The following is a 70,525-nucleotide window of genomic DNA, read 5'->3' as shown; positions in this document are numbered from 1 at the left end:
TTCTCCGCAAGTACCTAGGAGCTCTTTCAGGAGAGTGACCTCAAGTGTAATATGTGAATACATAATACATTCTCCTAAAAAATTTTTTTAAATGAAAAGTAATAATAGGGCCTTACTAGGTGTGGCAGTGGTTAAGAACCCGCCTACCAATACAGGGAACACAGGTTCGATCCCTGCTCCAGGAAGATCCCACATGCCACGGAGAAACTAAGCCTGTGTACCACAACTATTGAGCCTGCTCTCTAGAGCCCATGAGCCACAACTATTGAGCCCGTGTGCCGCAGCTGCTGAAGCCCAGGCGCCTAGGGCCCATGCTCCTCCAGAAGAGAAGCTCTGGTGATGAAGAGCCTGCGCACCACAATGAAGAGCAGCGCCGGCTCACGGCAACTAGAGAAAGCCCGTGTGCAGCAATGAAGACCCAATGCAGCCAATAAATAAATAAATAAATAAATAAATAAATAAATAAATAAATAAATAAATAAATAAATTTTAAAAATAAAAAATAATAATAATAACAACTTGAAGTCAGGGGCTCCCAGAACTACACACATACCCCCAACACTCACTTCTTTCCTCCACTGTCCCTCCAGCGCTCCCTTCATACGCTTTCAAGATTCGCAGAAGTGTGGGCTGTGGTTGGTGTTTATCTTTACACAGGCGGTGTGACACTCCGCAACTGTCCTGCAGCAGAGGCCGAAGAAATCTGCCGCGGGAAGGGAGAGAGCTCGCAAGAAATTTCTTAGCACAGTTCCGCACATTTCGTTGAGCTATTTGTTTGCCAGAAGGAAAAAAAAAGTTTATTAAAAATGAAGGGAAAGAAATGGGGTTAAAATCTGAAGAAAAGAAAACATCTAAAAGAAAAGTAGGTAACCCTGTTCCGCAGGTACATGTGCGCGCATCGGGAGCTTAGATACATTTGCTCTTTATTCATAGAAATTGTCTCGGCGGGTCTCCGGGCTCACCTCTCCGCCCGCTCATTCCCCAGGACCGAGCGGGGTGCTAGCCCCGCGGCCGCTCGAGGACTAGGCCTGCCCTGGAGAGCCCGCCCAGCCCCTCCGCGCGTTCGGACCTTGGGCTTCCCGGGTCCAGCCTCCCCGCGATCGCAGTGCCCCCGCTGCCGTTCCCGCGCCCGGCCCGGAGCCCGTCTCTACAGAGGACCTTGACCTCGCACGGACCTCGATGCCTGGTTTAGCTCTCCCTGACCTGCTTTTGAACCCGCTAATCCTGTCCCGAACTCTCGCCCCGCGGCGATCCCTCGCCCGGCCCCGGCGCGCTAATTCCCGCTGACCCCGCCGCCCAGCCGCCACTCACCGCTCGCCCGGCGTTGAAGCGCGTCCAGGGCTGCGGGCCTCCGAACGCCGGGCGCTGTGATGCGCAGGCTGCGATTGCCGGCCATCGCCCCGACCTACGCGTAATTACGCGTCCTCCGAACGCAACAGCCAGGTGTTACGAGCGTTCTTTCCTTCTCTCGCTTTCCCTGTTTCACCTTAGTTTCATGTGTTTCTTTTAGAAATCTATCAGACCCACAAAGATCAAAATCTTAGGCAACACCCTAAACTGGCGACGCGGGGGGGAAGCCGGCACTTTCACACGAGGCTGGCAAGCAGTGAGGGCGCAGAAAGGGTAAGGCGGAGGCGGGCTGCCAGGAGTAAGCGCCAGGGTTCGCGAGAAAGCGGAAAGGCCAGGACAGAGGACGGAGGACAGTGCGGCTTCGTTCCTATTTTAAGGGGTGGAGGGAGGTAGACATTTGAGGGGGCAACAACTTGGGACTTCCGGGGATGGGGCTGAAAATCTGGAAGACACCTACTTGTCACTTAATAATCCTTTGTGTGTTTAGAATTTTCTCCCTCAGGTGCATGTTTTCCTCTGAAAAACACAAAACGGATTGTTTAAAGAGTGAATGAAATTAGTGCACTAATAGGCGCTTACAAACATAAGCCCACACTCAAGGCGTGGGTCTGCATGTTTATTTGGGTGGTGGTGGTGTTGTTTGTTTTGTTTTGTCAGCCAACTGAACCGAACTTGAACCAATGTGTTCCCTTTCTTGGCCCTTCGTTTATTATAGAGCAACTGAGGCTGCGCAAAAGCGTCTCTTTAAGGAGAGTTATTTTCAGAGTCGCTAGGCTAGCCAGGAAAACAAATCTGCGCTTAGTCACCAGCTGGTATGCACGTTTCTGCGAACCACCGGGTAGAGTGGCCCGGAAAGATCAAACTCCAAGGTCCCCTGCCTTGACCTCACATCGGATTTGACTGCGACCGCGGGGATTTGGGTCTGTTTGCCTCACAACTGTCCCCTTATGCCTTGCACTGGGCCTAGCATATAGTAGTAGCTCAATAAACATCTGTTGAATAAAAGATATTCCGAAGAGTGGCAGCGGCTCCTGGAGAATTGCTGCCAGTACATGTAAATTCCTGGCGACATCTCGGAGCAAGGGGAGAGGCTCCCTAAGGGACTATCACGGGATCACAAGGGGGTCTTGGCTAGTGGTCAAGGCGTTCCCAGCATTCCCACAGAGGCCCGACAGTCAGCACCCAACACTCACTGCCAGGCGGCTCCTTGAACCTCCCTTCGGAAGTCCTTTCCCTGAGTCAGGTGATGGAGAATTCTTCCAGCCTCGCCCTACCCCCGTGCCTAGGTAATCGCGTCTTTCTCGGCGCTCCTAACTGGACCCAGAGAACAAGGAAGCCTCGGACCCGCGAGGTAGGGGAGACTCCAGAACCAGGGTGGCCACGGAAGTGTTACCAGCGACGCCGTGCTTCCTCGATTCCTCGCCAAGCTCTGTCTGGAACCCCGCCTGCGGGTGACGCTGACCTCAGACGATCACTTTTGGGGACAACAGGGACCAAGGCCCGCGAGTTCCCCGGCGCTGGTGACTGGGGACCCAGGTGGTTGGTGACCTTGAATGTGCAGCGTCGCGGAGGGCGCGGCCAAGACAAAAAAAGGAGCCGTGTCTACACGGTAAGTCGCTGTCGGCCAGCTCCCCAAGGCATGAAGTCGGGGAGGGAAGACGAGAAGCTGCCCTTGATGGAAGCATGGAAACAACACGCTTCTTCAGACCTATTCTAAAAACAATATTTAAGAAGTTCTTTTTCAAAATGGTACTGATGAATCCAGTGACAGGGCAAGAATAAGGATGCAGATGCAGAGAATGGATGGAGGACACGGGATTGGGGGGGCGGGGGGCGAAGGGGAAGCTGGGACAATGCGAAAGAGTAGCATCGACATATTTACACTACCAACTGTAAAATAGATAGCTAGTGGGAAGTTGCTTTATGACAAAGGGGGATCAACTTGATGATGGGTGATGCTTTGGAGGGCCGGGATGGGGAGCGGGGAGGTCGCGGGAGGGAGGGGATATGGGGATGTCTGTGTGGGTACAGCTGATTCGCTTTGGTGTACCTCAACGGCTGGTACAGGAATGTAAAGCAATTGTATTCCAATGAAGAGCTTAAAAAAAAAAGTTGTTTTTCTAGGTTCTTTTGAATTTCAGCGTCCCACACATTCAAAGATATTAAAGGGTATAAAATGAAGCCCCCGGGTCGCTGGCGCTCTCTCCTGGGCGGGACTCGTGGGAAAATGCTCGGGAAAGGGCGAGGGGCCCACCGCCAAGCCCCCAGCCTCTAGGCAGGACTCAGAAACTTCTGGCACGCGCTGCTATTCCTCACCGCCCCATCCCTGAGTCGTTTTTTCCTGGGCGATGGAAAGGCCGCTGGGAGGCTGGCGATCAGGAGAATCTGGTTGGGAGCCGAGGCTCGAGTGGCACCAGTGTTGCTATAAACACGCAAAGCTCGGCAGTGTGGGTGCCAGGTTCCCGAGCTGGGTGACTGAAGGCAGGCTGAGAGCACACCTCCACGCTTCCCGTCTTCTCTCAATGGCAGCTTTTGAAGGAAGGTTGGGCTAGAGCGGCAAGAGATTTGCTGCCCTGCGGCCTTGGCAGCGAGTTGGGTTTCTCGGCACCCCGACCCTGATTCCAACCCTGGAAGCTGGGGTTGAGGGCCCAGAATATGGGCTCACAACCCGCAGACCAGACAACTTACCCCTGTCCCCCTGGGCAGCGTGGGGAGAAGGGCAACTACCAGCTAGTGCTGAGAGTGGGCTCTCAGTCTTAAGCCTTAAATGATACAAGCATCAATATTCTTTCCTCCGGCCCCCACAGAGTGCCAGATACTGGATAAAGTGCTCTACACAAACTAACTTACTCCTCATAGCAGCTGCAGGAGGTTGGTACTATTACCCCCATTTAAGGGATGAGGACGCTGAGCCACTGAAGAACCAGTTCTCAGTAGAGCCAGGATTCCAGCTCTGCCTAGCAGAGATACAAGGCTCTGAATCTTCACTCTAGAGCCTGTAATGCCTACAAACCTCCCAGTCCAACCTGGCCCTCCTCGTCAGACAGAGGTGGAGAGGATGCTTCTGGAAGGTGACCGATCAGCTGGAGACACACTGCCAATGGATGGCTCTTCCCTGAGCCTCACCAGTCTCCTCCAGCCACTCCCAGAAAACGTCCTCCCTCTTCTGGTCAAGCTGGCAGCAGGACCCCCTGAGCCAAGGGAGCACCCACATTCTCACACAGGTGAAATGGAAACAATCCGGATGTCTATCAATAACAAATGGATAAACAGATGTGGTGCAACCACACAATGGAATGTTATTTGACCATTTAGAAAAAAATGAAGTACTGATACAGGCTACAACATGAATGAACCTCAAAACATTAAGTGAAACGAGCCAGACACAAAGGTCACATATTATATGATTCTATTTATAAATTTCCATTATAGCTAAATCCATAAAAACAAAAAGCAGGTTTGTGGTTGCTTAGGGCTGAGGCGGGGATGGGAAGTTGTGGGTGATAGCTAAAGCATACGGGTTTCTTCTTTTCCCATTTTTAAACTGCGATACAATTGACATATAACATTATACTTGTTTCAGGTATACAAGATGTGATTCCATATTTGTATATATTGCAAGACAATCACCACGAGTGTAGTGAACATTCATCGTCACACATGGTTACAATTTTTTTTCTTGTGATGAGAACTTTCCCCCTCTCTTAACAACTTTCAAATATATGATACAGTATTATTAACTACAGTCACCAACAAATTCCTTTTCGAAGTGGTGAAAATGTTCTAAAATTTAGTATGGTGATGGCTGCATTGTATATCTGTGCCTATATTATGTATTTTAGTATAGCTGTGAGTATACAAAAACCGTTGAATTGTACACCATAAATGTGTGACTAGTATGATTCGTGTATTATATCTCAATAAAGTTATTATGGGAACAGGAAAAACAAAATAACACACAGTTCTAGGAGGTAAGTTCACTGTCCACATCAACCCAGGTTCTGCTTGGCCAGAATCTGCATCCTCCGAGTCCAGATTTCCTTCAGTCTCTGCAGAGGGTGCTTTGCTCCTCAGTCCAAAAGCCCCTCCCTGGCTGCTGTGCTGGGAGACACCTTGAATCTTCAGCCCAGGGAGTACTTTCCTGTATTTGGGAGTGAGCGAGGTTCTCAGAGTGAAGTAAGAGTAAGGGGGAGAGATTTCTGCTTTGGCAAAGCCCCAAGATCCAGCGCCCAGATTTGAATCCACCATTTGACCTTGGTCTTGGTTTCCTTCTCTGCAAAATGGAGCAACCGGGTCACCACCCTAAGTGTTGTGACCATTTCATGAAATTATGAGCCTAGCATAGCTTCAGACAGCCACGTATCCCTTGTTAGAAAACAAATGACGGTGCAGTCGTTTTAGGGGATGATCCAAATAAAATTAGAATGTGGTAGGAGTGAAGGGATTTTGTTAAGAAAGGAATTTTTTTTTTGGAAGATTCTCTCAAGTCTCTGGTGTCTTTTCATTGATTTTAACTCCAAGTGCATGTCAGGATCATAATTTCCAAAGACAGACAAGTAGAAGAGGGCACTCCCACTTCATCAGGGAGAGGGCTGAAGAGAAGAGGGAAAATAAGGGCTTGTGAGGGGGAGAGGGTTGGAGAGAGGTTGGGGAGGAGGATGGAGGGAGACGGCTGAGGTCCAGAGGCTGGCCGGATGGGGAGGACAATGGTGCATGGAAGTGATGGCCCGAAGAAGGGAGGAAAGCTGGAGAACCTGAAGGAGAAAAGAAGCAAATGGAGAAGGAAGAGGCAGCAAAATCATCAGAGGAGGGGGAGCAAGAAAGATTCACAGAGAACTAAGTGGGGAAGAGGAGCAGGAAGCCAAGCAACATTTCTCATGGAATCCATCTGGAGGAAAGCTGATGGGAAGAGAGAATAGCCAAATCCTGAGTCCCCAGTCTCCTGTCCTGGAACCTGGGCACACCCATCCAGTCCTACCCGGCCAGCTGCCTCCTCCCTCACCCATGGGTGGTCTCTACCCAAGAGAACCCTGAGTCCTACCAGTGGGGGAGTTTTCAGATCAAGTTGGACACTTTGAGTTGGGTCCAGTTGTGTCCTGGCCAGGCCTGTTCATGCTCTCTGATCTCCCTCCACAAAACTACCCCCACCATCCAGCCCCCAGCACTGCTGGCTACCCATCCCCCAGTCTACCCAAGGTTTTGGCTGAAACAACCATTCCTCATTCCCTGACCTGCCACATAATGATGACCTCCAGACCTTTACTCCTGCCTTTCTCTCAGGCGGCAATGCCTGCTTCCCCCATTCTTGGCCCAGTTCAGTACTTTCCAACCAGGCTTCACCAAAGCCTTTTAAACATAGGGAGCCCTCTGGGAACTGGATTTGAAGCCACTTGGTCTGTGGCCAGCACAAAATTTTTCTCTGTGTTCTCCAGATAATTTAATACATGGGATGTGTTGAGAAGTCCTTTGCCTCCTCCCTTAAGCCTTCTTGGCCCTGGGCCAAGCTCTTGCCAGCATCAAGGCAAGAACTGCCCTCTGGTACCTGCCCAGTGGTAGGTACCTGGAGAATCTCATCAGACTTGATGAGGGTCACTCCAGGGGGCCCTCCTTACATTCTGGCCAAACCCACAACTTCCCCTGAGCAGCCTTCCCAGACAGAAGCCAGGACTCACGGGCACAGGAAAGGCACTAGAGGGATGTACCAGGACTGGGGCGAATGGCAGATCTTGATGGCTCTAGAGCTCAAGAGAGCCCAGCTGGGATCCCTGCCCAAACAGAGGAGGGGACAAAGCCAAGCAGGAGAGTGCTGCCTTAGGGAGTCCAGGCTGTGCCAGGGAGGTGGCTTTGGGAATCCAGGCCACACCCCTGGACTCTGAACTGGATGAGGTGGGGGTGGGGAAAAGGATTGAGCAGCCACCCAAACTACCTAGAACTGGGAGCAACCAGGTGCCAGAGAGGGAAATGCCAGGTAGCAGGACAGGAAGCCCCAGGAGGTGGTGCAGCACCTGGGGCCTCTCCCATCTCACCTGTGCCAGGAATCCATTGGGTTCCCTGCTCTCTCAACAGAAGTGACCTCCACCCTCACGGTGGGTACCCCTAGTACCCTGAGGGCCCTGCTCCCTGCAGAACACAAGCCTCAGTCATCTTGTGTTGTCTGAAATGAGTCCGTGACAGCAGGGACTGAGCCTGCAGGTGGCTGGTGATCTAGGAGGGGCCTAAACACTGAAGTTTGAAGAGGCTCACTCTGCCCCCAGCACTTCTTCCATCATCCCTTCATTACAATTGCCCTCCTTGTGTTTCCGCACTGCTGATCTCGGAAACAGATACATTTGATTGTGTTTTACGAAAGTAATAACGCTTATTGTAAAAAATCCCACAACATCCCATCTCCTTTTAAAATGCCAACCCCTCCCCTACCAGGGGGTGGTACAGTTGCTCTCTCCCTAATGTGCCAGTGCAGAGGTCTGGCTCCCAGGTGTGTAGGGTGGGGGCACAGCAGGTTCTGGGAAGCAGGTGATGAACAGATTTTTTTTCTACAAGCTGGGTCATATGCTGCCCAGCTGAGTGTGTGAGGAGTGTCCTTCACTGTTCACCCCAAATCTCCAGTGCCCTTCAGCTACGGGGGAACCCCCATGCCAGGAATAATGGCTGAGCAGATTCAATCACCTGGGGGACTGGACTCTCTGAGGGCAGAGCAAGTGCTGCCCAGGATCTCCCAGGGACTTGGAGGGGGGGGACAAAACCAGGAAGAAGAAAGGTGGATAGGAGATTCAGACAGTGGGTGAATCAGGGCAGAGGAAGCCAGACACCCTGCATCTGGAGGCACCGGGGAATGGGCTGGAGAGATGCACAGGCTGAGACAGGGAGAGGCATGGTACAGACAGAGAGGCCAAAGGGGAGGACAGGAAAGAAAAGGAAGCCAGCCAGGGAAGGTACCTGAACTGGCTGCAAGCTCAACCCAGGCTCGCCAGAAGTCCTGGCCCCAGACTCAGCAAGGGCGAGAGGCATAAGGAGTGGGTTGAGCTGGAACCAGAGGTCCTGGCCTGGAGACCTGGCCTGGTACGCTTGCCAGAGCACCCAAGGGATATGAAAGATGGAAGAACAGCCAGACACGGGACCAGAACTGTGAGGTTCCAGGTTCTGAGCACCAGAAGAGGATGCTGAAGGCTTCTGCCAGAGACGGGAGCTGCAGGCCAACTGACAGTGGAGGACCGGAGGGCTGGGCAGTTAGGTAAAGGTAGCTCCTGGGGAAACCCAGGCTCTGACTCCCATCCACCCACATACACACTTTGGGTCCCCTAGTACCCCACTTCTGATCCTAGAAAGCCCTGATGCTGGGTGTGCCGGCTGGGACTCAGCTTTCAGTGGCACAGGGTCTCGAGAAATCAGTGTCACCCACTGAGGCACCAAAGGTGAGAAGGTGAGTAGGGAGGGACTGAAAGGTCCCTGGAGAAAGAGTGGAATAGGCTCACTCCCTGGAAAAGCAGCAGGAGTTGGCAGGAATTGGAGACTTATGGTACTGAGCCAGGCAAGGGGGTTCTTTCCCCAACTCCTGGGGTTCCTTGAAGAAACTCTCAGGAAACCTAGTCCTAAGGGGCATCTGAGGGGAGCCCAGGTTAGTGACCCCTTCCTGATGACCCTCTCCCCACTCCTTCTGCTGTGAGTGGAAAACCTGGACCACCACGTGTCCGGGGAACTCCTAGTGGCAAAGTATCACCTGACTCCAGACCAGGACTCAGCAGCTCTCTGTGCCCAGACTGGCTCATCCCAAGCCCACTAATTCCCTGAATCCCAGGGACCTGCCGAGGCCGGAAGGGAGACGGATAGCGAGGATCGAGCTGGGCCTCGGGCTGCCGGGGCCCTTTGGAACCTGGGAAGGGCAGGATCAGTACCTGCAGTTTGTCTACACAGAGCCGCTGCGGGACCACAACCATTGAAAAAGCGGTTTAGTCCATTGCCCTGCCCTCTATCGGCTGAGATCGCCCCACATCCCTGAGCCAAGGCTCCTCAATTGCTTTACAGAAACGGTGGGGGTGGGGGTGGGGCGGGGGTAGAGAGATCCGAGGAAATTCTCGGGGTTCCCAGCGTCTCCGCCGGGTTGAGATATGTGAGATGGGCTGAAGATTGGCGGTGAGGTTGAGGACAGCAGGCATAGTACACTGGCCCTCTGGTCCCCGCTGCAGAGTGAGGAATCCTGGATCCTTGAAAATTCGTGCCAGGCGGACTCAGGACATCTGGAGCTCTGTATCCCACTTACCCTAGGCGGGAGGGTTCAGGCAGAGCCAGACAGCGTTCCAACCTGACCGCAGGCGCGCACGCGCGCGCACCCCCCCCCCCCCCCCCCCCACTCAACAAGGCAGATCCCACACATCCCTGCCACGTGGCCGTACCTGGCACAGGCGCTCCCAGCCTTCCTCAGCCGGCACTCGGGGGGAAGGTAGTACGGCACGGCGCGGTGAGCGCCCCGCGGCACCGCAGGACTAGCTTTCTGGGCGGGAAACTGGGTAGCCTAGGCGGTGTGCCAGAGGACGGACTGGATGGCGCAAGGCGGCCCCGAGTTCCAGAGCCTGGATTTAGGGGCCTCTCCGCTCTGACCTCAGTAGAGACCTTGGCCAAGCCCATGCAGGAGCCTGGGCACCCCACCCCCACAACCCCACAAACTCTCCGAATCAGTGCGCAGAAGCCCTGCGTTCCTCGCTGGATCCCCGCGCTGGATCGCCGGGGCCCTACTTCCCAGGCCTGCAGAGTAGAGATAGCCAGAACTTCTGAGGGATGCCAAATCCCAAACTACCAAGACAGAAGGAGAGGAAAGAAGAAAGGACGCGAGAAGAAGACTGGGAACTCCCAAGAATCAACCTGGGGCTGGCCTGTAGCCCCCGCTCCCATGCTCCCTGCCGGGCTCTCCTGGAAGACAGGAAAGGGGAGGTGGCCCCAACTTCCCCGGTCACGTCCACGGGACCCTGCGGGAGGCCACCGGCCTCTGTCGGAGAACCACCAGGCTCCCCTGGAAGTGTGCGGAAGTGTGCGCACGCCCGGAAGCCCATTTACTGACTTCGGAAGAGGACGCCGGGACGGAGATCTGAGTTACTGGCATATCTTTCGTTAAATGAAAATTTAAAAGGGTGAAAACAAACAAAATCCGGTAGGGTTCATCTGGTGCTCTTCCATTTTTCTTTGAACTGAAATCCGGGCCTCCAGTGTGGCCGGCGGAACAGCGAGGACTTGGAGACCGGGAAAGTGCCAACCGAATGTTTGCTTTCTGCTTAGAATTTTTCTATACCAGGCACATCTTATTTGATTACTAAAAATAAACTTCAGAGAGCCAGAGAGGAGAAAAACTAAAGCGCAGAGCGAAGTTGACGGGCTGGATCAAGCGACCAGCGTCCTACTGGGCTGGGGTGGAGGGCGCTCTGGCGCATGGTGGGGTGGGGTGGGGGTGAGAGGGTCACGGAGGAGTTCGGCAGCCCCTCCAGGCACCAGGCTCCGAGGGACCAAGTGCAAGTTCAGGGCTCACGGTGCCACGCGGCGTGGGTGCTTCCAGCCGAGCTCAGTGCCGCTGGGTTGCACTTCCCGGAGCCTTTCTGTAACTATAAACCTCCTTTCTCCCTCTGAGAGTTCAAGCGCCACAAACTCTCAGGTCCCGCAGCTAGTCTGCGCTGCTCTCGCTCTGCCCACCCTGCCCTACACCCTGGGCAAGATCCCGCCGCTCCCTTCGCCCACCAAATTACCTTGTGGCCGAGTTTCCTTTCTTCCTTCCTTCTCTCCTTTCCGTTAGTATGGACCAGCAGGCCTCCTCCCTGCCCCCTTTACCCTCCCATTTTCCCAAGTCCCAAACCCTCCGCGAAGGCGCCATTAGTCACCCAATTAAATAATTGGTGCGCCCCGCCCACTCCGCCTTCCGTTGGGGCCATTTGAGATTGGACACATACACACACTCAACCGCTCACGTGCACACTGGACATACACTAGACACTGACTCAAACGCTCACTCATCCACCCGCCGCTCCGGCTCAGGGAGTCATGGAGGTTACACCAGCAACACACTCTGTCATCCCACAGCCACTGGCACCCGGCACATCCAGGGGCCCTGCCGCACAGACACTCTCAGTCGGACCCTCCGACACAGCGAAGCACCCTCGCTCACAATAGCATGCGGTAGAAGAGGGAAGCCAGGTCTGCAGTTACAGCATTTTAGGGGAGCGGGTCACGCGCCCTCCCGCGCGAGCACACACGTTTGCACACACATCTTCGCTGGAGTCCCTCAGTCTTTCTTCCAAGCCCCATTCTGAGTTAAAGAAAGGGAAATCTGAACCTGGCCTCTCCTGGCGCTGTCAAAGGAGAAGCTCGACTCTGGCGAACACTGGGATCCTCACAAAGTGCTTGGGGCTCAGAGGGCCCAGGGACCCCCACTGCTCAGTTCCAAAGCCCTGCCCGGCTTCCAGCCGCGCTCACCTCCGCCGTTCCCCTCTCCCCAGCGGGTCGCCGAGGACCCGGGACTGAGGCGCAGAGACCTCCGCGGCTCCGGGAGTGGGAGTGGGGCACAGGAAGAGTTTCACCTTTTATCCTAGTCTGGGAGTGCGATCCCCAGTTTGAAGCACTCAGAGCCGCAAGGGACCTGGGCGTTTGCAGCCTACCACAGTCTCGGCCTCACTCGACCCTCTCCTCTCCAGGACCCGCCTATTTGTCTGCAAATGTCTTCTCTCCATGGCGAGTGCGGGTCATTCGCTCATTCCCCTTGCCTCACTGTCTCGGGCTTTTTACCGCATTCTCAGCCTTGCTCTGCAAGGAGCACCGGTAGGGGCCTGCGGTCTGTGTTCCTGAGTGTGGATAGAGGTATGAATCTGGGCGCGAGGGGGCCACTGAACCCCAGGCCTGAGCCCCCATCTCCAGCCCCCCGCCCCTCCAAGCGCCCGAGCAAGGCCAACCTCCTGTTTTCTGCTCGGTCTCGCCCGGGTCGCCTTCCTGGAACACTTTGGTTATTGATCCCGCTGAAAGAGCTTGAGTGCGGAGACAGCGCTTCCCTGGGGACGCAGGGAGTGGGGAGGGGAGTAGGTTGGTGGTTGGCGGAGGGAGTTGATAAACTTTAGGAGAGGGTGGAGGGCGTTCCTCTGTACCCCAGGGCCGCCCCAGCCTCCCTCTGCCGGGCTCGGTGTGGGGCTAGACTAGGGGCGAAGGGCTGGGGCCAATGACCCCCCACCCGCCGGCGCTGCTCCCTCGCGGCCCGCTGGAAATCGGAGAACCCAGGCTCGGGCCCAATCAGCAGGGAGGGGTGGAGCGGCCGGGCGGGGGCGGGGCCGGAGGAGGAGGAGTTGGGCGGGGGGCGCGAGGGGCGGGGAGGCCAGGGCTTGGCCAGCCCAGGCCGGCCAGGCGGTGGCGAAGGCGGCGGTGGCGGCCGGCATGGGCGATGGGGGCGCCGAGCGTGACCGCGGCCCGGCACGCCGGGAGTCGCGGGGCGGGCGCGGCGGGGAACGCGGCGGAGCAGAGACCTCGAGCGCGGATGCCGGCGGCCGCAGCCCAAGGGAGATTGCCGGGACCTCCGCCTCCAGCCCTGCGGGCTCCAGGGAGAGCGGCGCCGACAGCGACGGGCAGCCGGGGCTCGGCGAGGCAGACCACTGCCGACGCATCCTGGTGCGAGGTAAGAGCACAGCTCGAAGCCCTGGCCCGCTGGACTCCCCTCCCTTCCCCTACTGTGGCCTCCGACCTTCCTGCAGCCTCCCCCTCCCAATTCATATATTCACTCAGTCAGTCATCATTCAGTCATTCATTCAGCAAACATCACTTTGAGCGTCTATTGTGTGCTGGACATTGAGCTGAGTGCAGGGGACAAAGCGGCGACCGGTACCGAAGAGATCCGCATTTCGCTGCCTTACGATTCTCAGCCTCTCGGGCGGGAGCCTCACCCCAGGCCCTTCCGGGCGGGTAACTGTAGCGGGAGCCCAGATGCGAGCGCGGGATGCGGAGAACCGAGTCCCCGCCCCGCGGCCTCGCGGCGGGTGCGGAGAAAAGCGTCACGAGCGCTCCGCGGGGTCCGGGCGAGGAGGGACCAGCGTCCGGAACCGTGGGAGGAAAAGGCCTGGGCTCCGCTCAGCGACCGGGGCGCTTCCCCGCCCGCTGCCCAGCCCTGTTTCGCGTTCCCAGCCGTGCAGGCGCACGGGCTGCTCCCGGGAGAGGGCACCGGGACGCGGAGGGCTGCGTGCGACGCGCTCGCCCGCCAGGCTTCTTTTTCTCGGTTCCCACTTCCTCGCGGCGCCTGGGCCCAGCCGCCTCTCGGTGCGGCCTTCTCCCGGCCTGGCCTTCGGCGTCTCTCCGTTCTCCCTCGCCCTTCGTCCTCCTCTCTTCTTGCCTGGCCATTTCTCTCCGCCGAGCTCACCTTCTCAGCATTCTCTTCCTGCAAGGGTCGGGTGCCCAGCTCTGCCTGGCTTCCTCGCCGCGAGGCTGAGGCTCCCCCGGCCCCCAAAGCCAGCCTCCACGCGAAGCTCTAGGCTCGGCTTTCGCCGGATCCGGGCATCGCCCAGCGAGATGAGAGAAGAAAGGGAATTCCGGGGTCTTGCCTTCGGCCCGTTCCTAGGCCGCGGCCGGAGCCTGAGGTCTGTTTCCCCCATCATCCTGGAGTCCCTGGACCGGGAGACCCGGCGCCTAAAAGAGGCCGCTCGAGGGTAACAGCTGCCCCGGCCTCCTGCTCCAACTTGCTCGCCCGGCTTGCTCCCGCTTCTTTTTTTCTTGCCCCTTCTTTTTGAGCGCCTCTCCTCCAAGCCTAAGGGCCTGGAGAGAAATGAGCCGGAGCTGATTTCCTCCGCCACCGCCTGGAGAAGGGGAACCAGCCTGACTGACGCTGGCTCGGGGTCGCTCCAGCGCCAGAACCCCGAGTTTGTCTGACCTGAGCTGGGCTGTGTGTGAGCTACCCCTATAGAGACTGGGACACCTCGGCCCGGTCCTGCACAGTCTCCCCACAGCCGCTGGGTTAGGGTGGCTCTGGGAATGGCGGCTAAGGTAGAGAACAGAGACAGCCCAATGTGAACTTGACTGACTGTCCATCTTGGACACAGACTCAAGGACCCTGGTCTTCAGGAAACACTCCTGGTGCCAGGTATGGTCACCTAGAGGTGAGTGCCCAGCGCTGTTCTGGGTCAGGCTTGGATCAAAGCAGTTACAGGACAGGGCATGGGGAGGTGGTCCCACCCAACAGGGATTCTAACAGGTGTGTGGACCTGTTGGGCACCTGGGATTAAATTAGATTCCATTCTATAGACTGTGGGTTGTCTTGGGTACAGGGCATTAGCAGCCAGCTTGGAGTTCCATTAAGGAAATCTGCAGGGCTTCCAGAAACAGAGAAATCAGCCCCCTAAGCCCACATTCCCGGATTAAGGACCTCAAGTCTCTGCAGGACACTCACCACCTCACACTCCATCTTTCGGTAGACATTTCCTTCTGCATGGACAATTGTGAGTTCTGTGCCCACCTACCAGCCCTTCTGCTCTACTAACTCTGCATGTAGATCAAATAGACTTTGTGCATAGATGGCAGTCAAATAACTCCCAGGTAGGAGTCAAAAATGACCCTCCACGAGACCACGCATGCTAGGAGCAATCCACAGCCAGGAAGAGATGGACCCCTGTTGTAGTGGGGCTGCCTGTGTGCATTGTCAGGTGTACTTTTACAAATGCATGTAGGCAATAAAGCAATGCCATTACACTGATACAGTATAATGGAAATAGAGCACAGAGGAGCTATTTATGCACTTAAAAGGCAAACAGGGCCCTCATAAATCCCTCTGTCCTTTTCCATTTAATGACAAGGAGGTTATTACAGTGCTGAGATACCAGGAACGTCATTTACTGCTAATCTCTCCTAGCCAGGGTCACCTGCGTCACTCCAGCCCCATTGGGCCCAGGGCGGAGGCTCTGACAGATGAAAGGCCCTGCACTAATGAAGGGAAGTCTGCAGCGCCTTGGCCCCTGGCTGAATGTCCCTCCAGCATGCGCTAAGCAGAGAGTACATTTTGCCCTTGACCTCCGAAGACATATCCTCTCAAAGTACCCTTGGAGGAAACCATAAAAAGGAGAAAGATAGGCAGTTGCCATTGCAGCCATCAGACTGCTAGTGGGGTTAAGACAGCAGATCTGTAGGGGAGTCTGAAGATGCAAGGGAGAAAGAGGAAAACCTGGTGCTAGAATTAAGGGACGTTGGTTTGGAATACAGGCCTTACAGGCCTTTGAACTTGAACCAGTTTCTTTGCCTCTCTGTGCCTCAGTTTCCTCATCTGTACAAAGAAACCATAGCTCTTCCCATGAAGGCTATGCTAAGGGTCAGAGATGTTGTCTGTAAAACTGCAAATAGCCAGCAGGATCTCCATACATATTCCGTTAAAGGAAAGGGGAGGGAGCTCTGAGGAGACTAACAGACTGCTTCAGGCCGTGGGCCTCCTTCCTCAGAGGCCTCCCCCACCACACCCCCTGCGTGCACAGGCTGTGCATGTGCTGGGAGGTGAGCAGCCAAGGGGTCAAGGGCAGGCTGGTGAAAGGAGGCCCAGTGCCACCTTGCAGATCACACAGCGTGGCCTTCCCCCATCCCCTTGGAGGAACCCCCGCTCAACCAATCATTCAAGTTTCCCTGCCTCTGCCAAATATGGGTCAGGGAGCCAGGGAGGCCAACCCTTGCTGCATCCCCTGCCTCAAAATGGAGGCTGCTTCCTGCCACACGTGGGCACAAACAAGGCCACCGAGATGACAGGTGAACACGCAACAGGCAGCCCGCACACCCCACCCAGGACACAAGCAGGCTTCCACAGGGACCCTACAGCCACCCAGGCTGCCCCACACTTCTGCATGTGCAGCCCATTGACCGGTGAGGGAAAAGAGTGGGAGATCTTTTGTTTTATATTTGGAAAGGACAAGCCACGTGCAGGAAGCAGATGGAAAGGGAGCCCCGGCCCTAAGTTCGCTGCAGCTTCAGTGCTACGGCTTTTTCGGTGAAACCGGGATTGCTAGAGTCAGAAGAGGTGGGACAACTCTCACCCCAAAACTCCCAAACCTCACAATCTACACTGGCACCTGCACACTCAGAGGCACCTATGTAATTCCCAAGTTAATCCAGAATCGAATTCAGGAACCCCTCTGGATAGAGCCAGGAATGGCCGTCTGCCATGGTCACCCAACCCAGCAAATGTTATGCCCAATGCCTAGCGCTGGTTACAGATCACCCAAAGCAGCCCTCTGACCTGCCAGTCTCAAACCTCAGTCAGACCTCACCAACTCTGCGCTGCCACCTTGGCCTGAGTGGGGCAGAATTCAGAGGCTCTCCTCAGGGTACTCCTGCACCTTGAGACCTGCACCAGGCCTGGCTCAGCACCCTTCCGTCAGGGAGCAGGGGGACAGAAAACTGTGGAATCCTTTGACTGAGTGAATGGCTACCCCAACCCCCACCCCTGCAGCACCACCACCCACTAGTGGAAATGCTTTCACCAGGGAGCCCAATGGATGGATGTGCCTAATGGCTGGGGATGTGGGAAGATGCAGGAAGGCCGGGGCCTCTGGCTGTGGCTGAACAATTCCCTCTGTGGATGTGGGTTGGGGGCACAGGGGTCATTGAATTTAGTGGGGTCCAGTCCCCCTTGAGAATCTGGGGGCAGAGCCAGACTCATGCTGCAGAAATGCATTGGTCAAAACACAGCACAAGAGTGTAAAGCAATTATATTCTAATAAAGAGCTTTAAAAATAATAATAATAATGGATTTTTAAAAACTAAAAAAAAAAAAAAAAAAAAACCCAGCACAATGGCGTACACCAGGCAGGGCCCTGGATGCTGCAGACATGTCAGAGGACACCGGGCAAGTGGCCAAGCCTTCGGGGGCTGAGCTAGGAGCAGCCCGAGGGAACAGACAACCCCCTCCTGCAGCCAGGTCTGGGCTCAGCGTTGACATGTCCAGCTTGGATTTACAGCAGCCACTGGATCTAGGAAGACTTCTTGGGGATTTAGCAGTCCTCACCCCACACATCGTGGCAGCTCCACAAGGGCACCCCTGCCACCTACCTGAGAGGGGATCTTGACAGTGGAGATGCAGGGCAGAGTGTTATGTTTGAAGGAGCACTGGATTGCAAGGCTCAGCACCTGGGCCCTCCTTGGATGGGACCCTGGGACTGTAGCCTCAATGAAGGTCTGTTAAGAGTTGAGATAACTCAGGACCAGCCCCCCAGGCAGTGGTTGAAAGGTATAAATGCTTCATGCAGGGGATTGCACTTTGGGGATTTTGGTTTTAGTTTTAGTTTTAGTTTTGGGGCTTGTGGGGATATGTTTCTTTTTTATTTTCCTGGGGTTGGTTTTGTTTTATGTTTGTTATGTTTTCCCTTTTGCTTTGTTTTTGGCAGAAGGACCTACATTCTCATGGCAGGTCTATGCTGGGCCCTATCCTTTTTGGTCTTTATTTCTCTCTTTGTATCCATGCCCCTCCCCCAACACACACACACACACACACACACACACACACACACACACACACACACACACACGCAGACCTATGTGTGCAGCCAAATGTATCGTGTTGTTGGTGTGTCCTGCAGGCACCGTTCTCATTTTCAGGGAACCGTGCAGGGCCTTTGGGGGCTCTCAGCTCTGCTGCCCGTGGACCCGCTGCCGCAGCACGCACGCACGTGCGCACCCCCCTGAAGGGTCGGAGCTCCCAGGTGGCCCCCAGGTGACCCAGCCGGGCAGGGAGGCTGGGACAGCGTGCGGGTACTCGGGACTGGAGGGGAGGGAGCGGACCGCGGCAGCCTGTGTCCTTGGGCCTTCGTACGCTGGCACCAGACTGATTAGACTTCACCCACTGCCCACCCCTCGTAGCGAGAGATGGCTTCTAAGGGTCTTGTTGGCTCTATGTCATTTCCTCGATTACCCCCGACTCAAGTCTGAGGCCGTAGTAAATAACCCAAGCTTCCTCTCACTTCGCTGTTTCTTTGATTTGTATTTTAAATGGTGGTGGTGGGGATATACGAAGCACAAGAATGTTGCCTTTATTTCCTGCTTGCTTCATATAAACTAAAGATCGGCCTGACTCTTCGGAAAGAGGGCAGCTGGTTCCCCGCCGTGCATGCCGCGGAGTTGCGTTCCCCGGTTTGAAAAGCTCTGATAGAGGACACAGGCGGAGTGGGCCTGCCCAGGGACCCCCGGGACTGGGATGGTCTACGCGCGTGGTTTACCACCGACCCCGCACCCATCCAGGCGGAAGGTTGATGCGTCTCGGCTAGGGGTGCCAGGGTGGCGATGGATACTGAGGAAAGAGGTGACAGCGCCAGAACCGAATCTGGCCTACAAAGCCAAGCCGAGGAGTGGGAGGACCGGGAAAAGCCAGGCTGTGAGCGCGACTGGGGTGGGGGTGAAGGGTGGCGGCGACTATGAGACGCTACTTGCCACCACCACCCCTCCAGTAAAATTCTCCGAACCAGCTCTCCCACGTCCTACCATGATCTTGCCCTTCTCTTGCTAGCTGATTCATTCCACAAATATTGAGTACCTACTATGTGCCAGACCGACCTGGTGGGGCTGCCGGCGCTGTTTACCAACCGAGAGGTCACCTCGCAGTTGGTGACGTTCGGGGTTCCTGACCCGGGCCTGTGTCAGGCCCTGGGTGCCGAGGGAGTGAAGTCGCCTCTAAATTCAAAGGAGGCGGTGCCGGAGCCGGGTTCCCTTGACTCGGCTCAGAGACCACTTAGGAGGGAGTCACCGCACCCGCCTGATCTGCTCTGGCACGTTCGGTGCGCATACAGTAGGCACTCAGTAAATATTTGCCGAATGAATGAAAGGAGGCAAAACCATCTATAGCGCGTATTTCACTAGGTTGGAGGCCGAAAGGCCCGCCGTCCCCGGGAAGCACATCTGTTCTGAAGCGACCTCATTGTTTGACGTTACAAAGTCTTTCCTTACGTGAAATGGTGATGATGCCAGAGCACAGAATAATTGTTAAAATATAAAACAGACGACGCCACATTTTTGGAATTTGGGGCAATCCTCAACTTTGGGAACCACTGAAATATAAAACCTGAAAAAGCTCAAACATGGTTTCTTTTACTGGTTCCTTGGATCCCCAGGGCCGGGGAGGCCACCTGGAGGCCCGCAGCGGCCGGAGCGGGAGGCGGAGAAAAGCAGAGGACCGCGAGGGCGGTAGTGAGTCTTTCGGCTTTGCAGCTACTTAGGGTGAGGATCCATCCGCAGAGCCAACCAGGGAAATAGCTAGATAAATCCGAGCCCCGCCCATTCACATACCTCCAATCCTAGGTTGGAGCTGAAAATAACCGGGTAATTAAAGTCACGGTTGGTTGGGTGTTTTGCTCTTCCCGCTGCCCACCGCCGAGCTGCGGCGAGCCGGGGCGCGGCCGGCGGAGGACACCCCTCGAGGAGTGTAAGGCCACGTCCAAGATGTAGACGGGAAGGCAGAGAATTTAAATTCAAAAAGCAATACGTGCTCCAAGTAAAAACAAAACAAAACAAAAACCCCAAAACAGAAACGGTGGAAGGCTCCCAGAAATAGCCACCATTCCAAGTTTCAGGTGTGCTTCGGCATATTTCCCCACTCTCCTGTACAGACATTAGCGAAAGAGGAATCGTAATACGTAACCTGCCTTGCGACTTACCATTAAAAAAATAATTCCACACCTAGGGGTCATCCTTTCGGCCCAACCATTTCACGCTGTTCCATGACTGTACAGTATTCCTTTGGCGGGGGAAAGCAGGATTCTCTTATCCTCTGGAAGGATGTCCCTGTTTTTCCCTGGTACACTGAAGCATTGTTTGTAATTGTGAAAAAGTAGAACCAACCTAAATATCCATCAACAAAGGGACTGGTTAAATAAAATTTTATTATATCTGCATAAGGTAGTACTATGCAGTTGTTAAAAGTAATGAGGCACTTCTGGATAGAAACATATTTATTGAATGAATTTTATCAAATAAAGAAAGCGGTTTGCAAAAAATGTTACTTTTGTAGTATATAACTTACATATTTATGTTTTTCAATTACTGGAGAAAGCTTGGGAGATTATAAAATGAGCTCCCAGTTCTCGGGTCCTCAGGCCCTTGAGTGTTTCCCAAGGATAAATTCCTAGCAGTGGAATTGCTGCTTCGAAAGATTTACACACACTAAAAAAAATTTTTAAACGTTTCCTTTAATTTTATAATAGTAATTAATTCATTTGATTCAAACATCAAAAAATTGTTTCAAGTGCACAGTGAAAAATCTCTCTCCCATCCCTGTCCCCCATCCTCCAATTCCCACTCGCCTCAAAGGCAGACATTATTTACTGCTTTCCAAGATGTTCTTCCAAATAATTTCTATGCTTATGCAAGTTAGTGCAGCTATATTATTTTTTCTTCCTTTTGTTTTTTACTCGTATCGTGACATTTCTATATATTTTTCTGCACCTTGCTATTTTCACTTACCGGTGTATCTTGGGATGTAAAGAACTTGTTAGTTTTTTACAGATGTGTAGTATTCTGTTTATAGAGACTGGATGGACCATAATGTACGTTATATAACCTGTGCCCTAATGGTAGATATTTAGCTTTTTTCTTATCTTCTGTTATTATGCACAATGCTGCAATAAATAAACTTGTTCTTTGGTCATTTCCACATGTGCAGGTATGTCTGTTAGAAAAGTTCCTGAAAGTAGGTTACTGGGTCAAAGAGTATCTGTGTTTGTAATTTGGAATATAATGCCCAAGGGCCCTCCATAAGATGGTACCCACCCACCTCCAGCAATTCCTGAAAGTGCTTGTATCCCCAAACCTTGCTATCACAGTTCACACTTTATATCGTCATACATGTTAAATTGTTCTTCCAGGGGAAAAAAGTTTAGCGATTTATACCCTCACCTTTGCTGTCTCCCCATATTGGACATTATTTATCTTACATATCTTTGCTAAGAAGTACCTTGCTGACGTTTTATTTTTATTTCTTTGATTATTAGTGAAGTTGAGCATCTTTTCATGTTTATTGACCAGTTGTATTTCTTCTGCTATTAATTCATTTCACTTGACCTTTTTAATTTTCAAATATTCCTTTCCTTACTGATTTGTAGAAATTCTGTATTACGAACAGTAGCTCATTGCTTTCAATATATGTGGCTTTTTTTTTTAGTTTATAAATTGTCCTTTAATTTTGTTTCTGATGTCTTTTGTTTTCTGAAGTATAAAATATCTTTCTAATGACAAAACCAATCCATGCTGCTTTGCTAATATGATGTAAAAGTTGAAAGTTCTTCATTTCCTCCATATAATACACTTCTACTCCCAAGATGCAATCTCCTAAACTTTCCCTAGTAATTGAAAAATCTAAATGTCAGTTATATATTGCAAAAGTGATATTTTTTTGCAAACTGCTTTTCTTCATTTAATAAACATTTATTTAATAAATATCTTTCTATCTAGAACTGCCTGGTTATTTTTAACAACTGCATAATACAACATTATGAAGATTTAATAAAATTTATTTAACCAGTCCCTTGTTTTTTTAAATTAATTAATTAACATTTATTTATTTATTTATTGGCTGCATTGGGTCTTCATTGCTGCACACGGGTTTTCTCTAGGCGAGCAGGGCTACCCTTCCTTGTGGTGGCTTCTCTTGCTGCGAAGCACTGGCTGTAGGCATGCAGGCTTCAGTAGTTGCGACACACGGGCTCCATAGTTGTGGCTTGCAGGCTCTAGAGTGCAGACTCAGTAGTTGTGGTGCACAGGGCTTAGTTGCTCCGTGACATGTGGGATTTTCCGGGAGCAGGGATCAAACCCATGTTACCTGCATTGGCAGGCGGATTCTTAACCACTGCACCACCTAGGGAGTCCCTAATGAGTCCCTTGTTGATGGATATTTAGGTTGGTTCTATTTTTTCACAATTATGAACAATACCTCAATGCTTCCTATCCTATTGAACAGATTTTTTTTAGAGTCTCATTTATGAGACAATATAAAAATATGTAAACAGGTGAGACATTTTATTATATTAAGAAATGGTTGGGCTTTCTAGGTGGCGCAGTGGTTGAGAATCTGCCTGTCAGTGCAGGGGACATGGGTTCGATCCCTGCTCCAGGAAGATCCCATATGCCACGGAGCAACTAAGCCCGTGTGCCACAAAAAAGAAAAAGAAAAAGAAATGGTTGTTAATGTTTCTAATTGTGACAATAGTATTGTGATTGCTTTTTAAAGGAGTCTTTAGAGATACTTATAAAAATATTTCTGGAAGAAATATTATGATGTCTGTGATTTGTTTAAAATTACAGGAATATAGAAGAAGTAGGATTATTCCTGAGTTTATAATTGTTAAACCTGGGGATGGGTATATCAGAATTTGTTACACTATTCTCTATTTTGTATATTTGAAATTTCTCATGATAAAAATTTTAAAATAATAAAAATCATTTCACATATATCTGGTATGCATATAATTGCAGGATAAATTCCTAGAAGTGAAAATTTAAAATCCAAATATATATGCTTAAAATTGTGATTGATATTTCTAAATGCCAAAAATGTACTAATTTATACTCCCAAAAATTGTGTATAAATGTGCCATTTCTCCACATCCTCCCAACCCAGGATATACTCAATCTTTTAGAGTAAAATCTTTTCAAGTGAAAAAAATCTTATTTTTTTGGTGTTTTTAATTACTAGTGAGGTTAAGCATTTTTCATATATTTATTTTTCATTTTTATTTCCTCTTCTGTGAATTTTTCATTCATACACTTAGCCAGTTCTCTATTGGTTTGCTCATTGTTTTCTTAAAGTTGTAAACATTATGTATATGTGTTTATATATTATAGAAATACATTTCTATAAACATGTAACATATGTAACATATGTAAACAAACATAGACATATTTTAAAATATTTATATAGAAGGGAAATGATCCCTTTTTCAGTTACATGTGTTGCAAACATCCCGATCTTTTTCTTTCTTTCTCTTTCTTTCTTTCTTTCTTTCTTTCTTTCTTTCTTTCTTTCTTTCTTTCTTTCTTCTTTTTTTTCAGTTTGCTGTGAGTTAGGTTTTTTCTGAACTCAAGTTTAAACTGTAATCACAGCTAATGGTCATTTCCATTTGGGCTTCTACATTTTACTTTTCAACAAGAAAGTTCTCCAACTAAAGGTAACAATATTATATATATATATTATATATAATATATATGCTATATGTATTTATAATACAATACTCAAATTTTTGTTACATAAAATTCAGTATGTGTTACAGTTTTTTGAGTTTATAGTTCGTATTTTATTTTTCTTTCTAATGACTCTTCATTTCTGAAGTATAAAATATCCTTTTAATTACAAAACCAATCCATGATAAAATCATGTGAAAGTTGAAAGTTCTTCATTTCCCTCACACAATACACTTCCACTCCCAAGATGTAACCTCCCAAAATTTCCCTGGTAATTGAAAAATGTAAATATGTAAGTTATTATTACAAAAGTGGGATATTTTTGCACCCTGCTAAAATAGTCTGTTCACAGACTGTGACAGTCTTTGCAACAAACCAAATAATAAAAATGTGCATAAAGTATGATGGGAGAAATCTTCCCTCCCTGACCAGCTTCCACTCCACAGAGCAAACAGAAAAGAGAAGTGTTCATCCTGCCAGACTTAGTTCCATATAGGTACCAGCATGCACACACACACAGTTTAATTTTACCTTTTGTTCTTTATAAAACTGGGTTTGTACACATGCACTTGTTTTCATGTAGTCATATATAATGGACATCCACTCAGGTCAATATATGAAGATGTACCTCATTCTTGTTAATGTCTATACAACGGCCAAAGGCATGACTATACTGTGAAATCATCAACAGTATTTCTGTTGATAAAGATTCAGCTTTCCTTTTTTTTTTTTTTTCTCTCTCTTATAAACTGCTATAAACAGTGGCTCTGTCTTTATGAAATATACCAATATTTCTCTGGGGGTAGAAACCTCTATAAAATTTCTGAAATAAAGGAACTATGCATTTTTTAATTTACCTACACATTGTGAAATTGCCCTCCAAGAAAAACTTATTTTGTGTGAATGTGTGTTCTCACCAACAGAGCTTGAGAAAACCCATTTTCCCTCACTTTTGCCAGCACGATTTTCCCAGTCTGATAGATAAAATATGATATCTGAAAAACAAAGATCTCATTGCTGTTCTATATTTAATTTTCTCTAAGTCCCTCTGAGCTTGAGTATTTTTTCATATTTATTAGTCACTAGTATTTACTCTTCTCTGAATAACGCTTTCATATAATTTGTTCCCTTTCCCTCTGGACTGCTTGACTTTATTCATTAGACTATAGAGGCTGTGTGTGTACTAGACGTTAAGACTGTTATGCCTGTATTATTAACATTTCCTCCCAGTCTGTCACTTATCTTTTAACTGTCTCTCATCCTGCAGAAGCTTTCATTTCTAGGTACTCAGATCTGTCATTTATTTTTTTAAAATTCTTCAATGTTTTTATTCCATTTTTAGAGCTTTATTACATCTGAAGTTTTAATCCATATTGTGTGTAGTGTTGCATGCAGTGTGAGATAAATTACTTCATTCCAGATAACAAGCTAATTGTCCAACAGCCAGGTCTTTAATAATCTTTTCTTTCCTGTAACTAATTTGAAATGCCATCTTTATAATATACCAATTCCTAAATAGAGTTACCATATGACCCAGCAATCCCACAACTGGCCATATACCCAGAGAACACCATAATTCAAAAAGATACATGCACTCCAATGTTCATTGCAGCACTATTTACCATAGCCAGGACATGGAAGCAACCTAAATGCCACAGATGACTGGATAAAAAAGATGTAGTACATATATACAATGGAATATTACTCAGCTGTAAAAAACAATGAAACTGGGACATTTGTAGAGACATGGATGGACCTAGAGACTGTCATACAGAGTGAAGTGAGTCAGAAAGAGAAAAACAAATATCGTATATTAACACATATATGCGGAATATAGGAAAATGGTACAAATCAATCAGTTTGCAAGGCAGAAATAGAGACACAGATGTAGAGAACAAACATATGGACACCAAGTGGGGAAAGCGGGGAGGGTTGAGGGGGAATGAATTGGGAGGTTGGGATTGCCATATATACATTACTGGTAAGAAAAAAAACAAATTGTACACTCTAAATATATGCAGTTTATTGTCTGTTAACTGTATCTCAATAAAAGTTCTAAAAAAATAAAAATAAAAAATTTTTAAAAATTAAAAAAACCCCAATTCCTCATATAGGCATGGATTTGCTTCATAACTCTTGTGCCAGCATCACACCATTTGAGTTGCTATAGATTTGTAATATATATAATATATAAAAATTTATATAATTATTATATATAATATATAATTTATATAATAATATATAATAATTATACATATAATAATTTTATTTACATATTTATTTGGCTGCATTGGGTCTTTGTTGCTGCCTGTGGGCTTTCTCTAGTTTCAGCAAGCTGGGGCTATTTTTCATTGCAGTGGCTTCTCTTGTTGTGGAGCACAGGCTCTAGGCACATGGGCTCAGTAGTTGTGGCTCGTGGGCTCTAGGGCTCAGGCTCAGTAGTTGTGGTATACGGGCTTGGTTGCTCCGTGGCATGTGGGATCTTCCCGGACCAGGGCTCGAACCCATGTCTCCTGCATTGGCAGGTGGACTCTTAATCACTGGGTCACCAGCGAAGTCCCTGTGATATATTTTGCTGTAATGATAATGCAAGTATTTTCTCCTCATTCTTCAACATTTTTTTCAAGTATTCTTCCATTTTCAATTTTCCCAATAAACTTGAGAATGAATTTTTATAAGGAATTTTTACTGTGATAACATTATATTTGTAGATTAAGGCGGGAAGGACCTTGTGACACTTTAAAAATCAGCACGTTAACTGCTTATCATGTAAAGGAACTACCAGAGTGCTACCTAGATGAAGTCAGGTAGGACTCTCAGGGGGTCTATCGGGAGAGGTAGCAGGAGAGGGTAATTTTTGGTCCTGGAGGTTAAGAGCATTAGCTATCTATTATCAGGCAGGGGTCACCACCTCTCCCACGACAAAGGCTCTTTGGATGGAATTCACTCTCCCCCATGCCCCTGATTTCACCCCTCTTTGAAGAGATCTGAAGGACAGCAAAACTCAACCTTCATTCCACTTAGACGCATGCATTTCACCCTAACAAGACCCTACCCACAAAGAGGCTCTGGAATTGAGCTGTCCTTCCTTCCTGGTGCTAACCACCACCCCCCCCCCCGCCGCCCCCAACTCCATCTAGGAAAGAAACAGTTCAGGGAAGGGGGCTCTGTCCGCAGGTTGGGCTAGATGTTGCTGCAGAGACAACCCCAAATCTCAGAAGTTTAACAAAACACAGTCTATTTCTCACGCACTTGGTACGTCCACCACACGTGTGCAGGAGCTCGTCTTGGTACTCAGAAGCCCAGGCTGAGCGAGCTCAGGCCTGGCTCCTGCCTCCACCACCATCACAGTAGGGGGTAGGGGTGTGGCAAATCATAAACCAGCGTCTGAGCGCTTCCGCGGAAAGTGACCACATCCTTTCCTCTTGACTAAAGCCAACCATATGGCCATATGTGATTTCCAAGGGAAGAAAATTGCTGCAACACTATTATGTGCCTGGAAGGAGCTGGAAACACTGGTGAACAGCATTCATAGTTTATACATTAACTTGACTTTGATAAGTGGCCTTCTCTGCCAGTCCGAGCTAAAATAGCAAATACAAACACACGCTATGACTATTGGATGCTGGTTATTTGGAGAAGGTCAGTGATATCCCCTTGTTTTATTTTCTTCACAGCATTTATCATTACCTTATATATTAGTTTTTAAATTTATTATCTGTCTCTCTCCCCAATACAAGGTCTATGGGAACAGGGACCTTGTCATTTTTGCTCATTTCTATATCCTCAGACCCAAGAATATTATTTGGCACATCATAGGGGCTTATTAAATGTATGTTGAATGGTTGAATATACACAGTTGTTTTATTTACATAAATGGGGTGTACTTTCTTTCACCTAATGTCAGTTCATATAGATATTGCCTCATTCTTTAAATTGCTACATGATATTTTATAAAATATGAATGGTGTGAATGTACCATAATTTCTTCCGTCATTTCCCTTACGGGGAACACTCATGATGCTTTCAGATTTTCAAAATTTTGAACAATGCTGCAGCAAACATCCTTATGTATACCTTGGAGCACTTGAATCTGTGCTTTCCGGATGAATACCTACTAAAATAAAATTTCTGGGGCACTAATTTGGGCAGCTTTAAACTTGATAAATGCAGCCTTAAAACGTTGTGACAATTTGTGGCCCTACCAGCAATGAATGGGGGTATGAATTCCCCAACAAGTGCATCATTGCTTTATTAATCATCTACTAATATCTTTCCAATCTTAAGGGAGATAAATGATTATCCATTATTGCTTGAACTTGCTTTATCCTGATAACTGTGAAGCTGTGCTCATCTTTTCATATATTTATTGGCCATTTGAATATCTTTTCTGTGAATGACACATAAATTAGTTGACCATTTTTTCTACTAGACTATTGCCCTTTTTTAAAAAAATCGTTTATTCATAATTGCATTTTATATATTCTGGATATTATTTCTTTACCTTTTAAAAAAAGATTTTCTTCAGTTCTGTCTCTCATATTTTATCTCGGTTTCTTTTGTCATACAAAAGTTTTGGGCTTTAATATAGTTGAATACATGCTTTGTTTCTCCTTTATAGTCCAGGTTTGTATCTTGCTCAGAAAGCTCTTCCCAAGCCTAAGATTATAAAAACAGCCTCCTGTATTTTCTTTTAATGTCTTTATCATCTTATAGTCTACGATTTGCTCTCTGATCCATTTGAAACATTGTTCTTTATGGTGTGAGACATGAATTTGACTTGATTTTATTCTGAACAGATAATTTATGGTCACCAATCTATTTAACTCCACTGATAGACTAGACTAACCTGTTCCCATTTAGAATGTTCCCTTTATCATAAACTCTGTCACTATATGTACATGCCTCTAATTGTGTACTCCTTATTCCATTGTTTCTCAATATTCAGTTATTTGAATACCATGCTTACCATTTCTGTTATATCCATGTTTCACTTATTTACTTAATATTTTAGCATAATGTATTTTAAAACGAAGTACCTACTTTAGCTTCATGCTAAGCATATACAATCAGAGGTTTAAATTTTTTCTAATAAACACTAAAATAACCGCATAACTTTTAAAATGACAAAGGTTTATTTATGTATCATTTTAAATCATCTTACAAACCACAAATGACATGCAGAGGCATTTGGGGAAATACTATTGTATCCTTTCCACTAATGGATTTGTCAGTTTCTGTGACAAAACGTCATTCTAGCCTCATGGCAGGTTTTGTTGTTGTTGTTGTTGATGTCTTATTTTGAAAGAGTTGGAGACTCACAGAAGTTGCAAAAATGATAGAGAAATGCCACATATCTACAACCTAGCTTCTCACAATGGTGACATCTTACGTGACTATTATACTTGATCAAAATCCAGAAACTGACATTCGTACAATATAATCAACTAGACTACTGACCTTCCTCAGATTTCACCAATTTTTACAAGCACTTTTTCCCTTGCATATAGTATTGTGACATTTTATCACACTTATGGACCATATAACAACCACCCCAATCAAGATACAGAACTGTTCCGTCACCACCAAGAAATATCATCATGCTACCCCTTTATAGTCTCAGCCTCCCTCCCCTGACCCCTGGCAAGCACAGATCCGTCCTCCACGTCTACAAGTTTGTTGTTTTGATAATGTAATATAAATGAAGCATACAACACATAACCTGAAGGACTGGCTTGGTTTTTTTCACTCTGTATAATTTCTGTGGAGATGTATCCAAATTGTTGTATCTATCAACACTCACGGTTGTACCACAGTTTGTCTACCTGCTCACCTACTGAGGGATATCTGGATTGTTTCCATTTGGGGGTTATTACAAATAAAGCTGCTGTGAACATCCCCATGTAGGGTTTTTATTTATTTATTTATTTATTTATTTATTTAATTGGCCGTGTTGGGTCTTTTTTGCTGTGCACGGGCTTTCTTTAGTTGCGGTGAGTGGGGGCTACTCTTCGTTGTGGTGCACCAGCTCCTCGTTGCTGTGGCTTCTCTTGTTGCGGAGCTTGGGCTCTAGGCGCATGGGCTTCAGTAGCTGCAGCACATGGGCCCAATAGTTGTGGCTCACGGGCTCTAAAGTTCAGGCTCAATAGTTGTGGTGCACGGGCTTAGTTGCTCCGCGGCATGTGGGATCTTCCTGGAGCAGGGGTCGAACCTGTGTCCCCTGCGTTGGCAGGTGGATTCTTAACCACTGCACCACCTAGGAAGCCCCCCATGTAGGTTTTGATGTGAACCTGAGCTTTCATTTCTCTGGGATAAATGCCCAGGAATGAGGTCACTGGATTCTATGGTTAATATAGGTTTAACTCTTTAAGAAACTGGCAGGTCAGTTTCCAAAGTTTCCATTTTACATTCCCAACAGCAATGAACGCGAGATCTAGTTTCTTGGCATCCTCACCAGCCTTTGGCATTCTCAGTATTTTTTATTTTAGCTACTCTGATCGGTGTTTCTCCTGGTGTTCATTTGTCTTCCCTTAGTGGCTAGTGATGTGGAGCATCTTTTCATGTGCTGCATTGCATGGCCCGTTTGGATATCTGTGGGCAAATCTGAGGTGCCTTCGTTCCATGCTCCTGCCTCCCCTGGCCCTGAGGAGGAGGGCTGCCCTTGGTTGCTCCCCGAGGCAGGAATGCTCCTCTTAGCTCTTCTACAAAGAGGAAAGGGGGGCCTATATGGTTTGACCTCAGTGGTCAGGAGCACAACCTCAGAGCTTCAGGTGGGCTCCAGGAAGCTTACCTGGAAGAGGATGTGAAGCTTCTGGCCGCACATATGACACCCATCACCCTTCCTCCTGTTCACACCCTCCAAGATGCTTTTAATAAAATCAGTGCCTTTGGAGATGGGCTCACTTGAGTGTTGTGAGGAAGTTCTAAGACTGGTTTTACAATTGGAAACAGTAGAACCTGAGCAAAGGGGACCTGTCACAAGGGGGTCACAGATATTGCCCCACCTTTTTGGAATGTAGAACGTATTGAGGAGGGAAGCTTGAGTTATCCCAAAAGGCCTGTAGTTCTGCCAACCCTCCAAGAGCAGGGCCCCCGTCCGTGTACTGTGCTCTGCCCAGCACCCTGGTGAGACCAGCCCAGTGGTGGGGGAGGGCAGCCTCTGGGCCATTACTGAGTCCCCCACCCACACTCACCTTCTCCCCGGTAGTTGACGGAGGACAGGAAGGTGCTCAAACCTCTGAGATGGGCGGCCGGGGAGGGCCTGCGAGCCAGGAGCCCATGAAGAGCTAAAGGGCACCCTGACAGAGGAAATATTAACTGGCCCAGCAGGAAGCAGGAAGAACTGGTCTCATAAAATATACTGAGGGCCGTGGAGGGAGAGGTGTCAGGTTCACCCTCTAGAGCAGGGATTCTACAAGTAGGCTCTGCAGTCCTGTGGCTCGCGAGGAGCCTCTGGACAGACAGCACATCCCAAATGCAAGTCCTTTCCTCACCTTGCAGGGTAATGATGAACACATCCAGAAGATTCCACTTTCTACCCATGACCGAAGTTCTTCTCACTATAACATATCAATTGAATCACTAAGGATGACTAAAAGGGTATTCATCAGGTAAGATGAGGGTGTTTCTAGAGCTTATTAAACACTGTCAGTATGACCTGGAGGAAGTGACTTAAAATTTATCCCTCCATTTCCCCATCTAAAAGAGGAGGATAATAGTTCCAATTTCACTGAGACATTGGGAGGGTTTAAGCGTTGAAAACAGTGCCTGACCCAGAGCAAGCATTGCAGAGGTGTCAGCTATTATGAGCGGGCCACTGATGCTTCCGGCAGCATTGCAAACTCTGACTGTGCACGCTCCCTAGAGAGGCACAGAATTCCTGCAACCTTGGAACCTTGCTTTGTTACCTGTGCTTGATCAGGGTTGCCCTGAGTTGGTAAATTTCCTGTTTGATACTAACCTTCCTATGTAACGGTGAATTACTGTTAGTTTAGCTTTATTATTACCAACACCATAGGTTGGGTGAGATTTGGTAAATCCTACAGAAAGTGATGCTGCATATTTCCACACTTTAACTTTTGACATAAACTTTTCTAATAACTAGATTTGAAGCCATCAGTGTGTGTGGTTCAAACGTGGGTCATCTTTGCCCCTATACTTAAAGCTAATGTGTGTGTGTGTGTGTGTGTGTGTGTGTGTGTGTGTGTGTGTGTATATAAGCCACCACCCCCCTAGAAATTTTGCTTTTGCTGAGTTATTTTTTTCTTTTACATTATTAATTTATTTATTTTTATTTTTGGGTGCATCGGGTCTTAGTTGTGGCACGCAGGCAGGATCTTTGTTGCGGTGTGCAGGATCTTTTGTTGTGGCACGCGGTCTCTTCCTTGCTGTGCGCCGGCTTCTCTCTAATTGTGGCTCAGGGGCTCAGTAGTTGTGGCACGCGGGCTCAGTAATTGTGGTGCATGGGCTTAGTTGCCCCGCGGCATATGGGATCTTAGTTCCCCAACCAGGGATCAAACCCACATCCGCTGCATTGGAAGGTGGATTCTTTACCACTGGACCACCAGGGAAGTCCCTTGCTGAGTTCTTTAAGTCGGACTACCTGGTCAATGTGCGCTGCAGATTTTTCAGCCTCTCTAAAGTAGGTTCCAAAATATTGGAGACCCCATGCATGGAGGGCATTGGTCCAGGGCCCAGGAGGGTGGCCCTGCTGTTCAGTATTAGGCACACAGGGAGTGGCAGAAGTTCCCCCTCTTGAAGGCACCCCAGCAGTTTGATGCAGTGGCAATGGTCCTCAGGCTCTTCCTGGAGATCCCAGCTCTACCCCACACCAGCGAGCGAGCCTCTTCATGGACCCCAGGAGGGTCTGTGGACAGAGAGCACACCCATGCACACTAGACACACACACACATACACACACACACACTTGACACACATACACACACACACTAGACACACACACACACACACGGGGCTTAAGACCTGGCTCTGGACCTCTCCAGTAGGCCTTACCTGATTGATCATATCCAACTATAACCCATCTTTTCCTTTGCACTTTAGGACTTGGTTTTTCTCTTTCCATTTGTTTCTTATGCTGCTAAGGGAAGAGAATCCTGGCTGGGTCAGAGTGAGTCCTTTCTGCCCAGGCTATGATGATAGGTAGGTCTGACATTTATACTGAGGCCCATTCACATACATATACCCATTAGATACAACATACTGCATTGGGTGATTAGGAGGCTAGGCCCAGAGAGGGCAAGAAACTTGTCAGAGATCATATCATACAGCCAGACCCAGACGTGAGGAGCTCCCCATCAGATCATGCTGCCTCTTATTAAGATGCTCATTGGTGACTTAAATCCTTAACTAGTGAATGAAACTGCCTTCTTCCATGACCCCTGCAGACGCCAAAGGAACCATCCGGGAAATTGTCCTGCCAAAGGGCCTGGACCTGGACCGTCCCAAGCGGACCCGCACATCCTTCACAGCTGAGCAACTGTACCGCCTGGAGATGGAGTTCCAGCGCTGTCAGTACGTGGTGGGCCGTGAGCGCACTGAGCTGGCCCGTCAGCTGAACCTCTCCGAGACCCAGGTAAAAGGGCAGGGCCAGGCTACCCCACCCCTGCCCCGGCAGCTTGGGAACTCCTTGGAGTGTGAGGCCTGTGCACTGCTGCACAGAGACACAACTTTGGAGTTCACACATGTATTAGGGAAAGGCTTAAAATTACAGGCAAACCAGAGTAAATAAATACAGTGCTGGCAAGAGAAAGTTGGTATATGCCAACAGGGTGGGGGTGGGGCAGTGTGGGGGCTTCGGGATGTATTGGTCACTCCTTTGGGTGGATATGGGAATAGGAAGAAGGGTCATTCAAGATGCAGGGGGGTGTTTGTTGATGTAAGAGGGGGCCTGCAGGAAGGCGTGGTGAGGGGTTGGCTTGCTGGGAGCAAAGATTCAGGGGAGAGATGAGGCATTACAAAATTAGGTTGGGGACCTCTCATTGCCCCATTCTGGGCCTTTTCCCACCCTCCCTCATCCTCCTTTCATCCCTGTGTGCCTCAGAACCTCCTGGAGAGAAGGGGACTGAACTCCCCCTTCACCCAGGAAGGGCTTAGCACATAGCACTAGTCTGCATAACCCAAAGGGAGGCCTTTTGTAAACTGAGCACCTACTCTGTGTGAATGGAGATACTTCAAGCAGGTCCTAGAGCTAAATAATAACAGTAATAGTAATAACACTTCCCCAGTACTTACTGTGCCAAGGCACTGTTCTAAGTTAGTTATGTTAGTTCACTAACCCCTCCCAACAACCCTATGATGTAGCCACCAGTGTTATCCCATTTTGCAGATCAAGAGAGGTTTTGCCCAAGGTCATACAATGTGTAAGTTTCAGCACTAGGATTTGGACAAGCAGTCCGGCCTCTTTATGCTGCCGGTAAACTGGGAAACCACACTAGAGTTTGTCAGAAAAGGCTCAGAGACTCTAAGTCCAGCTACAGCTAAATGGCCAAGGGAGGCCAGTCAATACATGTATTGAGAGGGCCAAACCAGGACACATAAAGGGAAGGGGAGAGGAAGGAGAGGAGAAGGAAGCAGACAGTCTGGGGAAGTCTGCGGGAGGATCTGTGAGGCTCTCTGTGCACCGCCCACTGCCACCCTGGCCTTGGCACCCCTGCCCCGTGGCAGTGAGCTCAGGATTGCAGCCTGCTGGGAGCAGCTGCTGTCCTGCAGGCCGGGGCATCTCCACCTGGACTGTTTTCCTCCAGCTGCCCCTGTAGAGCCCCAGACAACCCAGCAGATGGCCTGGGGCAACTGGGCCTTCCCTCCAGCTGGGCTCAGCAGGGCTGGAAGGCCAGGCTCTGTTCAGGGGGCCTGCAGTGGCCAAGCAGAGTCAGAGCTCCCAGGGGGAGTCAGGAAGACCCCCTCAGACCCTGAGGTCTGGGCATAGAGTCACTCCTCAACGCCTGCCCCTCCTCTTTGGCCTAATTTCCCTCTGCCTTGCTTAGTTTTACCCCCAATCTGTCCCCTGAAACTTTCTTTCCAAGCACACCTCAGATGCCCAGGCCAGCAGCTCCCCCTCAGTCCTCATCCTTCCCCTGCCCTGCCTTCCGTACAGGCTACATTTATCTGCCCTTGAAGGTCAAGGCCAAGCCCCTTCTCTTCCAGGAAACTTACCTTAAGGCTTCTTGATCTTACTTGCAAGACCTTTTCCAAATGTCTTGACCTGTAAAGTCTAGTGTGTGTGTGTGTGTGTGTGTGTGTGCATGTGCGTGTGTGTGTGTGTGTGTGTTGGCGGTGGGGGTGGGGGGTGGTGGGTAGGCACCAACCAGTATGCACTTCCTAAGGACAAGAATGTATTTGAATGTTCTTAAGGCCTCCTTGGGGAGGGCACTCAGTGAGTTCTCAATGAATCCTCAACTAACTGATTATTACGTACCACTGTCCTTCCTCTTTCCCTGGGTTTCACAGATAATATACAGTATAACTAACTAACACTTACTGAGAGCTTCCTGTGCACCAGCCACTGCTCTAAGTGCTTGATGTGTTCTAACTGGTTTCGTCCTCACCACAACCTCGCGGGATAGGTGACACCACTGCTGATGCTAAATACGTGGGGCTTTCCCACACCAACAGCAGCCAATTCTCCAATACCAACTGGGTGTCCAGCAATACAACTCCAGTCAATTCTGCCCCTAACTCCTGGAGTTAACACAGATTCTACAGGTTAAGGGCTTAGCTTCATAGGACGGTCCCACATCAGATGCCAGTAGCAAGTCCCAGGGCCACCCGTACTTCTGACCAGTTACAAATGGGGTGGGTTCCCACGTCCCCCTCCTTAGGTTTGATAATTTGCTAGAATGACTCACAGAACTCAAGGAAACACTTTACACTGTATTTGCTTTTACAGATTTATTATAAAGGATACAACTCAGCGATAGGCAGATGGAAGAGATGCATAGAGCCAGGTACAGTAGGGAGAGTTTACGGAGCAAATCTCATTGTTTAAGAGTCTTTATAACCCAGTCTCCAGCCCCCCTCCACTCCCTGGAGGTCAGGAGTGGGGCTAAAGTTCCAACCCCCTAATCACAGGTCTGGTCTTTCTGGAACCAAACCCCATCCTGAAACTAGGGGTCCGCTCTGAATCACCTCATTAGCATAAACTCAGGTGTGCTCAGCAGGGGCTGGTTATGGGTAACAAAAAGCTCTGTGCCAAGAACCAGGGCCAAAGTCTGAGTATATTTTTTCAGTGCATCAGAATGGCTCTTTATGATTTTTACTTTAAACAGAAGGAAACTGAGGCACACAGAAATTAAATAGCGTGCTCAAAATTTAAAGCAGGCACGTTCATCAGCTCATCTGATCTTTATAAAAAGATGACTTTGGGACTTACCTGGTGGCACAGTGGTCGGGAGTCCGCCTGCCGGTGCCAGGGATGCAGGTTTGATCCCCGGTCCGGGAGGATCCCTCATGCTGAGGAGTGGCGGGCCCGTGAGCCACAATTGTTGAGGCCCGTGCGCCTGGAGCCCGGGCTCCGCGGCTGGAGAGGCCGGCAGTGAGAAGCCTGCACACCGCAAAGAAGAGTAGCCCTTGATCTCAGCAACTAGGGAAAGCCCATGTGCAGCAGCGAAGACCCCACACAGCCAAAAAAATAAATAAATAAAGACTTTATGGGTAATATTATCCCCATTTCAGAAAGCCAAGCCTCAGAGAGGCTAATTAATTTGCCCAAGGTTATATGGCTAGAATTTTGTGGAATTCTCAGTATGTTCACCCATACAAAAGTATCATTGAATGCCTGCTATGTACCAGGTGCTGTTCTAGGCATGCCCTCCCCTCCCTGTTAGACCCAGAGCTGCAGCAGGACTGGACCAGCAGGAGAGTGCCCGTGAAGCGTCCCTCCTCATTGGTGGCACCTCTGTTACTGCCGCTCCCTTTGTACCTATTTGCCCCCTGTTTGCTGGGAGCGGTCAGTGCCACTCTCCACTACATCCTCAGCGTCCCCAGGAAAGGAACCATGACTTCCGGGTCGGTCCTGTGCCTGTAGTGCAGAGGTAGGAACAGAGACAGTGAGCGGTAAACGATACCACACACTGAGTGTGGGCCAGGCTTAGCCCTCCACAGGGATTTCCTCTTCCATCCCTGCCACATCCCAGCTATTTCTGTCCTCATTTTAGAGCTGAGAAACTGAGACGCAGGGGTTCTTGGGGGTGGCGGCTGGCCTGAGGTAGGTGAGAGCCCGGAGGCTTCGGCGGCTTCGCCGCAGGGGAAAGGGTTGCAGCAACACTGAGAGCCGTGCCCCCCAGGGATCTGGTGGGGGTGGGGGGGCACTTCCTGGAGCAGTCAAATTCCAGAGTGACTAACAGTCACCTCCTTCAGCCAGACTCGGCTGAATCGTCCTTGGCCGTCCCTTACTGATACTACCTTCCAATGTCACCTCTTCCGAGGGGCTCTGTTTGCCACCCTGCTGATAAGAGAGTCACCTCTCAGCCTCTCCCCTCCTTATTGCGCCCACCAAGTGCCAGCCCGCAACCTGTTATCTGCGCTTGCCAAGCCAAGTGCAGAAATGGAGAGTGAGTGTTTAGAAATATATATATTCTGCTGGGAAGACACCACATCAGAGGCCACCTGGATTGGTGTCCACACGGACAAGGCCGTCAGCTAAGCGCACCTGTCTACTCAGTCTCCAGGACTCACTCGCTTTCCAGCTTGCCTGGCTGTTACCTATAGTAAAAATTACACTTTATAGTTCAACCCACATGTGTGACTGAAATAATCATTCCAGAAAACAAGTACTCTTACTGTGTTCAACTTATTTCGATATTTTCTATTCTAGTCTAGTCTAGTCTATTCTTTTTCATAAACAATGTTAGTTGAGCCTAAAACAAAGAAATACGTATAGCAATTTTTCTAGCATACATGTTAATTGTATTTTACAAAAGTATTGGTTCCCGACAGATTGGAAACTTTAAAAAGTGGTTCCTCACCACAAATAGTTTGAGAGACACTGCTCAAAGCGCTTCCTGCCACCCGACAGCCACACCTGTTTGTTTTTATTTGTTGTTTATCACCTGTCTCCCTTCCGCCCTGTCCACACCACACTGCAGGGATTTGCTCTGCTTTGTGCACTGCTGATTTCCCCAGCCTGGAACAGCGCCTGGCATGCAGTAGGCGCTCAGTACATACGCCCGCCGAATGCATGAGTAAGTGAGTGAGTGAATGCAGCCACCAACCTCACGTAGCTCCCGTAACTCCCGTGTCGCTTTCAGTTACTGAAACTCAATCCAATCCCATTTAAAACACCCAGCTCACATCTGCTTCATATCTTTTCTTCTCCCCCTCCCCCACTCAGAACAGGCCTGACTCACTGCTGCAGGGACCTGCTGGCTACAATGGAGAAGAGCCTCTCCCACTGGAGCCTCTAGAAGGGAGTGTGCCCTTTCTGAGCCACCTGTTCCCCCTCTGCCACCGCAACCTCCCCCAGGGCTGGAGTGCACCTGGCACCACCTGGCCTGAGAATCCTCATGGCTGGAGGTTTGCTGGCGGGGCAGTTGCTCCCACATGCGGCATGTTAGGCATCGCCCCAGGCAGCTTTGGCTCCGCCCTCACCCTCCTCATCCTCGCCCAAGCCAGCCTCCTGCCCCTGCTCCTCTTCCTCATCTCTCCTTCACCTGGGAGCCACAGTTGTGGCTTCTCTTCTGTCCTCCGAGGCTGGAGGGAACCATCGGGTCTCCCCATCTTTTTCTTCCCAAACCCTGCACTCCGTGGACCCTCCTCATCCTCCTGGCACAGACTACCCAGCCAACTGTCAGCCTCCCGAAACCTCCAGGCCAGAAGCAGGGCCAGCCTCTGTGCTCCTGGGGACACGGGTCTCCGTGCTGCAGTGATTGACAGGTTTTCCAGCTGGGGAGCAACGGTCAGTCTCTCCTCTCAGGCACTTCCAGGCCCTGCAAGTGATTCAGGAACCACAACTCGCCTCTTGGGGGAGCACCCTGTCCTTCCCAGAGGGGAGAAAATCCCATCACTGTCAGGTGGCCCGCAGAACTAACCACTGAGCTTCCCCCTCCCCCAGCCTTCTTTTTCTTCTACAGACTAGAATGGGATTGGAGTGCTGGGTGCCAGGTGCTGGCAGAGGGCAAGTTCTCCTCCTCTCATCAGCCTTGAAAAATGTCTCTGCCCTTTGGTTGGCGGCTCCATGTAGGATGTGGTGTACTTGGCACCTCTACGCCCCCAGCTTTGGGTGTGTGGCCACTGGAAATGTCCCTCACCGTCCTGACACATCCTCTTACACTTGGTATCACGTTGAGAAGCCCTTATGGATGATGGGGTGGGAGGGGGCTGCTGAGAGGTTCAAACAGGAGGATGGCCAGATGGGCTAGTGAGCTCCCTTCGGAGGCAGCCTGGGAACCGAGACAGGAGGAGGTGGAGGTGGCTAAAAGTGGAAGGAGCGTGGGCCCAGAGGGAGCCTCATCTGTGCCCTCCCACCTCCACCCTCCAGCTGCCAATCCATCCCTCTGTCCTAGGGTCAAAGTAGCCGTGGAGGGGTGCCCATGATTTCGGGGGCCAGGGTCTCTCATCAGATCCCGCAGTCAGGCTGATGGTGAGATCTCAACGGCAATCTGATCGCTCTTCTTTCCTCTCACTGCACCCCTGCCCCCCTTCCCCGCTCCCCTGCCCCTTCCTTTCCTCACCCCACTTTGCTCTGCCTGCTGACACCCCTCCCCTCGCTCGGCCCCAAGGTGAAGGTCTGGTTCCAGAACCGCCGCACCAAACAGAAGAAAGACCAGAGCAGAGACCTGGAGAAGAGGGCGTCCTCCACTGCGTCCAAGGCCTTCGCCACCTCCAACATCCTGCGGCTGCTGGAGCAGGGCCGGCTGCTGTCCGTGCCCAGGGCGCCCAGCCTCCTGGCGCTGACCCCCGGCCCCCCGGGCCTGCCTGCCGGCCGCAGGGGCACCTCCTTGGGTGACGCCAGGAACTCCTCCCCGCACCTCCACCCGCTGAGCTCGGCCCCGGCGTCGCCCCCGCTGCCGCCGCCTCCGCCAGCCCTCTGCTTTTCCACCGCCCCGCTCCTGGACCTGCCCGCGCGCTGCGAACTGGGCTCCTCGGCCTTCGAGCCCTACAGCCGGCTGGATCGGAGAGGAGGCGGCCCCGGCGGCGGCGGCAAGAAGGCCAACGCTTAAGCCTCCACCCCCGCGTGACACTGAGTCCCCAAGCACAGCACCACCCCTGCCTCCCGGGCCAGAGGCGAGAGGGGGCAGCCACACGCCCTGCCCCGCCCACACCCCAGCTCAGAGACTCTCCGACGGACATGGTTGGTCCCACAGCCTGCGTGTGTGAGTGCAGTGTGTGTGTGTGTGCGCGCCTCTCACTGAAATAAACGGAAAACGATGACAAGAAGGGAAACGGAGTCCCCACAGCACCGCCACTGCCCCTCAATCCCCTCTCTCCTCGCTGGGAAGGAACATGGGCGACGGTTGGGGGGACCTCTGATGGGAGACGCAGAAGCTGGGGCCGTGTTCACAGCTGGGGGGATGGGGTAAACACCTGACTACCCCCCCATTAGAGCGCCCACCTGGGCGTTACAAATCCCCGTGGTAGCGCCATCGCCAGCCATCGATGTTGTTGTTGGTAAGCACTGACCTTTGCAAGCGCCTCTTTCAGAAGTGCTCGAGAAGGGGGATGCCAGTTCTTTGGAGAGGGTGACCAGTGAAAGGTGAGACCAGGATCCAGAGAGGCTGAGAGAGGGAATCACAGGTAAAGCCAGGCAAGATCCCACATGCTTTAGAGCACCTGTCCATCACAAACACCCCACTTTGAAGCACTTTAAAAAAATTTTCTTGCTTAAATAAGACACTTTTATTTAACTTTTTATTTTGCAACAATTGTAGACTTGTAGGGAATTGCAAAGATAGTCTGAAGAAATCTGTTTATCCTTTTACCCAGCTTTCCCCAATGGTTGCATCTTCCATAACTACAGTATAGTATCAAAACTGGGGAACTGGCATTGGTACTGTGTGTGTGTGTGTGTGTGTGTGTGTGTGTGTGTAGTTCCATGTCACTTTATCATGTGTCTAAGATTCGTGGAACCACCACCATAAACAAGATACAGAACTGTTGATCACCACAAAGATCTCCCCCGTGCTGCCCTTCAAAGTCATACCCATCCCCGACTCCAGCGCAAGAGAGTTCTTCAAGAGACTAAGAATTGTGAAAGGGTTGAACCTGAAATGGGAGAGGGAGAACCCTGAAATGGGCTCTCAGGTCGGAGGAGGCAGGAGGAGATTTTGACTCTGCAGGAAGAAAAGGCAAGCACGGTCAGCTCCAGTCTGCTCTGGGAAACGCATTTGGTTTCCAGCTGGCTGCCCTGAGTCACCCAGAGGTGGTGCTGGGAGACAGAGCACCCAAGACAGCTGTGCCCCTCAGTGAGGCAGTGTAGTTTGGGGAGGTGCTTAGAGATGCTGGGAGGCCCCGAGTCTGGAAGGGGACACGTGGTCCCCGGAGCAGCCACCCCCGGTGCCCACACTGCCTTGCGCAGCAGACCTGTGCACACTCCACTGCCCAGGGGACAACTTCTTTAGCCACCAAGCATGAAGAGGGGTCCTCCATGTGTACTTTCCACCTTGGGCTGAAAATGTCAGGGCAGACCTGCTGCCCGGGACCCTGGAGGTGAAATACAAGGTGAGACAGGATCCTGCAATCAGTTGGAGAGAGATGTGCCCTGGTTCTCAGGGAGCCCTCAATATTATGGGACAGAAAGGAGACCCAAGTCTGATGGAGCAACACAGGCTGAGCTCCTGGGGGCTCACAGCCAAGTGGTGGCAATGAGAGAACTCCCCCAAAAGGGCAGGACATAGGAAAGAGGTCAGATGTGCGGTGAATCCAGGGTGCTGGAGGATCCAGGGAAGGCTTCCTGTAGGAGATGGCATGGAAGCTGTTCCAAGAATAATCCTTTATAGATGCCCAAAAAAAGATGATTATGGAATTTTGCGGGGGAAGAGGTACCCAGTTGTGGTCAGGGCAAAGGAGACAGGATGAGGGCAGGTTGGGAGGACAGTGAGAAGACCTGAGGAGATGGCAGCCTGCTGGAAACAGGGTGTGGGAGGGAGCCCGGGAGATGTGAGGGGCATGGGACTGTAGGAGCACCTGAGGTTTCAGGGGGTGGGGCTGCAGGGCCGGAGGAGAAACAGATAGACAGCGGTCAGAGAAGCCAGTCCTACCCCTCTGCCCCTCCCCCAGCCTCCTGTTCCCAGGTGGCCTAGGGCACCTCCCAGATCTGGAAGAGCTCCAAGCCAGGTTTCCGTGTTTACAGTCAACCGTGGGGGAGGAGAGGAGGGTGAAAGGGAGGGGTGGCTGCAGGGGGAAGCTGGCCGGCTTTCTCCAGCTTCAGTTGGGCCAGAAGTGTCGGAGGCTCAGGCACTCTGCTCCCAGCCCGCCACCTCACCATGGCCACGAAGGTAGTCAGTAGGCCCGGGGGGCTCCCCAGCAGTGGCTCCAACCTGGGCGCCGCCCGAGAGCAAGTGCAGGCGGTCACCCGAAACTACATCACCCACCCCCGCGTCAGTGAGTATGACCCCAGCGGGTGAGGTCGGGTGGACTGCTGGGTCCCCAGGCCCTGCTTCTTAGTCTCAAGGAGAGAGGAAGACCTGAGACCTGGGGAGTGATGCAGGGGCGGGAATGGGGGTCCCCAGCCCAGCGTGCCCAAGAGGAAAGGGCAGGGGAGTAGCTGCAGGAAGCTTCCTGTCATCAGTGCTCCTGCACGGAGACCCCAAGTCCACAGAGAGCTCCCAGCTGCCCCCAAGGGTGTGTGGGTGTGTGTGTGCACTCCTGTGTGAATGTGCGTGTGTGGGCTGTGTGCGTGTGTACACCGGAATACTCAGCAGGAAGAGCTGTCTAATCGAGTGTCCCTGGGTGATGCAGAGTGTGTGTGCGTTCTCAGCATGGGGGACACTGACACAGGGTGTGTCAGGTCGTGTGTGCATTCTGAGGGAGGGTGCTTGGGTGTGGAACCAGGGGAAGGCCTGTGCCTGGGTGGGCGTGTGCTCCCACCTTCACAGCTTGAGTGTGTGTGTGATCAGAAAGGAAATGTGTGAGACAGTGTGTGTGCGTGCTTGTACACTCAGGGTGAGGGTGTGTGTGTGCAAGCATGCATGCTCACAGGGAGAACACGGATGAGTGTGTGGTCACACACATGAGGTCACATGTCTGTGTGAGCAGCTGGGAGAAGGGCCGTGCCGGGCATCCGGGTGCAGGGGTGGGGGGGCCTTGGGTGCTGGAGTGGACCCTTGTGGGCTTCTGCGGGGGTGTCGGGGCATCTGCGGGTGTGGCTTGAGTGCCCATCCTGCAGGGGTAGGCCAAGTCCAGGTGTCTGGGGCAGAAAACCCGGTAAAGCCTCAGGACCAAAGCGAGCACCCCCACTCCCGCCATCTTTCCTTGTCCAAGGTCACATTCCCTGGTGTGGTGAATTCTCGAATTCTCAGACAGCCCAGTTCACTGGAGTAAACCGGCCTGGCCAGCACCAGCTAAGCAGGGCCAGAGGCTCCTAAGAGGGTGTGTGTGGGGAGAAGCTGCCCTAGCACGGCCACTCCTCCCTCTGCAGCCAGCCAGCCCCACCGGGCAGGGGGAGTGTCTGGAGAGGCAACGGAGAGCTGGGTGTGCAGCAGGGCCCACACCACGGAGAGCAGAGCAGGAGCAGAATGGCCAGGCCCAGGGCTCAGGAGAGCAGTGCCGGGGTGGGGGCACCACCTGAGGCCCGAGGCAGGCACCGAGGGGTGTGGAACATTCCAGCTAAGGAGAAACTGAGAGCAAGTGGGTTCAGATTTATCAAGGAGGCCTTGCGGGCCAGGGGAGGACGAAGGTCTAGATTCTCCCCTCGGGCAAAGGCGGGGGTGTCACCAAAGCCCAGAAATATGCAGTGACTGGACTCCTCTTGGGTCCAGAGCCTGGGCCTGGAGACCGGAGCGGAGCTGGCTGAGCTTTGTCCAGGTCCTGTGATGGCCACCGCTGCAGGCTCCTCCCCGGTCTCCCCCTCCCCCTGTGAGAACAGGAGAGGCGTCTGGGTGCTGAGTGGGGGGTGGGGTCTGAGATCTGGACCCGTGGCTCCACTTCCCTCCTCCCTGGAATGTGCCCTCCCAGGGTGCAACCTTACCCCGGCATCCCCTCCCTCCAGTCCCCTCCCAGCCGGCCTCTTATTTATAGTCAACGAGCCCTGGCACTAGGGGCAACGCCCAGGTGGCTTGACCCGGGCTGGAAGCAGGAACAGCAGTGCCCCCTCTGTTCGCACCAGGCAGCCCCCACCCAGGCCACTGTGTTCACACCCAACCGCCAACCCAGAGTCACGGGTCAGCACGAGGGGAGCCCCTCGCTCAATGCCTGCGTTAAAGATGTTATTGCGATGACAAAGGCATCCTGTGCTTTTGCTGCACAGCAGTGTCCTCACAAGGTCCACCCCGCGGCCGGTACCTCCCACCCGAGGGAGGCTGGACTCCTCAGCGAGCCTCTGCACCTGCAGCTTTCTCCAACTACCCCCTTCCTCCTCTGGGGCCTGGGAGGTTTTCTCCCTGGGGGTGCGGGACTCCCATGTCCCTCTCTGCCCTCCTCCTCCACTGGGGGACTCTAAGCACTTCCCGGCAGGAGTGTAGAGGCAAAAAGAGCCCAGGAGGAGAGCTGGGGGACCAGAGGGCCGGGGGACAGGGCAGCTGGCTCCCAGCCCCAGAGCTCGCTTGGCCATGGGTGGACACGAGGGGAAGACTTCCTGGAGGAGGAGGTGGACTAAACAGGCCTGAGGCATTAAAGGTGGCATCTCTGCAGTGGCGGAGGGAGGGAATGGGCCAGAAAGGGGGCGTTAGGCGGAATCGGGATGGGGAGGGACCGCAGCAGTACCCACCCTGGGAAGGAAGGGCCACCTTTGCCCTCCTCGGAACTGGAGTTGTTCTCCACGGAGAGGAGGTGGTGGCATGGAGCTTCATCTGGTTGTGTGGGGCGGAAGATGGGCGGGTGAGGGGTGGGGGCTCACAGAAAGAGCAAAGGTAAGGGCGGCCGGGCTGGCAGCCTGGCTGCAGGGTCGGAGCCAGGTCAGATCGCCCAGGAGCTTGAGTGCCAAACCACTGGCTGCCTTGGCTTCCTCAACTGAAGGGCAAGGGAGGTGACACGGAGAGAGTTCCGCCGATCAGGATCTTGGGCTGATTCTAAGAACACTCCTGCCCCTGCCCTCCCTCCCCTAATCCCTCTAGCGGGGATCAGGGAGGAGGTGCAGGACCTGCTGCCCCGGGCTTGCCCCTACCCTGGCCTCACGCATGGGCGCCCGCCTTAGCCCTCTCCCAGGAGCTGCAGGTGTGGCTGGGCCCTAATTAGCGGAGCCCCGCTGAGCCTTTGACAGGGAAGGCGGTGGGGAGGTGGGGGCAGGGAGGGGCACCACAGCCCGAAGAGCAACCCGAAGTGTCAGCTAGGACAATGGAGAGGGGGTGGGCAGAGCAGCTGGAGGGAGTGTCTGCAAAGTCTCCGGAGGCCTGTGCCCCTCAGGGGTCTTCTGGTTCAGCCGCCGCCTCCAGCACCACCTCCAGGGTCAGGGATGTGCCCCATGGCTGGGGTAGGGGCCATAAGCCTTGAGTGCCACAGGATACTGTCCTGATTTGTGGCGGGCCCTAGGAGAAATCAGCCCACTTCCTGGGCCTCAGTTTGCTACTCCATACAATGGACACAATCAGAGTTGAGGGTGGGTACAGACAAAAGACCTGGCTTCCAGTCAAGGACACCCCTATTGCTCAGCCACCACCTTGGCTATGTCCAAACCAGACAGCCTCTAAGAAAAGATATTGTCTAGTCTGACAGAGGAGACACCCTAGTCTGAAGGGAGACACAATCTGTCTCAAGTATGGATGAAGCTGCTGTGATGAGTTGGGGACTTAGAGACTTCGTGCTGCATAGAACTGAGACGTGCAGAGCGCCCCGGTCGGCTGCAGGCAAGCGCTTTGCCTGGGCTCCCCTCAAACCAGTCTCTCCTTGGGAGCTGGAGGGGCCCCCACATCCAGGTCGCTCCTCTCTTTGTGCCCGTAACCATTACTACTCCTCCCGTTGGCAGGTAGAGTTGTGGGATGTCAAAGTTAATGTATTTCACTTTGCAGAAGCTGTGAAATGGGGGCAGCCAGCTGTGAATAAAGGGAGGAAGCTGATGCTTGTCTCCCCAGGTGGAATCGGAAATGATTCCCTGGGGCCTTCTGGACCTAGGGGGCCCTTCCCCTCCACCACCCCCACCTGCCTACACGGCCCGCCCACCCTGCATCTTTCTTCTGGCTGGTCTTGGTGTCTTCTCCGCAGGGCAGAAAGATGCCGGCTCTTCCCCAGGGCTGTTTCCAATGCGAGGTCTCCCTGCCCCGTGGTCCTTCCCCTGTTCTCACAGTCCTCCACCTTCCCTCTGCTGGGCCCACCGGCTCGGTCTCCACGCCACACAGTGCTCGTAATCCAGAGGATCTGGTCAAAATGCCACCTGTGCAGGAAGGGCGTGTGTGTCTGTTTGGTGACTTTCTTGGTGGGGCGGGTGATGCCCCAGCCTGTGCCCTAGCCCTCCAGAGGCGGGGGTCTTCCTGGGCCTGCTACCCCTTTAGCCCTGTGCTTTCGCTTTCTCCCCGCTTCCATTCTATCTTCACGGGAGTGGCAGGAGCCAGAGTAGGTGACAGGATCCTCATTTGGTTTGGGGCTGGGAGGGTGTGTGGGGGGGGAACACATAGGTATCCTGATGTGGGAAATATGGGAATGAGCTGGTGGGACCAGGTGACGCCTTCCGCAATTCACCCAACAAAGATTTAATGGGTGTCCATCCTATGCCCACAGTCGTCGTCGGCGTCTTCTTCTTTTTAAATATTTATTTATTTATTTATTTATTGGCTGCATTGGGTCTTCATTGCTGCGGTCAGCCTTTCTCTAGTTGCGGCGAACAGGGGCCACTCCTTGCTGTGGTGTGTGGCCTCTCTTGCTGCAGATCACGGGCTCTGGGCAGGTGGGCTTCAGTAGCTGTGGCACGTGGGCTCAATAGCTGTGGCTCACAGGCTCTAGAGCACAGGCACAGTAGTTGTGGCACATGGGCTAAGTTGCTCCATGGCATGTGGGATCTTCCTGGCCCAGGGATCGAATCCGTGTCCCCTGCATTGGCAGGCAGACTCCCAACCACTGTGCCACCAGGGAAGCCCCACCCACAGTCTTCTGAGAGGTGCGATCCAGCAGTGAACACTACAGACACCCCTGCCCTCATATGTCTTGGAACTGATATGTCCTCCTGCTTAAGGGGAGTGAGCCTGTGCATACCAGCCACGCTGCCCTTGTTTCTGTTCCCCAAAGTCCCTGAGTTCTTTCTCTGGGCCTCCTCACTTCTCCCAGATGTGCCCTTCATCCAGCTCTCTGAGGGCTGCCAGGATGATTCCGCTTGACCTCAGAGCCTCAGCTCAAATGGTCCTTCCAGCAAGGTGCCTCCTCCATGAGCTCCAAGTCTGGTGTTCCCGCCATTCCCACCCACCCTCCTGCTCTCTCCCTTCATAGCAGTTGGCAGTTATTTCATCTTTATCCCCTTTTAAATTGTAGGCTCCATGTTTTATTTGCCTAGCCCGGTACTGTGAAGGCATCTGATAGACCAGCTTGAAGACAGCATGGGAGGAGAGGGGAGGGATGCAGAGCTTGGAGGGCAGGAGTGAGATGTCAGGAGCCAAGTCCCAGTCTTGAGGTCTTAGCATCCAAAGGCTGAGGAGTAGCCAGAGACGTGGGGGGGAGGGGCAGGGCAGGGCCTCCTGGGACCCACAGAAGAGAGTGCATCCAGGCCCTGGTCCCTTCCCAGGGCAAAGCCAGACTGGAAGGTGATGTGTGGGTGGCAGGCGGAGGGAGAGGGCTGTGGAGCCGGGCTTGTGGGAGGCTGGGCTGTGATCTCCACTGGACAAGGATTGGGGTGGAGGGTATGGTTTTAAGATGGAAAATACCAGAGCTTACGTGATGAGAAGGCCACAGAGAGAAGGAGCACTGGCCCATCACCCCAGCACACAGCCCTCTCTAGGGCCTGGTCCCCGGGGAGGGGCTGGCTAAGATGGAAGCCGGAACGCCACCTCTGTGGGAAAAGGAGAAGAGAGTGGCTCAGGTGCACGCTGGGGCTGGCAGTTTGAGAGCAGGAAGGTGGGGGAGTGCCCTGGCTCTGGGCCAAAATCCAAGAAGAACTTCACTTTGTTGAATTTTCCTGATAGTCCCCAAGCTCGGGTGAGCCTAGCCAACGTTTGTGCGAGGATCACCTTGCCTGGTCAGTCTTCCTAGTCTAAATCCCCGGGAAAGGAACATAGATCAGACGAAAAGGAGGGGATGACCGCTGGGCCCTAGACTGGAGAGGGCATGTGCTGGGGAGCTGAGCTTCATCTGGCGGGGGCAGCTGGGCAGCAGGCTTGCCAGCACCATGAGGGCGGCTAGCTGGGAGCCCACGTGGTCTGATGGGAAGCACGAGCGGGGCCCCCTCCTGCTCTGCCACAAAAGTCTGTGACCCTGGCAGGCTTTCCACCCCTCTGAGCCCCGTGCTCCTGCCTGTCGAGAGGAGGGCTAGACCATTCTCCCGTCGGAGGCCCTTCTAGCCTGGGAGTGACCCAGCAACCTCACAGACACCCCTGACCATCCTGCCCTGCCAGGTTTCTTCATCCCAGTTGTCTCATTGGCCCTTCAAAAGGACCCTGGGAAGGGCTACTGTGTCTGGGGGTCGTGGGTGATGGAGGGACCCAGGGTCCCTCAGCTAGCATCACGGAACCAAAGTAAGCGTCCTATCTGCCAATCTGTGTTTCTCCTACGGGGGTCCCCAGCAGTGGAGCTAGGAAGTATTTCCTCATGTCTAAGCCAATCCCTCCCTGTAAGCCGACCTCATGTCCCCATTTGTGGGTCTCTCCAGCCACTAGGATGGGGACAGTCTGCTTTGTCCTCCTTCTTTGTGGCTCTGCTCTCTCCCCTCCCCGACAGGCACCCAGTGAGCCCGGCCTCGTGGCAGAGCAGGGCCCTCACTGGCTTTTCTCACTGATGTCTGCATTCCCAACACACACACACACACACACACACACACACAGTGTCCAGTCAGTGTGGGGTGATGGAGAGAAGTGGGGTCCTGCTGAGGGGCAGGGAGGGCCGCTCTCACCACATCTCTAGCTTTTGGAAAATGCTGTGGTCAGAGAGGAGGGAGTGGGTAAGTGGGGGCTGAGGCCAGAGGGGAAGCAGCTTCACGGAGGAGAAAGGCTTCTGCTAGGCTGGGAGGGGAGGGGAGGACCCGAGGGGCCTCTGCCCTTGCCCTGGCCCTCCCCCAGCCTCCTGCAGGTGTCCGAGGCAGCGGGGGCCCTGCGGGCAGGGGCATGACCCTTACAGCAATGGTGGCTGGCCCTGTCACAGCGAATGACCCTGACAGCCCAGGCTCCGGAGAGGGATGGGGGTGGTGCTTAGAGGGAGGGAAGAAAGCAGAGGATGCTTCTGTGCGTGTGTGTGTGTGTGTGTGTGTGTGTGTCTGTCTGTCTGTCTGTCTGTCTCTCTGTCTGTCCGGGTGTTGGTGTGAGATGCTCACTCACTCCCACCCCTCCCCCAGCCTACAGGACCGTGTGCAGCGTCAATGGGCCCTTGGTGGTGCTGGACCAGGTCAAGGTAAGACTTCTGTCTCTTCCCAGGCACCACAGCTGAATCCCAGCCCTCCTGGCCCCTGTGCTGATTTCTTCTAAATCGCCCTGCCCCTAGGTGGCCCCCATGCGTCCACCCCATTCTTCCTAATCCCCTGTTGCCCACCCCCACGTTCTCCCTCCCTGGCCACCCAAGGTTTCCTCTTCCCGCCTTTTCTGTGGGCCCCGCTCGGGGCCTTGCAGCTATCATGCCTCTTTCTCCATCAGTGGAACAGCTGTGTCTCGCTTCCCCAGAAAGCAGGGCTCTCCCACCTGCCTCTCCCGAGTCTTCTTTTAAAGGACAGAAGAGGAGGTGGCAGGCAGATGGATACCACCTAATTCTTCACAGCTTGAGGTTTTCAAAGGCCTTTGAAATATCTCAGCCTGGGAGCCGGCAGCTTGAGTGGGAAGTAAAGCAGGCCTCGTGGAGGAAGTGGGGTGTGGGCAACTTGGTGTCCCAGGGCAACTGTAGGAGCATGGCAGACACTGGCAGCATTCTGAGTCCCGGGGGCGGGCATTCTCCAGGCATAAAGAGCCCTGCTTCCCCCACAACTAGTTCCACCCCTGTCCCCCACCCCATACCACCCAACCCCAAACTGGAAATCTGGGTGCCACCTTGATTCCTCCCTTCCTGGTCCATGTTCTGTCAGCAATCTCTCACACCCTTATCATGGCTATGGCCTCTGGGCCCCCAGCCTGGCACCCTCCCATCCTCTACCCTACAGCCATGCGGTCCTGATCCCTTTCCTCCCCTGCTCCAAACTCACTAGGTCTCCCCGTGGCTTCACCTTACAGGCCCTCCGTCCCCTGCATACGTCTCCCTGCCTCATCACTCTCCCTTCCCCACTTAGAAACCCACAGTGTCTGTGTGAAGCTGCCATTTGATGTCTCCAGGCCTTTGCACATACTCTGCCTTCTCCACTACCGTTCCCCTGTCCCTTCTGACTCACCTCCTGGAAGCAGGGAGCCTGTCCCTGCTCTGTCTTGCCGGCAGCATCCATCGAGGCATTTGGTCACCGTCTGGCCACACATGGTCTTCCTGCCCCCTCCCCGCCCCACACAATGCGCCCTCCTGCTGGGCTTGGATGGTGTTTATAAATCAGAAGCTCCCAGAGCCCCATGTTACGCTTTTACTGAACACCTAGCCCATCATGGGTGCTCGGTTTGTTCAAAGGAAGGGTGAGTAAATGAATGAATGAGTGAATGAGAGCATGGCTAAGTATGGGCCTGTCAAAAACTGAGCCAACTGTATTAAAGAGATGAGACCCACTCACTTCTGGAAAACAGATTCCAAGCTCATACAGACATCACAGTTGGGCCCATTAGTGTCAGGGAGGAAGTGTGGCGGAGTCGGTCTGCATATGCACACGGGAGTCAGACCCTGTGACTCAGACTTCTTGAATTTTAATCCCAGATCCATCCCACCCTTTCTGTTAACTACCTGTCAATTCCAGATCCGCAGCATCAGCACCACCTGGGACCTTGTTAGACATGCAGATGCTTGGGCTCTATCCCAGGCTGACAGAATCAGCAACTCGGAGGGTGGGGCCCAGAAGTTTGTTTTCACAGCCCTCCAGGTGATCTGATGCTCTCTGAAGTTTGAGAACCATCAATCTGGGACTGTAAATCCCAGTTTCCTCATCCATTAAATGACAATAGGGGACTTCCCTGGTGGTCCAGTGGTTAAGACTCCATACTTGCATTGCCCGGGGGTGGGGCGCAGGTTTGATCCCTGGTGGGGCAACTAAGATCCTGTATGCGTACCCCCCCAAAAAAAACCCCACACAAAACAAAAAACAATAGGGTTGTTGTGGGGATCAAATCAAATCAATGTATTATAATCATTCCTTCTTGAGAACAGCTAGCAATAGCCCTGCCTGGAATGCAGAATAATAGGCCTGATTAAATAAACCGTTGGCGAATCTCCTGCCCCTTTGCCCACCTCTGCCACGCTCCCTACCTGTCAGTCTATATAAGACCCACGTGGTATAAAGAGTCAGTACCTATGCAGGCATCCATTTTTCAACTCTAAAGTGGGGCTGGACTACGAAACTGGAAATAGATTCTCAGTCTATGTTCTGTGATTATTGGACGCGTCTGTAACTCCTGTAGAACAGAGTAACTGGGTGATGGAAACACCCAGAAAATCCTGGGCTTGCAGAGGGAAGGAAAGGAATCAGAAGTTGTTAGTCTCATAAGTGCAGAAGATGGACAAGGCACCTTCATGCACCCCTCTCCACTGTCCCACACTCCTTGTTCTAGGGTTGCTTGGGCAAAAATGCCACAATTCTGTCTCTATAGCACCACCTTCTGCCCGAATTGAATCACGCAGGCAATAACGTTTTCTGCTTCCATCCTTCTCAAACGGAAAAATATTTGGAGGAAGAGTTTTGTGTAGATCCGAAGTTCTTAGCCAGGTAATAAGGGCCTTGAAATTGTATGCAAAACTTTTAAGGTAATATTCATGTGCCTGTGCATTTTTTTTGGCGAGGGGGCTGGTTTCCACAGTTTAATCTGATCTGGTATGGTCCTCACCCAGAAAAGGTTACACCTCTGATTTGCTGTGTGTAAAACTGACTCTTCTAGATCATTAAATATCTACATCCCAAGACCTGATCTCACAAAAGCACACTCATATACCTGCAGCCTCACATACCCTCACACAAAATCTCACAGGTTGTCCCAACATTAAAGAGGAGTCTGGGCATCTCACATCCACCTGCCTGGGATACTCGAGAGAGATGTCACTAGAGCAGTGGTTGTCAAACTTGAGCACACAGCAGAATCCCCTGGAGGGGTTTTTGGGTCCCAACCCAACGTTCTGAGTCAGCAGCCTGGGTTGAGGCCCAAGAATGTGCATTCCTCACAAGTGGCCAATGCTGTCGAGAGGGCCAGATCAGAACCACTGTTCTGAAGGATCTTCTGACTCCTACATTCTGTGATTCAAACTGGCCCTTGTTTGAGACTCACCTTATCCACCAGATTTGGTTCCAAAAGTCTGTGGCTCTTCCCAACTTTTCAGGGAAAAAGCTTTCAAAAGTGTGTGCATCCGCTCTGAAAACAATTTCCTAAGAGGAATTCCCAAACTGCCTTGGGCGTTGTCAGGGGGAGAAGCCTTGGAGGCAGCATGCCCTGTCCAAGTCCTGCCAGGCTTGCTAAGAACTTCTCAGCTCCCAAGTGAATGTGGCAGCTCCCCTGTGCCTGACCCCTGGCTGGCTGGGAACTCGGTTGAGTCTCCAGCAGAGGGGGTGGGTTGCACTGAACCATCCACACTCCCTGCAATCCTCTTCGTAACCAAGAGTGAGAGCTCAGAGAACCGGGTCTGTGACTGGGAAACGATGTATAAATATAATAAATATAAGCCCATTGTTGCACATTGGAATTCTCTCCCCGCATGCACTGCTTTAAGGGGCTAAACCCACCCCTCCCCTCAAACAAATAACTGGCATTCTCTTCCCAAAGGATTCCAGACAACACCCTCCACGCCTGGCGCCATGGTTCTGACAGTTCTTCCTCCTGTCTGGCTGTAACCTCTCTGCTGTTTAAAGTTCATTTTCTGTGATGTTTCATCTTCCAGGGACGCACAGCGCGCCACCTCGTCTTCCCTCTCCCTCACCCACAAAAACCCACATAAAAACAAGGGCTTTTTATCACCTTGCTGCCTGTTTTTTATTGGGCGCCCTGCCTGATTGCTTTGGGGCCCACTCTGGCCGGTGCTCTGTCCAGCAGTTTTCTTCCTGAGGTTAGCAGCCCACCATCTGCGCCACAGACAATAAGGCCAGTGGCCATTTCAGAGAGGGAGACACAGGCCCACAGACAGCGGAAGAGGGAAAGGAGCCGGGACTTTAAATATTTAACTTATTTCCCGGGGCCTCGCCATCCTTGCTCTTGGGCTCCCTCTTGTGGTTGTGAAGCCGAAGACGGTCGCGCATCAGCCCCTCCACCGACCTCAGAGCACTCCTCTTGCGGCGAGTCCGCTCCCACAGTGTCCCCACTCCGCGGGGCCTGAGCGTGGTTTGGGGGAAAACAAGATCACCTTCCTGGCATCCCCTTCACAGCACAAGAAGGGGCCCACGCCAGAGCTTTTCTCAGTGACTGGCAGAGCTGGGAATCCTCCTGTCTCAGATTCAGCCCCAGCAGCGGTGCCCTCGGGGAGAGGACCCCACCCTGCCCACACCCCTTTGGGGAGTTGAGTCATCCACCCCTCTTCCCTTTCCCTGGCCCTTAAGGTCACTGGTTTGTGGACAGCAGAGGATATAATGATAGTAATGATGAACAGGTCCCTTTTTTATTTTATTTATTTATTTATTTTGGCGGCACTGCGCTGCTTGCCGGAGATCTTAGTTCCCCTGCCAAGGATGGAACCCGGGCCGCCCTGTAGTGCAAGGGCGCAGTCTTAACCACTGGACCGCCAGGGAAGTCCTCCCCGCCCCCACCCCCAATTGCTTTTACATTTTAATTTAATTACACGTACACACAAAACATGCTTCTTGTAACTAGTGAAATAAAAGACAAAGTTAACTATTTGCCCCAACCTCTTTATTCCCAACCTCTTGTGATACCAATGTAAAAATCCTGCTGTATACGGGCAAATATAAGCATATTAGATGTTTACGCTGGTGTCAGTCTCTTAAAATGTATCGAGTATTTACTCCATGTCAGTAGATACATATTTTACTCATTCGTTTTGATAGGGACTATGGTTTGGACGTACTGTGGTACTGTAATGTGTTCCATTTTTGATAGACATTCAGCATGTTTCCAGGTTTTCTATTACAAATAGTACAGCAATATATATCCCTTTTATACTGATGCCTTTGTTGCTACAGGATAGATTCCCCCTAAATGGAATTGCTGGCTCAGAGTGTATATTTATTTTTAAATAGATATTGACAATTTGGAGCAAAACTGCTTGCCCAGCAAGGTGCTGGTAATTCACATTCTGACCAGCCATGCATGAGAGGACACACTTCCCAGCATCCTTGCCAGCCCTGAATATGTGCTCTCTAGTAATTTTGCCTAATGGCTAAGACTAGTCCTATCTTCCTTTTTTGCATTTCTCTGGTGACTAGGAGAGTTGAGTATCTTTTTATCTGTTGAGATCTCACTTCCTCCTCTGTGACTGTTTGCTACATATTGAGTTGTATATTTTGCTTTGTGTACTGTTCACCTTTGTTTATGGTAGTTTGCCATACAGAAATTTCAAATGTTTATATTATCAAAGACTTCTATTTTTTTTGTTTATGGCTTCTGGATTTCTTATCTTACTTAAAGATATTTCTCTTATCCAGCTTTTAACTGGATTATTCCATAAGAAAGGAAAGAAGAAAAGCTGTTCTGGTGTTTTGTTTGTTTTAGTTTTATACTTAAATTTTTATGTGCCTGGGAATGTTTTGTGTTTATGATGGGGGTTGATAACCAGTGTATTAGCACCATTTGTACAATAAATTCTTTTTCCCTGTGAACTTATATGCCACATTTGTTCTCTGACAGTCTCCTAAAATCTGGGATCTGTTTCTGGACCTAGTCTTCCCACATCTCCATTCTTCTGCCTCACACCAACACTGACCGCTTGATCTCAATAGCTTTAGAGCATGTTTTAATATCTGACAAGGCAAGTTCTCCACCCCTGATCTTTCCCATAACTGTTGTTGGATATTCTCAAATGCTTACATGAATTTGAAGGTCATTTTATTAAGTTCCAGGAGAAGCAATCCATTGGGAAAGCATCGAATGTATATATTTTTTGAAAAGGATTTATATTTTTACGATAGTAAGTCATTCTGTCTTGGACAACGTTTTCTGTCAGTAAAACGTGTACCTACTGACATGGAGGCAATACTTGGTACATTTTAAGAGACTGACACCAATGTAGACATTTGACATGCTTCCATTTGCCCGTGTGCGGCAGGATGTTTACACTGGCTGCTCTCCATTTGTTCGGGGCTTGTTTTCTGTCCTTCAGTAAGATTTTATTATTTTCTTGTACCTTTCTTGTTAAATTTATTTCCGGCTATTTTATGGGTTTTGGCCCTATTGTGGATGAAATATTTTTCTTCATTCCCTCTTCTGTGTATTGCTGGAGTAGAAAAAAAGAGATTGATTTTTTTCACTTTTTGCATAAATTTTGTTTAATGATCCCTTTTAACATTCTGTGATTCTTTTTTTTTTTTTTTTTTTATAACAACAGAAATTTATTTCTCACAGTTCTGGAGGCTGGGAAGTCCAAGGTCAAGGTGCCAGTAGATTTAGTGTCTGGCAATAACCTGTTTCCCAGTGTATAGACAGCAGCCTTTTTGCTGTATCCTCACATGGCAAAAGGAGTGAGGGAGCTCTCTGGGATCACTTTTATTTAATCCTGTTTATTTTTTAAAATTTCATTTTATTTATTTATTATTTTTGGGGGGGTACACCAAGTTCAATCATCTGTTTTTATACACATATCCCCATATTCCCTCCCTCCCTCGCATTCTGTGATTCTTTTTTGGGGGGGACACACGCTTTTTAAATTGAAGTATAGTTGATTTACAATATTATGTTAGTTTCAGGTGTACAGCAAAGTGATTCAGTTTTATATATGTGTGTGTGTATATATATATTTTTTCAGATTATGAGATAAATTAGGAGTATGGGATTAACAGGTACAAGCTACTTAAATAAAATAGAGAAGCAATAAAGATTTACTGTATAACATAGGGAACTATATTCAATATCTTATAATAATATAATGGAAAAAATCTGAAATTGGTTTTTATATATATATCTTGTATACAGCCAAATTCTCTTATTAATCCTGCGTGAGGTTGTTTTTGTTTTTAACTAGATCCTCTTAGGGTTTTTTAGATATGCAATATCATCTGCAAATAAAGGGAATCATGTCTCTTTTTCCACGGGCATACTTTAATTTGACTTTTTATTGAAATAATTTCAAATTTATAAAAAGTTGCAAAAATAAAAATAGTACAAGGAACATCCACGTGCCCATTTGTTCTATCCTTTGCTCTGAGTGTAGATGCATGTGTGTGTGCTTAATTTAATTTTTTTATTTTTTAGATTTTTGAGAGTAAGTTATGCCCAAAACTCTAGCTTGTATTTCCAAAGGATAAGGATATTCTTTCACATAACCACAGCAGTTATCAACTTTAGAAATTCACACTGATACTTTTGTCTAATCTACAATCTATATTCCAATTTATAAACTGACCTAATAAAGTCTTTTACAGCATTTTTCTCCCTCCAGTATAGGATCCAGTCTAGGGCCTGATGTCACATTTAATCATCATGTCTGTTTAGCCTCCAACAATCTGGAATATTTCCACAGCCTTTCTTTAACATTTCTGAAGAATACAGCCTTCCCTCACTACCTTTTTTAAAAAAATAGAACATTATTTATACTTATTAGTATACTTTGCAATTTCTTTTTTTTTTTTCTGTCTTATTGTATAAACTAAAATTTCCAAAACAATATTAAGTAACAATGGTGATCCAGGCACCTCTCTCTGTGCATTACTGATTTTACTGGAAATGAAAATGGGCTTAGCATTTTATCATTTAGAAGAATGTTAATGTTGGTTTTGGTAAATAGTCTAGTATTCAAGGAGATCCCTTCCATTCTTGTTTTACATAGAATTGGACTGCAAACAGCTGCTGTATTATATCAAAAGCCTTTTGGTTGCTATTTACATAATCCTGTGGGGGTTTTCTTTTAGGGTCACAAACTCCCTGTTATTATGAACTATGCTGTGAAATGACTAATTCCCAAAGGTTGATTGATCTAAGCTTGCATGCTTGGAATAAACCCTATTTGGTCATACTTGTTTATTTATTTAATACACTGTTCGATTTGACTGGCAAATTATTTATAATCTCTGCATCTATATTTATAACAGAAATTAGTCTATAGTTTTTTGCAGGGGTACTATCTTTATTAGATTTGGGATTTAGGAGATTTCCATCTTATTGTTTTGTTTTCTTCTAGTCTCTATTTTCTCTTCATCTTATTACTTTGGTTACTTCCTCCAGTACGATGCTGAATGGAATCACAATAGCAGGCAGTGTTGTTTTGCTCCCAAATTTAAAGAGAATGTTTTATATATTATACCATTGAGTATATTTTCTGTAGGTTTTCTGAGGCTACTTTTTGGGGTTAAGGAATTTGCCTTTTATTCTGTTTTCAAAGAATAGTTTTGTTCTTTGCTTTTTTGTTTTCAACCATAGTTGGGTTTTTTTTTTTCAACTTTTTCTAAAACTTGTTGAGAGAACATGTTTTTTAATCCTTTAATTCATTAATAAGGTAAATTTATTAGTAGATTTTCTAATATTAGACTAACTTTGAATTCCTGGAATAATCTCAACTTGGTCTTTTTTATTTTTATTTGTGTGTGTTTAATCTTCATTTTTTGTTTTTTAAATTTTTTCTTTTATTATTTGGTTTGTTTGTAACTCGGTCTTTTTTGGTACATTTTTGGATTTAAGTTGCTAATATTTGCTTAGTATTTTTGCATTTATGTTCATGATTGGGATTGCCTATAATTTCCCATTATTATCTTATTTTGTATCAAGATTATCCTTGCCTCATAAAATGAATTAAGACTGGAGTTTTTCTTTCAGTCTTTTGAAGAGCTTAAGTAAGTTTCAAATTATGTGTTCATTGATTGTTAGAACTCACTAATTATCCGGGGCTGGTGTTTTCTTCATGGAAAGATTTTAAAGATTTTATTTATCCAATATCTTGAAAATTACAGGACTATTTTGTTTGGCTTTCTATTTTGTTTGGCTTTCTATTTTGTTTTTAATTGGATTTGGCTTGATTTGTATTTTTTAAGAAATTTATTCATTTCATCTAAGTTCTGAAATATATTGCATAAACTTACTTATAATTTTTAAATTATTTTTTAATATTATTAGTATAGCTAGTTTTGACTTTTTTTATTCCCACAATTATTTACTCGTGTCTTTTAGTCAGTGTTACCAAAGATTTGTCTATTTTATTAGGCTTTTCAAAGAACCAATTTGGTTTTTTGACCTTCTCTATTATATATTTGCTTCTATTTTAATGATTTCTGCCCTTTTATTATTTCTTCTATTTTATTTGGAATTTTAATGCTGTTCTTTTTTTTAACTTTTCATGTTGCGTACATTTAAACTACATCTACCTTTTTTCTTTTGTAATATAAGCATTTAAAGCTTTAAATGCATCTCACATATGTTGAAAAATATTTTCATTGTTGTTTAGTGCTAAATATTTTCTAATCTGATTATGTTTTTCTATATTTAGAACATTTCAAAATTTCCATATGATGAAGGTTTTCTAACTATCTCTTTGTTATTGATTTCTAACTTACTTTGATTATGGTCAGAAAGCTTTGTTCAGCTTGATGTGTTCGAAGCGCTATCCTCTTCATTATCTTCTATTTCTTCTCCCATTTTAGTTTTGATTTCCTCTAATGTCTAAGGAGTAACTTAGAGGAGTACTTTAATTTTCCAGAATATTAGAAACATTGCAGGGAGAGGTGCAGCCTTTTTGCCATTTATTTTTATTGGATTAAGATTACGACTTGCTCCCTGAAGGGAATCAAGGAAGCAAGGTGGATGGGCAGCAAGGTGAGGGAGCCTGGGCGATGCTGCGCCTTCTCTCCAGTACCTCCCGCGGGAAGAAGGTGCGGCACCAGCTCTCCTGGTACTGCCCAGAGCCGAGGACCAGGGTCTGAGGGGAGGGCCTGCTCTCCCAGCCCAGCTTCTTTGGCTCGGCTCACGGTTTCCTCTAGAACTTGGTTCCTGAAGCACACAGACAGCAGAGCTCAGGGATTCCCTTGGGGCAGACCTCCACCTGCCCACCTGCTGCCTGTGGTCCTAGAGAGACAGCCTGATTGGTTTTTAAAATTGAGTTATAATCCGTATACTATAAACTTCATTCTTTTCAAGCGTATAGTTCAGTGGGGTTTAGTCTATACACAGAGTTGTGCAACCATCACCACCAGTTGATTCCAGAACATTTTCGTCACCTCAAAAAGAAACCCTGAACCTGTTAGAGGTCACCCCCAATCCTCCCTTCTCCAGTCCCCAGCAACCACTAAGCTTTTTCTTTTATGGATTTGACCTGTCCGGACAGTTCATATCAGTGGAATCATATACTCTGGGGCCTGTTGTATCTGGTTTCTTTCACTTAGCATGATGTTTTGAAGGTTCATGCGTGTTGTAGTACGGGTCAATATTTCATCCATTTTAAAGCTGACATATTCCACTGCAAGGATAGCCCACCTTTTGTTTATCCAGTTGTCAGTTTGTGGAAATTTGGATTATTTTCACTTTTTGTTGATTATGAGTAATGCTGCTATGAAGCTTCATATGCAAGTTTTTATGTGGACATGTGTTTCCGTTTCTCTTGGGTGGGAGCAGAATTGCTGGGTCATGTTGTAACTCTATGTTTAACCTTTTGAAAAACCACCAGACTATTTTCCAAAGTGGCCACACAATTTTACTTTCACACCATCAGGGTCTGAACATTCCAGTTTCTCCACAACCTTAACAGCACTTGTTATTAGCTGTCTTTTATAGCTGTCTTCACACCTATATTAATGAGTGTGAAGTGCTATCTGATTGTGTGATTTGCATTTCTTTAATGACTAATTAGTTGAGCATCTATGTGCTTACTGGGCAAGTGTATATCTTCTTTGGAGAAATGTTTATTTAGATCTTTTCTCATTTTTAAAATAGGGTATTTGTCTTTTTATTGTTGACTTGTAAGATTTCTTTATACATCCCGATGCTTTTTACACTGATAAGAATGAATGCTCACTTGATCTTAGCCCAAAGAGAGGTGACTGCCTGATACTTATTATTCCTGAAGGCTGTGAGGACTACACGTGAATTGATCCCGGCCCCACAGCTAGGGAAAGATTGCCACTGGTAGGTGGGTACAGCTGGAAGCCGAGGAGAGAATTTTGCCAGTGTGTTTACCTTTAGTCCACAGGGGCTAAAACAATGGTGCTGTCAGGAGACCTAAACAGACAGAATAGCAACTATATTTTATTGAACTATTACAAGGTCCCGGCGCCAGCTAATGACTTTCCATATATTTCCTCCCTGCAGCAGCCCTATGAAATAAGTGTTAGTATTATTGCCATTTTAAAGATGAGGAAAGTAAGACTCAGAGACATTAAGTAACTTCCACAAGGTCACACAGCTTCTAAGCGTCAGAGCTTCAATTCTAACCCTTGTCTTCCAACTCTAAAGTCAGTGCTCCTACCCCCTCAGGTATACTGCCTCCCAAACAGAATTCAAACTTTCCACTTACCAGTCCCTCAAGTTCATTTCCAAGAGTATCTGGGCACAAGAGGGGAGAAAGGAGCTTGAGACTGCATCAAGGAAGGCTGGGGTGGAGACAAGAACGTCACTTCTGGTCTCACTGTCACTCTGGGTTGCTCTCCCTCCCCGCCAGTTTGCCCAGTATGCAGAGATCGTCAACTTCACTCTTCCCAATGGGACTCAGAGGAGCGGGCAGGTGCTTGAGGTGGCTGGGACCAAGGCAATTGTTCAGGTAAGTGGTGTCAATAAGATGTTGGCCAGTTGAATAAATGAAGGAACCCACAAAGGTTCCACGCTATGTTATAAACTCCAAAGGCAGAAAATGTCCTATTTTCCCTGAGAGCACTTTGCCCAGAGCTGGACACAAAAGGAGCCTAGAATGGGAGGCCCCGTTCTCCCCAGCAAACCTCTTATTAGAGTAACTAACCTCTTACCCTGTAGGTGTTTGAAGGGACCTCTGGGATCGATGCCCAGAAGACCACCTGCGAATTCACAGGGGACATCCTACGGACTCCGGTGTCGGAGGACATGCTGGGTGAGGGGTAGGGTGGGCAGAGTGGGGACGCCCCTCTGTCCGGCCAGGCAAGCTTCCCTGACCAAGTGCTTACTTAGCAGACCACACTGTCATCGCCTCTTTACCTAGTCTGCCTCCCCTGGGAGCCCTTTAAGGTCAGAGGTTGTGCCTTCTCTTTGACCCCCAACCCTGGCTCAGGGCCTGACATACAGCAGGTATGCAATACATGAGGAAGGCAGCTTCCATAAACCAGAGGCAGAGGAGGTAGCCATCTATTTGGGGTCAGGCTGAAACGAACTGCACATCCCCTAATGTTTTCCCAAGCTCTGCCATGCCTGGCCCTCTCCTCCTTGCAGCCCTAAAACTCCCCATTAGAGTCACTGGTTTCCAGGAGAGGAGAGAAGACCCCCAAGGGGACAGTCACTATAGCCAGCTTCCTGGGGATAACCAAGGGCTGAGGGGAGGGGGACGTGGGGCAACTGGGACACGCGGGTGGGTGGGAGCTGGTGGTGGCGTGGGTGTGAGCATCAGAGGGACCCAGGGCTGGTCCTGAGCATCACCCCGCCCCTCTCGCCCACCCCAGGTCGGGTTTTCAATGGCTCTGGCAAACCCATTGACAAGGGGCCAGTGGTCATGGCAGAGGACTTCCTGGATATCAATGGTAAGTGACTGGAGGCTCGGGACAGCTCTCGGGACCCAGCCTCCAACTACCTTGCCCACCCCAGTCGCCACCTCTGTCACCTTGCCCTCGGAAGTTCTGCCCCAGACACAGGCCAGGGCCGTTGCCCAGGGCTCACCCCCAGGACTGCTCAGACTAACGGGCAGATCAGGTGAGATATGAGAGCAGTAAAGGCCTCTCCATCTGAGGCCAGGAGCACATCACGTCCCATTCCTATAAAATGCCATCATCGTTGTGCAAAGTTCCCCAGGTGCCCGAGACCCTCACTCTCCTGCCCTCTGGCTCCCACCTGCCCGCCACTTCTAATGTGCCTGGGGGGTGCCGTCCAAGGGAACACTGGACTGTGGCTATTTAAATACTAACTAATTCGAATGAAGTAAAAGTTCATTTCAAAACCACATTGCACGTGCTCAGTAGCCACACGTGGCCAGGGCTACATTTTGGGCAGTGAAGGTAGAGCACATTTCCATCATGGAAGAAAATTCTGTTAAACGGCGCCACTCCGGAGTCCGGGGCAGGGTTAGGGGAGAGCAGGGAAAGACCTGAACTCTTGAGCAGGGTCCATGATCACCCTCTCCCAGGCCAGCCCATCAACCCCCACGACCGCATCTACCCTGAGGAGATGATTCAGACGGGCATCTCGCCCATCGACGTCATGAACAGCATTGCCCGGGGTCAGAAGATCCCCATCTTCTCAGCAGCTGGGCTCCCCCACAACGAGGTGAGGACTGCGAGGGGCCTGCAGGCATGACCAAGGGGGAGGGACGGAGCAGAGGCCGGGGCTGGTGGCCAGCCAGGGGAGCCTCCTGTGCTGAGCAGGCAGGGGCCAGCTGAGCTGGGGTCTCCGGCAGCTGTCTTCTGGCAGCTCACGGATTCAGGGCTGCACAAGCCCTCCTCAGGGTCCCCAAACAGATCTCCAAGCCTCCATCCTGAGTGAGTGGGGCTCTCCCTGGCTCACTAGAGAGTACCCGGGTAGCCTCAGTGTGGAAAGTCCTGCTCAGCTGACCTGACGGCTCTACCACTGGTCCTTGTGATGGTCTTTACTCACCTGCACTGAGCGAACCCCTCCTCATGCCAGCCCCACCGCCATCTGAAGCCTCCCTGTGCAGGCTTCCTACCCTACCCCTGCCACCCAGAGTGGACAGCTCAGTTCTTCCCAGAGCAGCTGGCGTAACAAGGTTTCTAGATGCTCCCCCAACCCGACCACTCTACTCCTCCACTCCTGGATGTGCCCCGGCTCACCCTCAAATGCTCAGAGTGATTAGGCGGCATGAGTGTCCCTGCCTCCCCCCTACACACACGTTCGTCCTGGATCTGGACGTGGTGGCTGGTAACCCCACCCTGCAGGCCTAGGGCAAACCCCAGAGATGCCCCTAGCAGGCTGGAGGGTGGAGGGGGCTCTGAAAGGCCAAGTTGCCCCAAACCCGTGGTAGGCAGTTGCTCCTCATGACAGGTACTCCAGGCCCTCAGGTGCCACAGAATAGGGCAGCCCCTCCCCTGAGAGAGGCTGTAGGACCCGGGGCAGCCCTTTTACCTTGCTGACCTCGGGTCCCTCCCACCGCAGGCCTTGGCACGAGGATGGGCTGGGAATTACCCTGTCCGTGCTCCTCAGTGGCGCTCAGAGGGGCTGGCTTGGGTTGTGGTCCTGACATCCTTCCTCCCATCCCCAGATTGCCGCCCAGATCTGCCGCCAGGCTGGGCTGGTGAAGAAGTCCAAGGCCGTGCTGGACTATCACGACGATAACTTTGCCATTGTGTTTGCAGCCATGGGGGTAAGAGGGGCTGGGCCGATTGGCAAGTTCTGGAAGCTGTGGGCGGGTAGCCTTGGCCCCTTGGTCCCTGGCACGCCCAGTCTGATGGGGGAGGCATCATCCTTCTCCTTGAGAAGCCGTCAGAGTCCAGGCCTGTCTGGTGGGAGAGACAAGGGCACAACCGGACGGCCGGGCAGTGTGGGCCCCGTGGCAGCCCAAAGGCCACGGCAGCTATAAGATGAGCCCAGGGCAGCTGGGGGAGGAGGGAATTTAGGGAGATGAGACGGCTTCGGAAAGGGGATCCTGGGGGCCCTTAGAGGGACTGCGGCAGGGACAGGGAATTTAGCCTGGGAAGCAGCGGGTAGGGTGAGCGGCACGGGTGGCATTGAGTAGGGCTCAGCCTGAAGTCTGCTCCTCTCTCTGGGGATCTGATGAGACCCTACAGTGACCGTCAGCCGGTCAGTCAGTAGGCTTTACTGAGAAGAGATGGGAGGGGCCTGGGCCCCGCCTCCAGCCCTCTCTGCTGTGTGTCCAGGTGAACATGGAGACAGCCAGGTTCTTCAAGTCCGACTTTGAGCAGAATGGTACCATGGGCAATGTCTGCCTCTTCCTGAACTTGGCCAACGACCCCACGTGAGCTGTCCCCTGGCGCCCATACTGCCCTTAGGCAGCAGGTCCCGTCCCCTTCCAAGACCCAAAGTACCAGGCCGCAGGTATCCCAGAACTACAGCCACAGGCCAGAGCTGGGTCCAATCCCTGACTGTGGAGATGGGGAAACCGAGGCCCGGGAAGAGGTAGGAATAGCATACAGAGACAGAGGGAGCCGGACCGTGGCCCACCTGCCACCTGCAGCCCCTCTGCCCTTCCCACAACCTGCATCCAGCCACCATCCTGTCAGGGCTCCTCATCCTAGACTCACTTCCATAAGGTCACCACTAAAGAGATATTTCCCTGCACCATTTACTTAGAAAAACTGCTATTTTGAAAGTTGAGAAAATGTGAATTAAAATCTGTAGGTCAGGTGATGAAAAAAAAAATCCAATAAACTATCCTGGGAACTGAAGGTATTCCAGAAATCAGGTAGGAGAGTTCAGGAAGCCCAGATGACATCACCAGAGACAAGCACCAGAGGCACAGAGCCTGGGGACTGAGAGTACCTGGAGCTGACGAAGGGCCCGGGAGTGCTCACAGTGGAAGGGGCTGCCAGGCAGCAAGCATATGGCCATGTGCTCAGGAACAGTGAGGGGAGCAGTAAGGAAAGACCCCTGAGGACACAGAGTGGGAGTGCTCCAGCTGACCCAAGTGTGGGGGAAGAGGGGCCCACAGCAGAGCCCCGACCCCACCCAGCTCTGACATGCCATCTGCCCTGGGCACAGAGCCACTGTCATCCTCATCAGTCACTCCTGGTCCTGCCTGTCCCAGCCTCTGTCCCCGTTCCCACCTTGAACAGTAGGATGTGATTGGGGGCCCACTCTCCCAGGAAGTGGATGGATGGCCTGTATCTGGGGGCTGGGAGCTGGGCTCATCTTACCCCGTCCTGTGCTTCTGTGCACTGTACCAGCTTCTTAGTTCACCACGCAGTCAGCACTGGGGCTACATGGAGCCCAGGCCTGGGCCTCCGGGCTCTCTAAACATTGGTCGTCCCTGCAGGATCGAGCGGATCATCACCCCACGCCTGGCACTGACCACGGCTGAGTTCCTCGCCTACCAGTGTGAGAAGCACGTGCTCGTCATACTGACAGACATGAGCTCCTACGCAGAGGCCTTGCGGGAGGTGAGGTGGCTGGTGAGGGAGTCGGCTTCAGTCCTGCCTCCCCCTAGTCGCTGTGCCCAGAGCTGGCCCACACAGGCCTAGCCCCACCCCATTCCTCATAGTCATGGGACCCCCCACTCCCTTTCCTTGTGTCAGCCTCTTGACCCCGAGGCCCACGGCTATTGCAGGTCTCAGCTGCCAGAGAGGAGGTGCCCGGGCGCCGAGGCTTCCCCGGGTACATGTACACAGACCTGGCCACCATCTATGAGCGGGCAGGCCGCGTGGAGGGCCGGGGCGGATCCATCACTCAGATCCCCATTCTCACCATGCCCAATGACGGTGAGCCTCCTGCCCAGTACCCTCCGCAGCCCCCCAGCCCCCCCGTCCCACCCAGAGACTCAAAGGACCCATGCTTCCTTATACAGATGTGCAGTAGCTCTGTTCCTCCATCAGGGGAGACACTGCCCCTTCCTTGCCTCCACCCATCACCCACTCCTGTGAGGGAGTAGAACCTACATGGCCCTGAGTGGGTAGAGGGGCCTGGGTGCCACCTACACTGACACCAGTGCCTTTCCTTGCAGATATCACCCACCCAATCCCAGACCTGACGGGCTTCATCACAGAGGGACAGATATACGTGGACAGGCAGCTTCATAACAGACAGGTACTCTCCCCTCTTTACCCGCTTCCAGCTCTCTCCACCATCTCCAAAGACACTGATTAATAACCAATATCCCTCCACCCCCTGTACTTCATCTCCCTGTGAATAAGGAGGGGCCAGACAAGGCTAACCCCGAACAGGAGGTAATCCCCAGGAAGACTGTTTGGTTCCCAGACAGAAGACGAGCCTGGGTAGAATCCAGCCTACCTGGCTGTGGGACCTTGAGAAAATCATTTCATCTCTCTGATCCTAGGTTTCCTCATCTATAAAATGGGAATGATAATACTTATCACACAGTTGCATTGTGGAGAATGAGATAAAATAAGTTGGCATATAGAAAGCATCTAGCAGATTGTAGATACAAAATAAATATCACTTCTCTTTCCTTTCCAGTAATTCACTTCAGTGAACAAAAATAATAGCTACCTGACATAAGTAGGTGGTGAATGATGTGCCAAAGGGTTAGAGCATGTGTCTGTCCTATCTTAGGTTAAAAGCTATCCCTATACCTCTTTTGTCTTTGCTTAGCAGCTTCTTTCTTTGCAACTATGAACTATTAAGTTTCCACCCGGTTTTTGTCCAAATGATCAAAAGTTTTGAAGTAATGAGACCTTCATGAACTAATGTCAGGTCATCTACCCCCTGCACTCTCCTGTCTAGGTGCACACATGTAGACACCTGTATAGGCAAGCCCTAGAATTTGTGGGAGATAAAGGAGGGCGAGGTGTGACCAGCCAATTTTTCTGTGGGATGAATAAGGACCAGTCTCCTGAGAACCACAGGGGGAGGAAGACAAGCATAGAGGTGGGAAGGAAGGGAAAGTCTGGACTCTGCCTTCTGACACGCCCTTCTTTGCCCCACCCCCACCCCAGATCTACCCCCCCATCAATGTCCTCCCTTCCCTGTCGCGGCTGATGAAGTCCGCCATTGGGGAGGGCATGACGAGAAAGGACCATGGAGATGTCTCCAACCAGCTGGTAAGGAGACAGCCCAAGGGCTAGTGGGGAAGCTAGTTTCAGAAGCTGCAGGTTGGAATTCTAGCTGGACCACAAGTTTTTCTCCTGGAAAAAAAAAATTCCTCCCGCTTTGGGGTCCCTGCACAGTCAGATGGAAGAACACAGGACTCCTGTGGTAAGCCTGCCGTAACCGCTGATCCCCTCACCCCTTCATCCAGTATGCCTGCTACGCCATCGGGAAGGACGTACAGGCCATGAAGGCAGTGGTAGGGGAGGAGGCGCTCACTTCCGAGGACCTGCTCTACCTGGAATTCCTGCAGAAGTTTGAGAAGAACTTCATCAACCAGGGTGAGGCGCGTTCAGGCAGTAACCCCCTTACTCCGAACACACGCACACACACCTTTAACACTCCTGCTCGGTCCCTAGGCCCCTACGAGAAACGCTCGGTGTTCGAGTCTTTGGACCTGGGATGGAAGCTGTTGCGCATTTTCCCCAAGGAGATGCTGAAGCGCATCCCGCAGAATATCATCGACGAATTCTACTCCCGCGAGGGGGCGCCGCAGGACCCCGAGCCTGATACAGCGCTTTAGCCCCGCCCTCAGCCTGGCCCCGGAGCACGGTCCAGCGACCGCCCGTGTCCGGCGCCCGAGTCTGCACACCTCGCCCCATCCTCGTGGTCCACGCACCTTCACTAGCTGCTGGTGGCAACCCTCAGCACACCACCGGCTGTGGGGGGCTTCTACGCTCCAGTCCTCTCCCTGGACTCCCCGAATTGGGAAACAGAAGGTGGTTAAGCCTATATTTTCTGTCTTGTTCTGATACGGGCGTTTGTATTTTAAAAGTACCTCCGCCCCGCCCCTCCTCGCCCCCGCAAGAATTTATCATCTGTGAAAACAAGATTGGCAAAACGTTGATAATTGTTGGAGCTGATGGGAACATAAGGTTCATTAAACTATTCTCTCCACCTTAAAAAAAAAAAGCCACATGAATGTCTTAACAGGTGACAACAGAATTCTTCTTAGGGATATATTTATCTTTGTTAAAGGTATCCTGATAAGTTTCTTGGGTGGAATGTGAACTCATGGGCCACAGAAAGGACAATCTCAAGGCCACAGAACATGTGTCTGATTCTAAACAGCTCTGCAGATGCTAGGAAGGAATTTGGTTTGCTCCAGATGGGGAAGGGAGTTGCTGGGGAGATAGCCTGAGCAACAGTGGGGACAGTGTGCAAAGGCTGAGGAAACCCCCGCTCCTCCTCCCCACCCCCAACTCCCCCAGTTAAGAAATGTGTGAAGAGCATCCTAAAAACCAGGATACCTGATGTTCCTTTGAAAGCTGCCCGCTCTTCTGTAATGCCATCCCTTCGTGTCTCCTCTGCCCCACCTACAATGAAGTCATGAGGCAGGGCAGGTTGGGAAGATAGAACTTCAGCAAAAGGCTGAGTTCCATTTCTGGGTCAATGTGTTATGGAGCCAGGTCAGAATTCTTGGATCAAGAGCTGACACCAGAGGAGGCCCCGAGAATAAAATTCCCATCCCCAAGACAATTTACAGCCATTTTAGGGAAAGCTTCTGGGTGTCCACAGGGCATAGGGTTATCTTTACTTAATAACAGCTTCATTGAGATATGATTCACACACCACAGAGTTTACCTATTTATAACTGTATAATTTAACAACTTTTAGTTTATTCAGAGTTATGCAATCATCACCACAATCAATTTTAGAACATTTTCATTATCTCAAAAGGAAACACTGTACCCCAAGTTATCACTCCTCAAACCCCTCTTCTCCCACTTCCCCAGCCCAAGACAATCATTAATCTTTCTATCTCTGCAGTTTTGCCTATGCTGGTCAACTCATATAAATGGAATCATACAATATGTGGTCTTTTGTGTCTGGCTTCTTTCACTTATAATATTGTTAAGGTTCATCCATGTTGTAGCATGTGTCAGTACTTCATTCCTTTTTATTGCTAAATAATATTTCACAGTATGGATACACCTTTTATCCATCAGTATATGGACATGTGGTTGCTTCCACTTTTTCACTGTCATAAAAATGCTACTATGAACAGTCATATACAAGTTTCTGTGTGGACGCATGTTTTTATTCTATTGCATACATACCTAGGAGTGAAATAACTGGGTGTCATATGGTGACTCTACGTTTAACCATTTGTGGAAACTGCCAGACTGAAAAGCTATTCCCAAAAGTGGCAGCACCACGTTACATTCCCCAACAATGTAAGAGTGTTCCAATTTCTCTACATCCTCAAGAACACTTATCTTTTTTCCCTTTTTTAAATTGAAGTATGATTAACTTCCAATATTACATTAGTTTCAGGTGTACAACCTAGTGACTCGATATTTTTATACATTACAAAATGATCACCGTGGAAGTCTAGTTACTGTCTGTCACCATACAAAGTTATTACAATATTATTGACTATATTTCCTATGCCATACATTACATCCCCATGACTTATTTATCTGGAAGTTTGCACCTCTTAATCGCCCTTACCTATTTCACTCATCTTCCCCTATTCCCCTCCAGCAACCACCAGTTTGTTTTCTGTATCTATGAGTCTCTCTGTTTTCTTGTGTTTGTTTTGTTTTTTAGATTTCACATATAAGTGAAATCATACTGTGTTTGTCTTTCTCTATCTGATATTTTACTTAGCATAATACCTTCTAGATCCATTCGTGTTGTAGCAAATGGCAAGATTTCTTTCTTTTTATAGCTGAGTAATATTCCATTGTGTATATATACATATGTACCACATCTTCTTGATCCATTCATCTATCAACAGACACTTAGGTTGCTTCCATATCTTGGCAACTGTAAATAATGCTGCAATGAATATAAGGATGCATGTATCTTTTTGAATTAGTGTTTCTGTTTTCTTCAGAAAAATACCTAGAAGTGGAATTGTTGGATGGTATGGTAGATCTGTTTTTAATGTTCTGAGGAATCTGTACTGTTTTCCATAATGACTGCACCAATTTACATTCCCACCAACAGCACATGAGGGTTCCTTTTTCTCCCCATCCTCGCCAGTACTTGTTATTTGTTATCTTTTTGAAATTAGCTGTTCTGTCGGGTGTGAGGTGATATTTCATTATGGTTTTGATCTGCATTTCCCTGATAATTAGTTATGTGAACAGCTTTGCATGTGTTTGTTGGCCATCTGTAGTCTTTGAAAAAATATCTATTCAGGTCCTCTACCATTTTTTAATCAGGGAAAAATATCTATTCAGGTCTTCTGCTGATTTTTCAATTGGGTTGTTTGTTTTTTTAATGTTGAGTTGTATGAGTTCTTTATGTATTTTGGATATTAACTCCTTATTAGATTTATCATTTGCAAATATCTTCTCCCATCCAAGGCAGCCTTTTCATTTTGTTAATAGTTTCCTTTGCTGTGTTAAGGTTTTTAATTTGATGTAAACCCAGTTTGTTTATTTTTGCTTTTGTGTCCCTTGCCTGAGGAGAATATTGCTAAAATCGATGTCAGAGAGCGTACTGCCTATGTTTTCTTCTAGGAGTTGCATGGTTTCAGGTCTTACATTTAAGTCTTCAACTCATTTTGAGTTTTTTTTTATATGGTGTGAGTCCAATTTGATTCTTTTGTATGTAGCTGTCCAGTAATTGTGTTTTTTATTAATAGACATCCTAGTGGGTGTGAAATAATATCTCATTTTGGTTTTGATTTGCATTTCCTGATGACAGATGATATTGAGCTTATTATCTTTTCAAGTGCTTATTGGCCATTTGTT

The 70,525-nt window shown here is 50.0% G+C and overlaps 2 protein-coding genes across 2 annotated transcripts; both read left to right on the top strand.

The window, feature by feature from the left end:
• The first annotated feature begins 12,747 nt into the window (after positions 1-12,747).
• On the top strand, positions 12,748-39,817 carry VAX2 (ventral anterior homeobox 2). Its single transcript, XM_057743108.1, has 3 exons — positions 12,748-12,985; positions 32,895-33,082; positions 39,225-39,817. Exons 1-3 carry the CDS (start codon positions 12,748-12,750, stop codon positions 39,663-39,665), a joined length of 867 nt encoding a protein of 288 aa, XP_057599091.1. The 3' UTR covers positions 39,666-39,817.
• Positions 39,818-41,871: 2,054 nt separating this feature from the next.
• On the top strand, positions 41,872-67,744 carry ATP6V1B1 (ATPase H+ transporting V1 subunit B1). Its single transcript, XM_057742144.1, has 14 exons — positions 41,872-42,045; positions 49,064-49,119; positions 60,571-60,669; positions 60,879-60,972; positions 61,535-61,612; positions 62,212-62,351; positions 63,301-63,402; positions 63,917-64,014; positions 65,032-65,155; positions 65,323-65,473; positions 65,716-65,798; positions 66,668-66,772; positions 66,970-67,099; positions 67,178-67,744. The coding sequence occupies exons 1-14, from the start codon at positions 41,928-41,930 to the stop codon at positions 67,339-67,341; spliced, it is 1,542 nt and encodes a 513-aa protein (XP_057598127.1). The 5' UTR covers positions 41,872-41,927; the 3' UTR covers positions 67,342-67,744.
• The last annotated feature ends 2,781 nt before the right edge of the window (positions 67,745-70,525 follow it).

Source organism: Hippopotamus amphibius, chromosome 7, assembly GCF_030028045.1.
Source record: "Hippopotamus amphibius kiboko isolate mHipAmp2 chromosome 7, mHipAmp2.hap2, whole genome shotgun sequence".
Classification (NCBI taxonomy): Eukaryota; Metazoa; Chordata; class Mammalia; order Artiodactyla; family Hippopotamidae; genus Hippopotamus; species Hippopotamus amphibius.
This window is presented reverse-complemented; position numbering and strand designations above follow the sequence as displayed.

What these genes read in the sequence shown, in the direction of transcription:
- ATP6V1B1 (XM_057742144.1), top strand. Translation starts at nt 41,928, where the DNA reads ATGGCCACGAAGGTAGTCAGTAGGCCCGGGGGGCTCCCCAGCAGTGGC. An exon ending in GGTGTCGGAGGACATGCTGG is followed by an intron (nt 60,973 to 61,534) that starts GTGAGGGGTAGG and finishes CGCCCACCCCAG; the next exon opens with GTCGGGTTTTCAATGGCTCT. An exon ending in CTGGGCTCCCCCACAACGAG is followed by an intron (nt 62,352 to 63,300) that starts GTGAGGACTGCG and finishes TCCCATCCCCAG; the next exon opens with ATTGCCGCCCAGATCTGCCG.
- VAX2 (XM_057743108.1), top strand. Translation starts at nt 12,748, where the DNA reads ATGGGCGATGGGGGCGCCGAGCGTGACCGCGGCCCGGCACGCCGGGAG. An exon ending in CCGACGCATCCTGGTGCGAG is followed by an intron (nt 12,986 to 32,894) that starts GTAAGAGCACAG and finishes TGACCCCTGCAG; the next exon opens with ACGCCAAAGGAACCATCCGG. An exon ending in TGAACCTCTCCGAGACCCAG is followed by an intron (nt 33,083 to 39,224) that starts GTAAAAGGGCAG and finishes CTCGGCCCCAAG; the next exon opens with GTGAAGGTCTGGTTCCAGAA.